The following is a 69,876-nucleotide window of genomic DNA, read 5'->3' as shown; positions in this document are numbered from 1 at the left end:
AATATAGTGTCTGCTTGCCAGATTGTCAGAACAAGTTAATTCAGAAAACGCATGTGGAAGGAAAGAAGAAAATGACTGGTATGGAATAACTTCCACCTGAGGAATGACTACGCAGACTTTGAATCTCCAGCTTGAAAAAGATTCAGTGGAGAAGGTAATATAGGTAATATAGGTAATATAGGTAATATAGGTTTAGTCTGGAGAAGAGGAGGCTGAGGGGAGACCTTATTGCTCTCTACAACTACCTGAAAGGAGGCTGTAGCGAGGTGGGGGTCGGTCTCTTCTCCCTAGTAACGAGTGATAGGACGAGAAGAAACGGCCTCAAGCTGCGCCAAGGGAGGTTTAGGTTGGATATTAGGAAAAACTTCTTCACCGAAAGGGTGGTCAAGCACTGGAACAGGCTGCCCAGGGAAGTGGTTGAGTCTCCATCCCTGGAGGTATTTAAAGAACGGATAGATGTGGTGCTCGAAGACATGGTATAGATGGACTTGTCAGTGTTAGGTTAACGGTTGGACTCGATGATCTTAAGGGTCTTTTCCAACCTTGACGATTCTATGATTCCATGATTCTATGATATCTATATTACCTAAAAAATCCTGAGTGTCATAGATGTATTCAGTGTCTCTTTTATGTAAGAACTATGCAACAGCAAATGAAAATAGCAGGATGATGGTTCAAAACAGATGAAAGGAGATGTAATTCATTGGCAGAAGGCATAATGGATGGCACCTATGGAGGGCATCTGACTGCAAGGGTCAATGAGAATGACTACCCCAAAGGAGGACCTCTAGAATAAAGGAGAAGCAATAAGGATAATCTTCCAGCATGACTGGGAATTCACAAGTTATTAGGGGAGGACCTGGGCTCATGAGAAACAAGGGACTGCAGGTGGTGAAGATGATGAGTTTCAGGAATACTAGCAAACCATGTCCAGACTGTGCATATCTCCCCAGCCAAAAGGAAATACCCTTACGGGTGATGACAGTCCCAGATTTGTGATTGCTGCCAGCAGATACAAAGAACTTTTAGCCAGAAACTCTCTTTTCTTTTGACAAAAATTCATTCTCTTTTCTTAACAGGTAATGAAGTCTGACACTGCTTCCCTCAGGAACCCCCAAATATCTGTAAAGCAGCCCTCTGCACACCATTTATTATGTCTCTGAAATACTGAAGATAAAACATCATTGCTTCCACCAAACTAGAATGGTGGAGACAGGTCCATACCATCTTCAGGGTACATTGTATCTTCTGTATCTTTGACTCGGGTACAGTCTTCTCTGAAAACCTGCATGAGGAGCAGGGAAACCAGAAAAGTCCCTCAAGGAGAGAGAGAAGAAGCCAGAGTGCAGAGGCATTTGTCCAAAATGGCCACAAGAAGAAAAGAAGGCATGTAAAGACTCAGAAAACATCATGTACCAGGAAGATTTGTTGAAAGTACATTTTAAGTCAATTCAGGTAAACATACCAGGTAAGTTCTAGAAGTACCGTATATATCTATGCAGATATAGATATGATATTGATGTGATGAGTCTATTGTTCATCTTGACTGATGTGTTGTTCATACTACTTATTTTCACATGGTATATGCAGATATGAATTTATCAAAAGCGTAAATATGGCTTGAGTCTTTTACGGCAATATATAAATTTGTGCATTTGATTATCTTATAAATTCTTTGCTCTTTGTGGATAAAAAAGTGTTTGGTTTCTCTGTTCCTGTGCTTCTGGCAGGACTCCTCAGTTCCTTGCATTTACTGTGGGGTGCAACACCACACCTGCTCATAGCACTAAATAGCTTTGATCCTGTTACAGTTACCCAGTGTCTTTTCCATTGGATGCTCATGAAGAGAGAATTTTCCTAGTGCAAGTGGCCAGTGAAGTAAGCCTGCCTACACTAAGTCCCCAAACTACTAATTGATAAGTAGCTGTATCTGCAACTGTTTGGCACTGTTGGGACAGACGGACGTTTTGATCTGAACTAATGTAGCTATTCTCATGTTTCATATCCAACCCCCTTTTCCTAGGCCTTTAAACAGATGCATATTTGTTCCTCCTACCATCCACCTTTCAGACCTTTCATCGCTGCATCTTAACAGGTTATTGTTTTGCCCTTATTGCAGTACACCAGGAAGAATGAAAGGGGAAGAGAGGCAGCTAACTTCTTGTTATCCCCCATCAGTTTGAACAGCTTCTGAAAATATAATTTTTTGTGGCTTTAGCCTTCATGTAGGATTCTTCCATTACATCTTTAGTGATGCAAAGTTGCCTGGTCTTTAAGATCCTTAACTGCACTAGTAGTTCTATAAGTTTGGCCTGTATCCTTACCTGTTCATGCAGGTCTCTGAAAACCACAAAGATACTCTATCATATACATTATTAGAGTTCATTATGGAATAAAGCCTGTTCCCTGTGCTTTAAATTATGTGTTTGCAAAGTTACGTGGGACTGGTTCTGGAGAAAAGGAGGAAAAGAAACACCATCCACAAGTCACACAACTGTGACATGACTCACTGCAATTTAATGCCATGGTAACCCCAGAGTTTCATTTGGTGATGTCCTGTTTATTGAAAGCTTTTTGGCGTACAGTCTCCTATTCCATGGGCAGAAGAGTAAGAATTCCTCCATAGCTCTTCTCAGATTAGACAGAATGATTTTTAGGCTCAAAGGATCAGTGATGGGAGAATAAATGCATATTCATGGAAAGATGTATCTTCAAATATGTTTTTTGAACTCAGCAAGTGTTCCTGCATTTAATAGAAATGTATTGAGCTGTGAAAATATGTACTAAAAGTTCATCTTCTCAGCCTGACTTTAAATGACACTCTTTTCTAATGAAAGTTGAAAGATAATTTATGTAAAGGGAAAAGAAAGTTAATCTAAACTTGTCAAAAGTGTATGATACTGCATGCAAATTTTCTGCATCACTGAGCATGAGTTTGACACTGCACCAAGGCCAAATAGAATTAATGATAATCTTTGAGGGATTCCTTTCTAAAAATATATTTGCAAGCTTTTTTCACAACTGTCAACCACCCCCAGTCTAGAAGAGGTACTGTTATAATACTGGAACATGGGCATTGAAGATATCTTTCAGCTAACTACTGAACACTGCAAAATGGTCAATGATCAATGATCAAAGAACACAATCTTCTGTACTTTGGGGGAAACGTGATCTCTATCCTAAATTTATTGTTCTAACTTTTTTTTCCAGCATAAAGCAGTGATATGATCACATCTTCAGGTTGTTTCAGTAGTTATAAAGTTGGCAGCAATCCATATTCTGTGCAAGTTACTGACAAGAACTATTTATTACCTGGTGGCCTGTGGGGCTCTTTCACCATAAATGACAGGTCTTCTGCTTCCTTCTGCTCTTCCTGAGGCAAGCAAACTAGAAAGCGATTCATTACCAGGCTATCATTTGTACCTTGGCATTGTGAAGGCAACACACCACTTTTTTCCCAGGCAATTCTGGCAGCAAGAGCAGAAGTAGAGGCAGGAGCAATTGAAACAATACAGATTGTTTGCTCCCACTTAGAGCTGGTCTCACACCTGTGCTGTCTCCTTGTACAAGAGCAAATTATGTTGCTTATTTGGGATGTTGTCTAGTAGCAGCAGAGAAAAAAAACGGTGTTGGGAGAAAAACAGCTTGACTTCCATGTCAGAATTGTTCAGCTAATAAAATTATGATGATTGTACATTCTCCCTGTTGCCAAATAGACAAAATGAATAGTAACAAGTGGCCAAGACCAGATGGGATTTACACAAGACTTCCAAAAAGTCGCGGGGATGAAACAGCTGAACTGTTGTGTGTGAGCTCTTACTAAAACTGCCTTGCTTTTGGAGATCTGGAAGTTGTCTGGTACAATGCTAATTTTTAAAAAGTGTTTCAGGGGACTGTGGCCCAGTAAGCCTGGTGCCTGTACTGGGAAAAGAGTTAGAAGCTAATGAGTAGAATTTGAGGGCACATTGGTAAACATAACATACTGAGAAAAATAGCATTTGTGAAGGGAAGCCATATTCCACAAACCTAGTGGAGAATCAAAAATAGGTGGATAGGTGGGAGAACCAGCTGGTATTGCCTTAATGAATATCTAAAAGCCATGTGAGAAGGTAGATCGCCTTTCTTAAAGAAGCTAAGTGTGTGTCTGTGTTGTTATATGAGATAGTTCTGAGAAGTGATCCTGGACAAGGGCAGGCCGATAATCATTACTGCAGACACATGAGTGCCCCTGGGGGTGGTCTCTGAGTGTCCAAAGTGGCTTGATCTGAAGCAAATCCCAGGAGTGGCTTGGCGGAAAACTCACTCCAGCAACTCTATTTATAGATATATTGCATTAGAGCCCAGCACAGCCCCCCGGTACTGCCTCAGCGGGCCTTGTGTCCTCACACTCCTTGTGTAACCTCACAGCCCTCCTAAATAATGTCCCATATACCCTTGCTATCCTTCTCTATAGAGCCTGCTAGCAGGTTAGAAAACAGCTATCATTATTTTAAGTCATTAATGTACTGAGTAATGATTACCAGGGTGTCAGAAGGATCTTGCCTAGTGCTAAGTATGCCACTGCTTTTTCTACATCTGGGACATCAACGTTGTGCTTTGCTTGAGCTGTTTCCTATTCAAAGTAGGCAGTAAAGACAGAGTGGAGAAGTGACCTTCTGACACAGTCAAGACTGCTTTTCTCTGTTGCCCTCTTATTGTTCATATCTGCCTCACTTTTCTCCTGTGGTCTTGACAGCAGTCAGCTGCAGAGCTGCACTGAGCCCAGGGCTCTGCTTTTCTGGTGGCCACTCAGCACTACTTGGCCAGTCATCCGCTCCAAAGCTGCTCTCCAAGGCATCCTTGTGGATGCAAGCTGAATCCAGCTCCCTCAAGCACTGCTACTCTCCTTGCTATGAAAATATTTGGGATGACGGATATAGGAAACAGTGGCATTTGTGAAATGTGCTGTAATTCTCTAGTTTTTAAAACAGACAAACAAAACTCTGTATTGTCCTTTTCTTCCATATTTAACAGGGAAGACCCTGCACCAACTCTTTTTAGCTCCCTTCCCCTTCTTCCCAGCTGAAGCCATTTGAAGGAACTCCTCAATACTCTTGTGACAGTAGTTCAGCAAGCCCAGGATTTTAGAGGAAAATGCAACATGCTGGATCCGATAGCCTGAGAGCAGCAAGACTGCTGCAGCTGCATGCCCTCAGGTCCAAGCAGGCCTGAGGCTGCAGATGTATTCCCGGCAGGCACACACACAGAGAGCACACGTATACACCCTGCGGGGGAATCACACAGCTACGCTCTGCGCATTGTTGAGAGTGTTCACATATGCACTATCCCCATATTTACAGTACTTACAGCTACAAGTTTCATTTCAAAGAAAGAATGAGAAAGGCAGGGTGTAGAGACAAAGGAGGTAGGGAAAAGGCAAAAAGCACAAAATCCTTAATAGGAAGGTGACACTGAAATTTGCACCTTTCATCCCTCCTAAAGGCTCATAGTGTTCCCGTGCGAACTGGAGCCCTATTACCAGACTTCATAAAATCAGAAACTTCTGTAAGTTGAGGACACTCATTTGTAATTGTCAATACCTCTTTGCAACTCAACTTCCAACAAATGGTCTGCAGAGAACCTGGCCTTAGCTTTCTGGTCTCTACCTGCTTCATGGTCAATATAGTTAGGACTCAGTTTACGGTGGCTAACAGTTTTTCAAAAGAAACCAACTCTACTCGCAAAGCCAATTTACACACCACTCTTCACATACACAATTTTGTGTATGTATTTCTCAGTCCATCACCCTGGTTAGTCCAGGAGTTTCCCTCACAATATTCCAAAAGTTTGGTAAATAATTCTAACAGATAGAACACATATGCAAAAAGATCGGTTCCCTCCCCATATGGGGAATATTGAATCTGCTATTTTGGGAATACTCACAGGTCAGCTTGCTCCTGCTGGCTATGCCAGATGTTAAAGGAAAATACACCACGCTGGATCTGACAGCCTGAGAGAGGCAAGGCTGCTGCAGCTCTGTGCCTCCAGATCCATGCCCCCTGGTCCATGCCCCCCATAGCAAGGTTAAAGATGTATTCCCAGGAGGCACAAACACACACAAAGCAAAAGTATATGCCCCACGTATGTGTTTACATACATAAATACATCTATACATATATAAATTGATATATACATACATAGTTATGTACATATTTATGTGACTGGTCCTACAGATCACAAACAGACAATCAGAGTGTTTACACAAACACAGACAGCACCAACAGCCTCATTCTACCTCCCTCCCTGGCTGAGCAGGATGGGGGTTTGCTAGCGAGAATGTAAATACATATCTACAAGGTGGATCCCTCCAGCAGCTGGGCTCAGACACTCGGTCTGGCCAGTAGCTGCCCCTGGATCCCAGTCTCCCCAGTTGCTGGCACCTGGACATACAGACACCTAATGCTGCAGCCCCACTCCAGTTGCTGGTACAGACCTTTCCCCCCTCCACACGCAGCTGACCGGGACTTCCTTGGTCCCACAGCTGACAACCCCACTCTCTTGCCCTTCAAGATACGAGCACTCTCACACTCGGGGCTGGCCCTTGGAGACCCGCTCACCCCTTGCTCCCAGGCCATCTCACCTGCTCACCAGCTGATCTGGCTTCATCTTCACTAGCAAATACACATGCATACACACCTGCACTTGGTCCAGTTGTTGCATCATGGACATTTGGGCCCTCCAGCCCATGGTCTGACTCCGGATGCTGCACTCACACCCCATACACACTGAGTAGGGAACCCTCACCCAGGACAGACCTAGAAAGGAGTTTAATAACAAGACAGGACAGACTGCAATGATCGGCTGAAGTGTACATATGACCTGCAGCGCTCCACAGTCAGAAGAGGTTTGCTGTACTTGCCACAGCATTGCACAGCCCGGTGACCACACCAGCGGGGCTGGGCCGCAGGCAGCTGGCAGGCACGGGCTGTAGCACGACGTGTCTCACGGAGGGAGGCGACCCTGCAAGACGTGATACCCATGCGTGATGAGGTGTTGTCTGTCCCACAGGAGTAATGTCATCTGCTGCTGCCAACGGGCTTACAAACTCGCCCTCACAGCTGAGTTTAGGTTGATAAAATGGACCTGTCAGCTTTGGTTTCTGTAATGAGCTGATACAGATCGCAGAGTTTGGAGGGCTTTTGCAGCCCATGTTTTGTAATCCAGGGTTTCATCCTGCGCATACACTGCAAAGTAGATAAGAAAGAGCCTGTGTAAAAGCAAAATCCTGTCTTTACACTGGAATGCAAGCAAAGTTATTTTCAGAGAAGGTAGCTACTATATAATATTTGTATCTATGGACAGTAACGGTTTGGACTGCAATCTGGTTAGAAGTCCACATGCTTCCTAAAAGAAAAAGATGATCTGCTTGAGTGAGAGGCAGGGAAAAACCCATAACGTAAAGTAGGAAGTGGGGCTCCCAAAAGCCCAAACAGTTCTTTGGCAGGTAAGGGGGTTTCTGAGCAAGGAGGCTTTCTACTCTTTTTGTTTCTGTGGCATACATGAAAATAGGGCTATCTACATAGTATGAAGGCTGCATGCTGATTTGTCATCTTTTTTCTTCCTCCAAAAGGAGCTTAGTGGCAATTGATGCCAGAGACTTCATTTCTCAGGTGTCTGACGTGTGCCTCTGGGAACAGGTTTGGAGACATGGTGACACTCAACTAGGACTGCAGTCAGGGGAAGCTGTCCTGTAAAGCTGTAAAATGCTTATCAAAGCCTTGAAATTGAATGCTAAAAATAGTGACTACTTTTGACCTTGATTACATACCAGTGATGAAACAGTAACATACATCTTCATGTTACTGGATTGCTGCTGAAAAAATAGCTGTGGAAACTTAATATATGTATGTGTGTGTGTATATGTGTATGTATATATGTATGTGTTTATATATAGAGAGAGATATATGGATGCATAAATTGCATACAGTAAATACATTATTATGTAATCTTTCACACATGTATCTTATAACCTTGGCAAGCATATGAGGAATTTAGTATTTTCATCTTCAAGCCTGGTTTGAATAATACTCATTAAACAGAAAACAAAGGGGAAAAGTTACTGAATAGCTCTCAGTCACCGAATGCTGTCTTTCATGTGTCTTAAATTAAGAATCAGACCTGTGGAAAACAACTAAAGGTTATGTAACCTAATACATAATCAGAAGTGACTGTGGCAGACTGAACACCAGTCATAATTCTATCTTTTCCTAAACACTCCACGGTTAGGAAGCTTAATAACTTCATTTTTTTTTAAGAGGAAATGGGAGGGTTGTGAATGACTGGCAAACCATTTAGAATGATGATCAGTTCTGAGACCTGCAATATTGTTTAGTCTAACCTGTGTTCACTGAGAAGTACAATGACTGTAACATTGGTCTGAGACAAGGGTGTCTCAATGCCAAATGGCAGATGCGTTGTGGGCTAGATCACTCCTCTCAGAAGAAGCCAAATGAAGAAACTACAAACAGAAGTCTACTGTGAGGAAAGCAACTACAGTGTTGTTTATCATAGCCTTCTGCTTTGGACTTTTTCAAAACAGAGAGGATAGCACCACAGTCTCATTGTCCAGTTAATACTGGGGTGTGAAAGGAAGAAGATATGAGATCTGAGAAGATGAGAGAGATGAGGAAGAAAGTTTTAGGATACGGTCCAACTCAAAATGAAGTTAATTGAATTTCCTTGGTCCTTGGGAACTCTGACAAGTCATGAGGTTCATCATACCAATCAAAAAAAGAGTTGGACAGGCCCATGTAACACTACTGAATTGCCAGGCATTCCGTAGTGCTGATGGGTCTATCAAATCATAGAATCATAGAATACGAGATTGGAAGGGACCTCAAGGATCATCTGGTCCAACATTTCTAGCACAATCTAGATGAGATGGCCCAGCACCATGTCCAGCTGAATCTTAAATGTGTTCAGCGTAGTGGAGTCAACCACTTCCCTGGGGAGATTATTCCAATGATTGACTGTTCTCGTAGTGAAAAATTTACCTCTCGTGTCAAATTGGAATGTCCCTGGGAGTAACTTGTACCCATTACCCCTTGTCCTCACCAAGTGACTCCTTGTAAAAAGGGGGTCTCCATCTGCTTTGTAGCTCCCCTTTAAGTACTGGTACGTGGTGATGAGATCACCTCTAAGCCTCCTTTTCTCAAGGCTGAACAAACCCAGCTCTCTCAGCCTATCCTCATATGGCAGGCTGCCCAGACCTCTGATCATCTTGGTGACGCTTCTCTGGACCCCCTCCAGCCTGTCCACATCTTTTTTGTATAACGGGGACCAGAACTGTACACAGTATTCCAGGTGTGGCCTGACAAGCGCTGAGTTGAGTGGGATAATATCTCTGCTGGTGATGCCCTTTTTGATGCAATCCAGCCTCCTGTTGGCCTTCTTGGCCACAGACGCAGACTGCTCACTCATATTGAGCTTCCTGTCCACCAGGACCCCCAGGTCCATTTCCACGGAGCTGCTCCCCAGCCAGGTGTATCCCAGTCTGAGCTGCACTCCTGGATTATGTTTTCCCAGGTGCAAGACCTTACACTTGTCTTTGTTAAACTTCATAAGGTTCTTGTTAGCCCACTCTTCCAGCCTATCCAGATCTTCCTGCAGGGTGGCTCTCCCTTCCAGAGTATCTACTTCCCCACTCAATTTGGTGTCATCTTCAAACTTCATCAGGCTACATTTGATCCCGTTATCCAGATCCCTTATGAAGATATTGAATAGCGTTGGGCCCAGTATCGATCCTTGGGGGACCTCACTTGTGACGGGTTGCCAGTTTGAAAAAGAGCTATTTACCACCACCCTTTGGGTACGGCCCATCAGCCAATTCCTCACCCACTGCACAGACCACTTGTCTAGGCCATAACGCATCAATTTCTCCAGGAGGAGGCCGTGGGGAACTGTATCAAAAGCCTTGGAGAAGTCAGTAGACAACGTCAACCGCTCTTCCCATGTCAACCGAGCAGGTCACTTTATCATAGAAGGCCACCAGATTTGTCAGGCATGATCTGCCCCTGCTGAAGCTGTGTTGGCTTTTCCCAATCACGTGCTTCATTTGACTCGTGATGACCCCCAGGAGGATCCATTCCATAACTTTACCGGGGATTGAAGTAAGACTGATGGGCCTATAATTACCCAGATCCTCCCGTGAGCCCTTCATGTAGATAGGGGTAACATTTGCCTTCCTCCAGTCCTCTGGGACATTCCCCAATCTTCACGACTTCTTGAAGATTACAGAGTGGCCCCACAATGACATCAGCTAGATCTCTCAGCACTCTTGGGTGGATGGTGTCAGGGCCCATCAATTTGTAGGGGTCAAGCTCCTGTAATAATTCACATACTAACTCCTTCACTGATGGTGGGTCTATGTTTGGATCCTCCTGGATTTTTGTTCCCAACATCTGGGATCCAACAGTGTTGGTAAAGACAGGGGTGAAGAAAGTGTTGAGAACCTCTGCCTTTTCAGCATTGTTGGTGACTGATTTGCCTCTACTGTTTAACAGTGGGCCTAAGTTTTCCTTCTGTTTCTGCTTGCAACTGACATACCAGAAGAACCCTTTCTTGTTATTTTTGACATCTCTGGCCAGTTCCAATTCAAGTTGAGCTTTTGCCTTTCTAACTGCATCTCTGCACACTCTGGCAATGCCCTTGTAGTTCTCAGTGGACAACCTTCCACTTCTCTGTCTCTGGTAGGCATCTCTTTTGGTTTTAAGCAGACCCAGGAGCTCATGATTGAGCCAAGGGGGCCTCTTGCTCTGCTTACTTCCCTTTCTTTTATAGGGGGTAAACTGGTTTTGTGCTTCCAAGAGAGCATTCTTGAAGAACTCCCAGCACTCACTGGCTCCTTTATCCTCCATGGAATGCAGACATCCTTTTCCCAGATGAGTATTTTCTCTATTATCCTACAGAGACTGTTTTGACATTTTTCATTGTAGATAATTATTTTTTATTCCTGAAGACATAGCAGGACATTTTCAACAGGAATGGTTGATTTGGCTTCTCCAATTATCTTATTTCCAGGTGGAATATGACACAATCCGAAGAAGGTCTCTGGTTCAAATCCCTTCAGACTGCGGAAGGACAAGTGCTCTAAGTACTAGGTTATGACAGAGAAAGTGGCACCTATTTCACCTTGTTTTCAAAGAGGTGACCATGGATTCTCTGATATATGCTGATATCTACAAAGAATGAAAACCCACGTTTTGAGTGAGGCCAACCTAGGCAAAGTTTTCTGAATTATCCTGGAGAATACATAGGAGCTAAGTGGCTGCCTGACCCGCTTAGAAGATTCATCAGACTTTTGGGAACAGAATATAAACAGTGGATGACTATATGAGGTAGCTGGTTGTGCTGCCCTTGGAATGTTGGTTTGCACATCACTTTCATGAACCAAAGTTAAAAGTAGATCTCATTTTAGGTTTAAATGTCCCCTATGTTTCAAAGTGCCTTGAAGGACTGAAGAAGTTTAACCTGAAAAAAGATCTTCTTGCAAATAAGACACATGATTTAATAGAATAATCAATGATTAGACTGGATTACTGGAAGATGCAATACATTCTTATTCTTTGGACAGAAGCTTTGAGTTAAAATCTATTGTTTTCCTAAAGCAGAATTTGTAAGGGATAATTACATTCTGTTGCAAAGAAATAATGATTTTCTCCCTTAAGGAAGTCTTAGATGAAATTCTGTGGTGAGAATGAAGCAGAATATCTGATTAGATCACTTTAACAGTGGCTGAAACACTTTCAAAATACCTGAAACAAGACTTTTAATGGAATGAATTTAAGTAAGTAAGGAAAAATGTGAACCTTATAAGAATTCAGGATAATGATTAAAATACAACAGTAAACTTCTCATTATTTCCATGGGAAAATCTCTACAATTTTTATTATCTAGGCATTAATTATCTAGAGATGAAGGACTACGCAGTGATTACAAAATCAAAGTGATAGAATTTCACATTTTGTGCAATTCTCTTTCACTTCGCACCACTGGAGGCATTTACTCTTCACTTTCTGCCTTCTTGCCGATTTCACGGCTCTTTGCTCGGAGCTTGTTGACCTGCGACTCTGCAATGTCAGCCCGCTCCTCGGCTTCCTCCAGCTCGTGCTGGATCTTGCGAAACTTTGTGAGATTGACATTGGCCAGCTCCTCCTGGGGATAGGAAGACAGATAAAATAGATTTTAAAATGTTTAATAATGTTTCTACTGTAACACCGCACTGGACATGCTGTAGTATTTTGCCTTTACGTAATGAAAAAAAACCAAAAAGACTGTGAATTAGTATGTAATTCTCTCTAATACTTCTAGGGAGAATCCAAAGAAATAGCTTAAATGATAAATGTTTAGATGGTTAATAAGCGATACCAGGAATCCCCTCTGGATATGAATTGCTAATGCACTCTGTAATTTTTGATTGATTATATATAATTACAGTTACTTCCATTAAATCATTTTCCATTTATTTACTGCTATAAAATTATGTATTAGAATTTTTGAAGTTAATTTTTTTTTTTCTGCTAGGCAGAAATATGAAATAAAGAAAGTGAAAGAAAGCAGATGTGGGAGTTTCTTGTAGAAGTTAAGCCTGTGTGGCTGTCTACTCCCACAATGTTGACCTGAACCTTCACTGCTTTTCCCAGTGATGCAATAATGCTCACAGAAAATGTATTCGACACCCATCTAGACCCCTGAGCTGTTCAGCCAGAACAACTGCTCAGCTGTGCATTCCTGAGTGCACAGTGAGAAAAAAAGTTAAGGGTTCGAACATAGCTACGCAGAGGAAAACACCAACACAGAATTCCACCTCCACCTGCATGGAGACTGACTCTGCACACTAATACTTACAGCCTCCTCAGCTTGCCTCTTGTACGATTTCACTTTCATTTGAAGCTTGTCCACCAGGTCCTGGAGCCTGAGAACGTTCTTCCTGTCTTCTTCAGACTAAAGAGAAGGACAAGAAATAGAAGCACCTCTTTGCCCCTCCTCTTTAAGTGCCCTCTATATGAAACAGATTATAGACCATTGCTCTCCGGTAAGACAGAGGTGATGATAAGCTGGATCTTCCTAACATGACCAGAAAGATAATTTCTTCTGATGTTCTCAGTCTTCTCCCTTTTAACTGTGTGACTCAGGACAGAAAGAAATCCCTAAGGGTTACATTTTGGTTTCCTGCAAGAAGGGTATGTCAGCCCGCAGAGGCCTCCTGCCTTACCTGGTAGGTCAGCTCCTTCACCCTCCTCTCGTACTTGCGCACACCCTTCACGGCTTCAGCACTATGCTTCTGCTCGGCATCAACCTCCCCTTCCAGCTCCCGCACCTGCAATGAGAAGACCCATCTTTGGAGCTTCCCTGGTATCTCTCCAAGGGACATGGCTCACTCATGCACAAGTAGCAGCCCTACGCACTCTGGCTTCCAGCTTCTGGATTTGCTTCTTGCCTCCTTTCAGTGCCAACTGCTCAGCCTCATCCAGACGGTGCTGCAGGTCCTTCACCGTCTGGTCCAGGTTCTTCTTCATCCTCTCCAGGTGGGCGCTGGTGTCCTGCTCCTTCTTCAGCTCTTCGGCCATCATGGCTGCCTGATGAGAGCAAAGGGTCAAAGCCATTTTCGAGCTGGAGACATTTTGGGGAAGAATACACCCACCATCAGCAGTGAAAGGAGCTTCCAACTCACATCTGTGATGGCCTTCTTGGCCTTCTCTTCAGCATTGCGGGCTTCCTGGACTGTTTCTTCCATTTCACCCTGAATTTGGGCAATGTCTGTTTCCAGCTTCTTCTTGATGTTGATCAAGCTGGTGTTCTGTTGAGAAGCATCAGAGGTTTCTTTTTGTTAGCTCATTTTTTCAAATCAAGAACGTTACAGGATTTGACATCATTGCAGACATAATTATGTGAAAAATCAATACCACAGATTTTTCTGTAAAATTTCTTATCACTGGGGAACGATGCTTTGCTTTTTCTACAACAATTAATTTTATTAATTTGAAAAAGAGTACTTAGAAATATAATCTGTGCCACATCTCATCCACACAGGCTGGCACAGGAAACTAACAAAAATAGAGTGAGGGAAGTGAATGAAATGCATTCTCTTCAACATAATTAGGGAAGAGTAATCCACTCTCATCAACTGAAAAGAGGAAAATTTGTAATCTAGATAGGATGGATTCCTTCCAGAATCTTTTCAGCTTTTGAAACCAAACACTTTCCGTAGATTTCAGCACTTGACTGCTGGATAACTGTTATGACATGTAGCTCTTGTCAAAGTCTGCTTGACCTGGGCTACATCAGGAGTTCATCTCCACTTTTTTGCTAGAGTGGACAAGCACATTTTGAAGGAATATGAGGATTCCATAGTGCTACATTTCAACTGAGCAAAGAATGAATGTTGCTGTAGTCTCAGAGTTTCAGTCCCTGACTACTCACATGGCAGATCATTTGGCATGTGTGACTGAAAAATCTGATCCCTGTGACTAAGTATCTTTGCTCTGGAGATTAGGTTAAGATGCATGAGAAGAAGCATCGGTTTCATTGAATGCAAGCTGGGAACACAGCCATTGTACACACTGTTTCAGCAAAGATCTCTTTTAGTATCATGATGATTACTTCAGACAAGAAAGCTCTTGTCTTCGAAGTTTAGCCTGCAATGGTAACTGGAATTAAGCATACGAGCATTCTCCTACTTACCAAGAGTGCCATTTCTCACCAAGTGACCTCACCTGGGTATGGAGCAGCTGCACTCGCTCACTTGTATCCATCAGTTCCTGCTCAGCCACCTTTCTACACCTCTCTGTTTGTTCTAGCGCTGCCCGTAGCTCCTCAATTTCAGCCTGCAATAGGTTTGCTCTGCGCTCCACCATGGCCACCTGCTCCTTCAGGTCCTCCTGTGTCCTTAGAGCATCGTCCAAGTGTAGCTGGGTATCCTGTAGAGCCGTTGAAAGAAATTATAAGCAGATTCAAAGCTGTTTGGCACTGAAAATATCAGCTAAGATATTTCTCTGTAGCAACTTTTGTTTAATGGACCTTGAGCACTCCCTGTGTGTTTCTCAGGTTCTTTTGTGCCTCTGCAGCCTGGCGGTTGGCATGGCTCAGCTGGATCTCCATTTCATTCAGATCTCCCTCCATCTTCTTCTTCAGCCGCAGGGCTTCATTCCTGCTCCTGATCTCAGCGTCCAGGGTGCTCTGCATGGACTCCACAATTCTGAGGTGGTTTCTCTTCATCTGGTCGATCTCCTCATCTTTCTCTGCTATCTTCCTGTCAATCTCAGACTTCACCTGGTTGAGCTCAAGCTGGAGGCGCAGGATCTTCCCCTCTTCGTGTTCCAGGGAGGCCTGGACAAGAATAAATTAGAATACTTTTTATGTGACAAGTGTTGAACCTGAAGCTCTGAGTAAAAAGGAGTGCCATGTTTAGATAATATCTCTACACTTTAATACAAACACTGTTTTCCTGTTGTGTGTGGGAATGACTTCACAACACCTAACAATGAGATAGAGATCCAAGTGGTGTAAGAGAGCAATAAATAATTCTGTGTACCTCAGCTTCCTCCAGGGAGGCTTGGAGTTCAGATTTCTCCTGCTCCATCTGCTTCTTGACTTTCTCCAGCTCATGAATCGCCTTTCCTCCCTCGGCAATCTGCTCCGTGAGGTCAGAAATCTCCTCTGTGGGAACAAAGACCAAGTGCATGGTCAGGCACAGAGCAGAATGGGAAGGGCCCTGCCACACCAAGGGGACAGGCAGCTTTGCAGACCTGCAGGCACAGACCCATGTGGAGCGGTGGGTAGTGGTGCAGAGTGAGAAAGCCCTGCCAGGAGCAGAGGCCCAGGGACTTACGCTGCAAGTTCTTGTTCTCACGCTTCAGCGTTTCCAGGTGGTCCAAGGACTCCTCATAGGCATTCTTCATCTTAAACAGCTCCGTGCTGAGGGAGCGAGACTCCTTCTGGGAGGCTTCCAGCTCAGTCTGTGTTTCCTCATACTTCTGCTTCCATTCTGCCAGGATCTGAAGAGAAACAGGGCATGAGTATGGATGTGGCAATGAGGAGGGGATGCTCTGCCCAGGAGCCCCAGGTCTGGAGCCCAAAAGACCTTGTCAAAGTTCTTCTGCTTCTTATCCAGAGCTGCACAGGCAGCATTCGATCGCTCCACGTCAATCATCAGGTCCTCCACTTCGTTCTGCAGCCTCTGCTTTGTCTTTTCCAGGGAGGCACATTTGGCATTGACAGCTTCAACGTGTTCCTCTGCATCCTGCAGGCGCTGTGCCAGCTTCTTCCTGGGAGGTGAAAAGCACGGGTCCAGGTGAGGAAGCTAATGGGAGCCTGCGGTGTGCAGCCAGTACGTTTTTCACAGGAGCGCACTTAGCCACTTGGTAGTGTGTGATCCCCGTTTACACTGAGGTGTAGGATCTCTCCCAGCCAGCCACTGTATTTCTATGTCTGAATCCTGGGCTACAACAGTTCACTGTCTGCTATTCACACTAGCAGCTCTCTGCTATTTTCCATCTGAAGAGCTTTGCTGCTTCTGCTTTTCCCCAATGCATACCTGCTCTCGGTTATATTTTCTCTCTTCCTGGCACCCCACCCCAAAGCAGAACACCGACTTCTTCCTGACAATATCACACTGGCCTCCTCCAATTTCCATTCTTAGTCTCTGCCAGCCTTCCCCACATTCCCCACGTACTTGGCCTCCTCCAGCTCCTCCGTGCGCTGAATAGCATCCGTCTCGTATTTGGTTCTCCACTGGGCCACTTCGCTGTTGGCCTTGGACAGAGCACGCTGCAGCTCCCCCTTGGCTTCCTGCTCCTCCTCATATTGTTCCCGGAGCAAGTCACAGTCGTGGCGAGCAGACTGCAGGGCGTGGGCCAGGGCGTTCTTGGCCTGGGTGAAAAATAGTACTGTGACAATGAATGGAAGTATGCTGGGAAATCTCCCATGTTGATGGACACTGGATTATTCTGCTGTGAGAATGATGGCAAGCTACTGAATGAGAAAGGAAGAGACGGGAATTTGCAAAAGAATTAATGGATAGACTGTTGGGAAGAGGGAGCAAAGCTGATATGGGGAGACTTGCACTGCATTACCTAAGTATTTTTGTCCTCCCTCTCATCTTGTTGATTCTGTAATTTCATATGTATCTGAAGTTCCTCCTAGACAGGAGGAATCCAATGGATAAGACGGGCTATGGAAAGCCTTCTCACCTTTATCTCTTCCTCTAGGTGCCTTTTGAGTTCCTCAATCTGTTGGGTAAATGTCTGCTTGCCTCTTGACAGCTGAGAAATCAGAGCATCCTTCTCTTCCACCTGGCGTGAATATTCACCTGGGAGAGTTCAGATGAGTAAAAGACTTTTTATGACTTACTTAAAAGTATTAACCTTGATAATTAAGTGTGCATAAAAATATATTGAGTTAAACAAAATTTTATTTCTTTCATGGAATCTTAATCACCGATATCTATCTATAACTCTTAGTATGCCAATGTATTTATCTTAGAGGCAAGAAACGAGATACATCATGCCCCCTTGTCCAATATCTGAGTAGTCTTACTGTATGTTTGCACTCAGTCCAGTGGTCACTTCAAGCCTCGAGCTTACAGAATGAGTACTGTCTGTTGTATGTGCTCAAGTATATCTCTGTCCTCTCCTGAATGCCTCCTGGGAAGCAGGAGGATGAAGTCTATGTTATGAGATAGATTAATTCTTCTTTGAAGCTCCAGTCATAGAACCATAGAACAGTCTAGGTTGGAAGGGACCTTGAAAGGTCATCTTGTCCAAGCTTTCATGGGAAAGGGAGCCTAGATGAGATTATCTAGCATCCTGGCCAGTTATATCTTGAAAACCTCCACTGATGGGGACTCTACCACACACCTGGATAGGTTGTTCCAGTGACTGGTTGTTCCAGTTCCTTAAACATGTTATTGGTCCTGCTCCAGGATGTCTGTATCTCTCTGATACTGGGGAGCCTAGCACAGGACACAGCACTCCAAGTGTGGCCTCACCTGTTCTGAGTAGCAGGAAGGAACACCCTATTTTAACCTGCTGGTAACACTTCTCCCAATGCAGCTCGGGATTTTGTTGGCCTTCTTTGCCACAAGAGCACATTTCTGTTTCATGTTCAACTTAGTTTCCATCAAGACCCCCAGGAGTTTTTGACCTTTTTCTTAAAGCCTTTTTTTTTTAAAGTTATATACAGTGTTCTCTTAAAAACCACAAATGTCTTACCAGATTCTGTTTGTAGCCGAGCTCTCTGAGCACTAATGTCATTAATTGTGCGCTGTTGTTCCTCCTCCTTTGTCTTAATCTCACTGAGTTGATCTTCTAGGGAGCGACACATCTTCTCCAGATTTGCCTATTTGCATGAAGAATGGAACGAAAGATGATTGGTAGTTCAATACATAATAACAGAGAATCTGAAGTCTTACGAAGGGCAAAGAAAGAAGCCAATGATTTAGAAGTAAAGTCAAACTGTCTTAGTTAACTAATATATATTTCTATGAAATTTGCATCCCTAATTCCAACATTTGTATAATTGGTTAATGTACACTCCATTTTTACAATAGATAAAAAGGATGATAGGACACTGTAACACGAGGAATTATTTTGAATTTCTGTTTGGCTCTTAGAGATTATGTCATTGAAGTATTTAAGGGAGGAAAGGAATAATAGGAATAAAAAGGAAAGGGTAAGGTAGGAGTAATTTTTATTTTAGAAGAAAGTAAAAAAATGATAAGGTCAGTGGCTTTCATTTCACTATCATAACATTCTGAATCAAGCAATGAGACCCTGTAGTTCCTTAGGCTAGGTACTTCAGGTGAGGCTTTTTAGCTCTCACCCAAAGGATACAATACAAAAATATTATTATACTAATACTGAAATATATAAACTCAAATTCAAGCTATAAAGTGCAACTATTTACTTTAAAGTATGACTAACTTAAATTTCCATGTTAAAATATAAATACTTGATTATGTTTGAATTAATACAAAGAAATATTTCAGTACCTTGGCTTTGGAGACAGACTCCATGTTACTGGCCAAGTCGTCAATCTCCATCTTCAGCTCACTCTTCTCCTTCTCCAGCTTCTGCTTCACTCGTTGCAGGCTGTCGATCTGCTCCCCAAGCTCAGCTGTGCTGTCCGCATGCTTCTTCCGCAGGGCGGCAGCCGTGGCTTCGTGCTGCAGCGTGGCCTCTTCGAGGTCACGGCGCATCTTCTGAAACTCTGCCTCACGCTTCTTGTTCATCTCGATCTGAGCTGCGGTAGCCCCTCCTGCTTCTTCCAGGCGCTCGCTGATCTCCTCTAGCTCCCTCGAGAGGTCAGCCCGATGCTTCTCTGCTTTTGCCCGAGAGGCACGTTCAGCCTCAATTTCCTCCTCCAGTTCCTCAATGCGAGCCTGGGGAACATTAGGGACCCTTCACACCCGTGCCCTCCTCCTACCTGATGTCTTTCTGAAGGGCAGAAGAGAAGGATCAGAGACTTGCCTGCAGCTCCTTGATCTTCTTCTGTAATTGCATGCCCAGGGCTTGCTCATCCTCGATTTTGCTCTGGATCTGGCTGATTTCAAAGTCTTTCCTTTGGGCAAAGCAAACTGTGTTAGAGCTCAAAGGAAGAAGACAAGGGCACCAGCCCAGCACTCAGGTGCCCCACAGCCGCACTTACTTCTTCAGTTTCTCATCCAGCTGCTGCTTATCATTTTCCAGATCCATTATGGATTCCTGGGCCAGCTTCAGGTCTCCTTCGAGTTTCCTCTTAGCTCTCTCAAGGTCCATGCGCAGTTTCTTCTCTTGCTCCAGGGACCCTTCCAGCTACAAAGAACAAGACCATCAGTGCTCTGCCAGCCAGGTCGAACTCCATACCTGGACTTATTCTTGCTCTCTGCCTGTGTGCTTACATCGTCCACTTGCTGCTCCAGCTTGGTCTTGGCTTTGGTCAGCGTATTGACTTTGTCTTCTTCTGCCTGCAGGTCGTCCAGTGTCTGCTGATGGGCCTCTTGGAGGGCTTTCTTCTCTTTTGTCAGCTTGGCAATGGTCTCGTCCAGGGCTGCCATCTCCTCTGTGAGGTTTTTCACCTTTGAAAAGAAGGCAGCAAGTGTAAATAAAGGAAGTAGATACACAAGTCCTCGAACAGCGCAGTGCTCTTTTCTGGACTGTGACTGGCAGGTTCTGCCTCATTACCTTGTTCTCGGTGGCATGTTTTTCCTTCTCAACCTTGGCCAGCGTTAACTCAAGGTCGTCAATATCTTTCTTCAGCTCCGAACATTCATCCTCCAGTTTTCTCTTCTTGGCTGTCAGCTCAGCATTCATCTCTTCTTCATCTTCTGCTCTCTCTGTCAGCTCCTTAATTTTGGCTTCCAGCTGGATTTTGGTTTTGATGAGCTGGTCACATCTTTCCTCAGCATCAGCCAAACCATCCGCTTCCTACACATGATTCATTTAAATAAAATAATTTTCAAGTAATTATTTTTTCTTACTGATTTTCAGACAAGAAATTCTTATTTTCAAAGCAGCTTTACAATGTCCTTTGTAGTTAAAACTCATTATTATAAGAGTATCTATTTGTTTTGGACTGTCTCCAGCCCAGAAAATAAAGGAATATATTATCCCACTATAAATAAAGGCTCTTAGCATTTTTTTTTTAAACTCTTTAACTGCTCATGTAACTCCAACATTATTTGGAAGACAGAGCCTGAAATCAGATATGGCAGTATCTCCCTTGTATCTTTTCATTGTTTTACTTGGGTTGCATTTGACTGGACTGGAAACTGGCATAGGGTTCTACTGAATAGCACCATGTAGGCAGATTGTTTAGCATACAGTGTTTAAAACCTGAATGCTAAAAACTCCAACATTCAGCTGAGAAAATCTTGTTACAGCTCTCCCCAAAAGATTTACTGAGCATGAATTTAATTTTTAGTTTTGGTAAAATTTTATGTTAAGATCAGGGTTTCAAAGGCATTAGTTGAATCGAGCATGTTTCCAGCCCTTGTGGTCAAGAAGAACAGTTTGGAAGGGAGAGTGGTGTTTCCCAGGGCAGTGTCAATTACCTGAATGCATTCTAAGATGAAAGTTAGTAAGAAGTAATCTTTATTTTCTGCATACTGCTTGTTCTTTTCTGCTTTGTTCTAGTAAAGAACAACGATACCATCTAGGCAGAAGACTCTTTACAGCTCAGCAAGATATCTAGGTTGGGGTTTGTCTCATGTGGATTTACATATCTGCCATGATATCAAGATACAGTCCATTCAACCAAAAAAATTTACATTTTTGGATGAATTGTATCGTACTCTAAAAGGATGAGCTTCTTGTTGCTGAAGATGAAGAGAACCTGAGGCTACTAGCTCAGATGTAGACTTAGACTGTAGACATCAAAATGGGGTCAGCTGAATCCTAATCCTTGCAGGTAAAGACAGTTTTAAGGGGATGGTTGTTGCTACCTTTTTATTTCCAGGGAAAAAGGGGAGGACTCCACTTTCATCACTGTTTCTCCTGAGGAGACAGGGACCATAAATGCTAGAGAAATGCCTGACACTCTCAGCCCCTCCTACTGGACCTGAATCCATTTGTGATTCTCCAAATAAAAGGTGTTAATAGGCCCTCCAGACAACCTTCATTGATCAGATGATAACATATCAAAATTATATAGTATATAAAGTTTTATAAAGACATGATAATTGCTGCTGTAAGTTGCCATGTATGATTTAAAATGTCATACTGTAAACTATAGTATTTACTAACTAGAAACTGATTACTTCTCTCCTGATTTAAAAGTGTAAGGAACCAGCTGCAATAATTCATTGCAAATTTATCAATATTTGTAGATTTCAGCTTAGCTCTTCTATGTGGTTTTCCCTCCTATTTTATAAAATGCGTGTATTTTTTGAAAATAAATACTGTTTTGGGACAACGTGTCTGTTACTGAGACATTTAGGATCATTTTACACCAGACATTACAAGCCAAGAACATTAGCAATACTCACAGCCTGCACTTGGAGCTGCAGATCGTTTTTCTCCTGCAGCAAAGAAACCATTTTCTCCTCCAGCTCCTTCCTCTTTGCCTCAGACTTTGCAAGCTCTTCCTTGGTTTTCTCAAACTCTTCCTTCATGTTGGCCATCTCCTTCTCAGATTCTGCACTCTTCAGCAAGGGCTTTATTTTGAAGAACAGCTTCATCCAGGGCCAGTGCTTGACATTCATGAATGCACGAACATTGTACTGGATACAGAAGATGGACTCTCTGAAAGGTAATAAAAAACATATTGTGTATTTTTAAATTTATAATACATATTTAATTGTATATATTGATATATATATAAAACGAAGTTCCACATATAATACTTTATAGTTATAGTTCTATATACCTGTGTATATAAAATATTTATTATATATTATTAAATATATATTTGTTATTAAATTTTAGTATATTTAATATATATTAAAAATATATCTCTCTGAAGGGAACTCCCTAGTGTGATGTAGATTGTCAACCTGTATGGACAGTTTTGAAGTCCAGATATTTGGCTCACTTTCATGGCCAAAGAAAAGGAACACCTCCAGAAGCTGACTTGGTCCCTTTCATGAAAGTTATCCAAGGGAAGACGATACTTGTCTTGTGCTAGAAGTATGTGTTTCTCACCTTTTATTATAGTGGTGACCTAAAATAATTAGCTTCGACTAGATAGCTGGCTTCTGGACATACATATAATGTAGCCATTTACTAAATTTAGCAAAAATTAGTACAAAGGGTGATATAAGTTAAAAACGACAATTTTTTTCCTAAATTGGGAATATACAGCTTCATCTACTGCCAGGGTGTAATTCCAAACCCATCCATATTGGTAAACTGAATTAATGAGAAATAAATGAGATTTGGCAAGAAGCAGCTTATTTTCAGTTTTGTTCATGTCATTGGTATCTGATGAGGCCCAGCAGGCCAAATAAGTGTAAGTATCTACCTCCTCTCCATCATTTTTTTGAACTCCACTCTCATCAAGTAACCCCTGCACATGGCTTGTGTGCGGGTGATGAGCTGTGCCAGCTTCTCATCTCTCATCTCCTCCAGGAGTCCCAGCAGCCCAGCTTTGAAGAACACCTTGAGAAAGAGAATGTTGCAGTACATAATTGTCAGGTATTGCAAGCACAGTACATCAGCCAAGCAGCATTTGTACCTTGGTGTGACCAAATTTGTACTGGGTGTGGTCCACATCGATGGATCCAAGGAGCTTCTCAGAAGCCTTCTTGCTGTCAATGAACTGTCCCTCTGGGATGGCACTTGCATTAAGCACCTTGTACCTACGGGAGGAAGTAGAATATGAAGGAGGTCAGATTTCTGAAATCTCAATCAAACCGATGGATGCCATTGTTAAGATTCTCTGAAGGTGGATCAAGAGTGGAAGACAGTTGCGTAAGTCTGAACTCTGTTTCATAACTTAGAAATCACATTTTCATGGGTAAATATGTTCTTAGGAAAAACCTTGCACTTTTCTTAGTCCAGAAATTCTTGGCGCAAAATGGATACTGATTTCCACGGGTAACTGCTGACATATTTCACATGCCCTTTTATCTAATGCCTTATCTCCAAATGAGAACTTTATGTGCAAGAACAAAATATGTGGAGAGAAGAAGCAATTCTTTGTCCAAAATAGTGGCAGTACATACTGTCTGAGTATTTTCCAGCTGATATAGAACAAGAAGCAAGTTAGTCTAGAATATCTTGTAGTTTCTTTATTCATATTTCTGTGCTGATGGCTGCAAGTCGTCTTATTTTGCTACCCAGGAGTTAACTAAGTCTAAGCTAGTCAACTTCATTTCTGGATAGTTAATTAAAAAATGCTTTATCTCATACCAGAATATGAATCAAGGATGGGAATAAATGATTGCCCTTTGAAAATGCCTGTTCTTCTAGTTAGCTATAGAAAGAAACTGGATGACTAACTTGGACAATTGACTTTTTTATGCCTAAAGGTAGGTACAATGAACCCGTGCCATAACTCCCATAGTAGTCAAAACAATTAGGAAATGCAAGTTATTCAGCATTGGTGAATATGGTGGAGGGTGGATGACATGGAATCTGACCTCTGTTTGAAGTCTGCATAGAGTATTCTGCTGGGGAATCCTTTCCTGCAAATTCTAATCCCTTCCAGCACGCCATTACACCGCAGCTGATGCAGCACCAGCTCATGTTCCATGGCACCTAATAAATGACATAATGAACTGGTGCTTCATTGTACTGCACAGAGAAAAACAGATTTATCACATCTTTGAACTTTAACAACTTACCAGGCGTTTTTGTTTCATTAGGAATAAGGCATCGCACAAAATGGGGGTGTGTGCTTCGCAGATTGCTCATCAGCTTGTTTAAATTTTCCTTAAGAGCAAGAGCAAAGACTTGGGTTTAAAAATGTCACTTTTACACAATCTCAATACTAGATGGAGTGAAAACACTGCAATAAAACCATGATCAGTATTTTTTTTTAAAGAACTTTTGGGTAGTTCTGAAAGAATACTTCCAAGGATTCAGTGAGAATCCTTTATTAAGAAGTACGTGCCTTTATCCTTTCTGAACATAAAGAGTTTGTATATTAGATCAATCTAAAGTTTTTCTGAACTGAATTTTCTATGTTTTTTTCACAATGCAGTAAAATTTATAATGATTATTCTACAGTACCCGGAAAAGAGCCGAGACGGTCTGGAAAGAAGAACCCTTCTTCTTGCCGCCCTTCTTGCCACCACCACTACTCTCTAAACAAAAACATTTTTTAAAAAAAGAAATGAACAACAAAAGCATGCAGTTAGAATCTGAAGAATTTTGTATGTTCATCTTAAAAAAATAGAAAATGTAATAATATGATCAAAATTTGCAAATGCATACAGTGTTTAAAGTTACAATGGGACACTTGACTTTTTCAGATGATAGCAGAATGAAATCTAATGACTTCAAGCTGAAGTTAAGAAAATGCAAAAAGGAAATAAAATGTAACTTTTTGCATAGTAAGATATTTAACGAATTAGATAAATCACTAGTGAATATACCAAATGCAGTCTTTATGTACCTCTACATCTAAGGGTATGAATAAATTTAGCAGCATGTCGATACATTTGATTGTATTTCCCAAAGTATTTGGGAATGCCCCAGACTGCAGAAGTCTGGTTTGTCAGCTAGCCTGTGTTAATGTTGTTGTACAGCTGTCTGGTCGTACAACCTACAGATCTATTAAGGTCTCTACGGAAATGTAACATCTTTTATTAGTCTGAGTGACTGAGTTCCAAAGAGTAGATGAGGTTTTGGGTTTTCAATTCTTGAAAAGTAAACATTATTGCAAAATTTCTTTTCTGTAAATTATAGTAGAACTGATTGCAAAGAAATCACCTGCTTCTGCCCCACCAACAGAGGCAAAGAGTAAGGCCAGTGTCTTCAGGGATGATTTCTGGTACAGCCCCACAACAGTTTCATTCAAGGGATCCTTATTCTTCTCAAGCCAGCCAGTGATATTGTAGTCCACCGTGCCAGCATAGTGCACCAGGGAGAAGTGGGCCTCAGCCTTGCCTTTTCCAGGTTTAGGCTTCTGGAAGTTGTTGGACTTGCCCAGATGCTGGTCGTAGAGCTTGTTCTTGAAAGAGGTGTCAGTTGCCTTGGGGAACATGCACTCCTCTTCCAGGATGGAGAAAATGCCCATGGGCTGGAAGAAATAGCAACACATGAAGAAAGAAAGTGTAGAAAGAAATAGAGACAATGTATATGGGAGAGGAATGGAAGATAAAAATTATGCAAAAAGCCCTCCTCAGATTGGGTAATCTTATGTTTTTCAAGAAAGGGCATTTTATTAGTGGATATGCCATCAGTTATATGAGAACAAGCTCACCCATAAGTTTCAGGGTTGTGATGTAATAAAGATCGAGCATGTAGAAATTCACTATGTGCATGTTAGTTGAAGATGGAAAGCAAAATGAATGAAATTAGTATCAGTCAGATGTAAGGAAAAGTTTACACTTCCTAAATGTTTTTTCTTTGAAACAAGATCGGAAATTTCTTAAAACATATTAAAATAGTGTATTTACTCACTCAGCATGCATTAAAAAAATACACGCAGTTGAGTATGAACTCCAGAACAGTGACTAGGACTGAAATTTCTGCCCCATGTAAATCATATGTACTATGCGACAGAATCCCACAGGCAGTGAAGTCACAGACAGGTGAAAATGTATATGAAATGCTTGGAGCCTAGAAAAAAATCACTTTATGTGCTGCATTAAGTATGAGCGCCACGCATCAGACTGGTCTAATTTGAGCATAGAAGATTCCTTTTATGTTTTACATCTGGAAAAATATTAAGTGTGTAGGGCCCAAGAACCTTCTCAATCAGCTCAATGCAGGCAGCCAGGTCCATCCCAAAGTCAATGAATTCCCATTCAATTCCTTCCTTCTTGTACTCCTCCTGCTCCAGCACAAACATGTGGTGGTTGAAGAACTGTTGCAGTTTCTCGTTGGTGAAGTTGATGCAAAGTTGCTCCAGGCTGTTGAACTGCAGAATGAAAACAAATTTACTTACTTGTGAAGTTCAGTTCCAGGAACACTTTCCATCTTCCAATAGGTTATATTTTCAACCCATTAAGGTCTCCATGATTGGACAAGTGACTGGCATATTCAATCCTCTAATATATCTACCCTTTCAGGCCCTGGCACTGTGTCAACTTATTCCTGAGCTCTGAAAAGAGTTGTGGAGCTTAGTCCAAGTCCAGCTTTTCATCTACTTGAATTTGTCTACACTATCAGTCTATTCCCAAGCATTCAGAGGGAATCTGGCTTCAGCATTAACAAAATCTTCCTTCAAGATGGCATATTTTAACTTCCTCAAAAATCTGCCTCTGCTATTACCCATCAGTTGTTCAACATTTTCATATCAGTTTTCAATGAAATTTTCAATTCTGCTTGCAACAAGAGACATCTATAAAAACCTCCAGGCCTTGTGGGCTAATACATACTGCGAGAACCAGAAGAGTGCCATTCCTACAGGAATGTGAGGATTATCCAATAAACAAAAATATTCCGTAATTTAAAAAAAACCAAACCCTGAACTATTCCAGTTTCTTAATGCCCCTTCCAGGAAACTTGTATGAAGATCCTTCTCTTACATCAAAGATCTCAAAGCCAGCAATGTCCAGGACACCAATGAAGTACTGTCTGGGCTGCTTTGTATCCAGCTGCTGGTTGATGCGAACAACCATCCACAGGAACATCTTCTCAAAGACAGCCTTTGCCAGGGCACCCACTGAATTGTATACCTGAAGAAAAATAAAAGTCACCATCCAGGGCAAAACAGGAAGATCAAACTTTTTAATTCATGTCATTTCTTTTCTATCATCACTTGTTTCTTACCTGCTGCACAGTTTGACCCTTGGTCACATATTCATTCCCAACCTTGACTCGGGGGTAGCAGAGGGCTTTGAGCAGATCTGCTGAGTTCAGACCCATCAGGTAGGCAGCCTTATCAGCAACTAAGAAAACAAGCATACAGCAGGATCAAATATTGGCTCTCCAGTAGACATATCTTGTAGCAACTCAGAATCATTTCTGCAGAAGCCACATATACTTTAAGTCACATACTTTAAAATACTGTAAATTGTGTGGATTTACTGATATTTTTCCCATTTAATTTAGATGATTTGTAAATGTAAAGATTCTTTGAAATGCCTTATAATGAACATGCAAATTTTGAAACAAATGACTAGACAGAAAAAAGGGCAAAGGGACATGAAAATGGCAGGTCAAACACGTCACAATTTCTGAACTGTGGAAGAAAAGGAAACTGGTTGATATTGAAATACACTGTACTGAAAACTGTAGTCAGTGAAACTCAACTGTCATTAGAGAGAGAGATAGATTAGTGAAGTATTATGCCAAAAGTATGAATAGGATATCTCATACAACTTTAATAGTGGGACCACATTCTCCCTAAGGATAAATATCACACACGTAGGTCTTTTCCAGCTCCCATTTTCTCTGGATCTAGGCTTTTAAGTACAAGATTTAGAGGACTGGATATACTCTGTCATCACTTTACATTTTGCTGCCTGTCTCTTCTCACAGTGAAGATGAGAGTGGGCACCAGTACTATTTAAAGAGTCCTTTAATGTGAGAAGACCAAGCCTCATTATAGAATGTATATATATACACAGATGCTAATTTTGAGCTGCTTCTATTGTAAGTGTTATTTACAATTAAGTATTTAATGTACATTTATCACTAGACAGAGTAAGGTATGAAACAAGAACAAAATTGGAACTCACTTTTTATTTCACTTTTGTAGAATTATTTTTAATAATTAAATAGTCATCTAATTCTATTATACTCTTCTATAACCCTTTTCTTTGGTTATATTCATGCAATGATTACAGATATTACTTGGAGCTTATGCTGCTATTGCTTGGAGCATTTATGCTGGCTATTTTTTCTTCACCTATTCTTAGTTCATTTTCAATTTTGAATGAAAAATCAGTTTAGAGACATTTAGGTAGGCAGAATTCTCAATAATAAATGCTGAAAAAGAAAAGGGAAAGATAAGCTTGGGATGATGATCAGGTTGCAGACAATTGCAGATCCTCTCAGAAGCAAATACAGTGCAACTTGTTTCAGTGACTTGTGGTAGGGTAACTTTAAAGATATAATACTCAAGAGAGCACAGTGCATAAGTGCCAATTATGTCTTTCTGAACTACAGCTAAGCATATGAGATAAAGGGCTGTTTTTAGAAGTGCATCTTCAAACAAAAAGTTTGGCATTTTACCTTCTGCTATTGCTTTTACTACTGAATTCAAACTCTGCCAGCAGGCACAGTATACAAAATGATTTCTTCAAGAATGCTTATATAATTCATATGAAATCATGATAAAAAAGTATAGCAGATTGCTGCATGAATATTGGACGTGATCTAACAGTCTGAAATTGTGTCAAGAGATATTTAGGCTAGAAATTAGGGAAAAATTTCCAAGGAGTAAGGGTAATGAAATACTGGAATAGATTGCATGTTTTCCTCAATGTTTTCAAAAGCAGATAAAGAAAGAAAGATTGCAGAGTAAATGGAGTCCATAGAAGGTGAAGAAGATGAACGGCCACAGTCCTCTCCCAGCTTTATGAGCAAACAAAACTAGCAAAATAAAAGATGACTTTGCAACACTGAGAAATTTGTTCACAGATTCAGACTAATCCTCAGAAGAGGATTACAGTGCCTGTGCAACAGAACTGATTTCAAGGTAATCATTGTTACGTGCACTGCTCCAAATGTTTCCAAGATTTGGTCAGCAAAATACCATCACTTAAGTAAAGTTACAGCTATTATTTGTACCTTATTCTGCTACTACAATTCATCATTATCAGCTTCATTGCTATTGTATTCCTTGCAGTCATCTTCATTTATGTCTTAACTTTCCTAAAAAACCTCGAAACCACACACACAAAAACAACTCAAGAAAAAAAAACCTTAATAGCACATGTTTATGATATATGCAAATAACTCTGGTTTCATAGAAATACTTCCATGAACTTTTAAAGGAATGCACCTTTGAACAATTCTAGGCACAGCAAACGCAAGAAACGTATCTTAGATGTCTGTTATTCAAACAGAAGTCCTGGAGACATGCTGAGACTCTACAGAAAATGTAGAACATAGGAGCGACAGCTGCAGTATTAACTGATGTTCATTTTAACCCCCCACGTAAAATGAAGTAGCGCAATGCTCTCAGTTCAGCCATTGTGAGCTGTCTCCAGAATACTGGCTTTGAAGCAGAGCAGCTTCAGGAGTCTGGCTTCTTGTCACCTGGAAACAATACCCTTAGGAGATGACTACAGCTGATGGTAAATAATAGCAGCTACCTGGGTACATAAACTGAAGTCAGTGAGCAGAGTGGCTCTCAGTTGTGGGCCAGGTCTGGGAAGCTGCCATTCAGTATAGCAGTAAAGGCTGCTTTTCTTCTGCCTGACTCCTACTGGCAGTAGGAGTCAAAGCCAAAGGAAGGGTGCTTTAGGATTCACTGGACCTTATACTTGGCATGGTTCCAAATAACCTGCCCCCTCCACTGAGTTGTGTTCTTCCAGCAAAAAGTGCTCTGGTTAGGACATGCTTCTATTCTACAATACTAGCGTCTGGGGAAACGCGCAGGCTGAGTCAGTGGTTCTGAGCCGGAATTACCACCTGTATTAGTGAGCGTTGCGGTATATACTATGCTCCGGCATATATCGTGCTGGTACCTTCTGTGCCGTCTGGCTCTGCCTGCTCCTCACGCTGCTTCTGCTTGAACTTCAGGTTCCCGTAGTGCATGACAGCCCCTGTCAGCTTGTAAATGGCTGTCTTCTCCTCAGGAGTGAAGCCCAGGATGTCAATGGCACTCTAACAAAAGAATTATTAGAGTAAGCACCATGCCTGTTAAAGGTCAGAGTCTGCCTAAGAAAACGTCTGTGCGTTACTTACGTCCGTGGCCATCAGCTCTTCCTGGTCGTTAATGCTGGGAACTGTGATCTCACCTTGACTCACATACTGATAGTCATACGGGTTGGTGGTGATCAGTAACATCTCTGAAAAGAAGGACGAAACACATACAGATCAAATGTAATTGGCATGTGAAGGAGTTAAGTGTTGTTCGTGACCTTTGTCTGGAGAAGTTAGTGATCTTTCCTACCAATCAGCTCTGGCTTCTTGTTGGACATGATCTGATAAAATATGTGGTAGCTTCTTTCTGCCTTGAGCTGGAAAGTGACTCTGGACTTCTCCAGCAGATCTGGCAAGGATGGTAAGACACAGTTAGCACAAGCACTGAGGAAGTCTGGAGGGAAAGGGATCGGGCCAGGAGGGCCACTTACATGTTTCAATGTCAGCAGAAGCCAGTTTTCCCGTGGCACCAAAGTGGATTCTGATGAATTTACCCTGAAAGAAATGGAAAAGTTAATCGAGCTCTATTTTACCAATCCTGACTGCAGGAATATTCGAATCAGTGTGCTGATAGGAAAAAAGTAATTTTGTCCCAGGCAACAACTTACAAAGCGTGAGGAGTTGTCGTTCCTCACTGTCTTGGCATTACCAAAAGCCTCCAGCAGTGGGTTGGCACTGATGATTTGATCCTCAAGTGTCCCCTAAAATGGAAATCTTATTGTCACGATACAGCTCATAAATAAATGAGACAGCTGCACGTTCCTACCCCTAGGAGCTCACCTGCATTTTGCCTGCCGGCTGCTGCTCTTCCTTCTTCTTATCCCCACTCGCTGCAATTGTTGCAAAGTACTGGATGACACGCTTTGTGTTCACAGTCTTCCCTGCACCGGATTCTCCGCTGTCAAACCAAAGAGAGAGGCAGAGAGCGTGTGGTCAGGCAGGAGGTCCCCTGGCACCCGACAGCCCCGCAGGGACCCGAGCAGGGAGTGTACATACGTGATCAGGATCGACTGGTTCTCGCGATCTGTGAAAGGGTCAGAATGAAAGGTAGTGTTAGCAGTTGTCTGGAGTAACGCTAAGCTGAATGAGAAGTAAAGCTGTAAATGGAAGTTGGGGCTTCTCCCAAGTCCAAGAACAATAGTCCAAGTAGTCCAAGACTACCGGGTTCCCTTCCAGGTCCCAACAGTAGAAAGTATGAGCCAAACCAGATGCATAGAGCTGTCAGAGGCATACGGTCCTCACACAAGCTGCGCACCCACTTGCCCTTCACACAGTTCTCATCAAGAAATCTAATCAAACTGCCTATCTGTCTTCAAAATAGAGGATTAGATGGAATAATAATTTCTCTGTCCCATCAGTGGAAAAAAGTAGCAAACTCAAGGAGTATTGCTGAAGTGCGAGACTGTAGAATTTCGTACCATAGAGTGCAAATAATACACCGTGCTGAGCCCATGCATGCTTCTGGGTCAGTTTCACTTGAAACGAATTCCTGCGTAACGCCATCAAGCTCTCAGTCATACAGCTCTGTGGTGGTTTAGCTGGCTTGTCACATGCTCCACTGAGATCAGCAGGGCTTTTTGGTTTAGATTGCTGTGAGGGGGGTCAAGCACTCACCAGTCAGCATGAACTGATAGGCGTTGTCAGAGATGGAGAAGATGTGTGGAGGGGCCTCCTGGCGCTTCTTGCCTCGGTAGGCCAACACCACCTCCGGGTTGTACACCGGCAGCCACTTGTAGGGGTTGACAGTGACACAGAAGAGACCCGAGTAGGTCTGTAAGGAAGGAGGACAGGATGCTGATTTTGGAGAGCTGAGGAGAGCTGCAGATAAGGCAGAGGTGAATGATGTTCGGGGGAGACCAGGGTAGTGAGAGAAAATAAAGTGGAAGAACCTATCAGAGAATGGGTGAGATATAGCATACGACAAGGAAAGGTAAAAGCGGGAAGGAAGAAGAAGGAGAAGGTGTAGACAGCAAGAGGAAAACACATGCAAGAAAGAAAGAAGAAATAGAAAAATGAGGAGAGAAGTCAGGAAGCTCTTCAGAGAGCCTGAAAGGTGTCTTCAACTCCTCAAAAGCAGGAATTGTCTCCTTCTGCTGGTACTTACGTAGATCATCCAGGCTGCATAACGCTCTTTGAGGTTGTACAGCACAGCGGGTTCATGGAGGTGGGTCATCATAGCCATGTCCTCGATTTTATCATACTTGGGAGGGTTCATGGAGAAGATTTGATCATCCTTCACGGTAAGAGTCTGCCAAAAAAGAGAAAGATACATATTTGCCATCTAAATGTCCACAGCAGGATTAAGTTGTATTCTCAAGCCTTGAATTTTTTTTTTTACTCACTTCTCCACCTTCGGTCTTGACAGTGACCTTTCCTGCTTCTTTGCTCTGGATTGTGCTTTTCACATAGGATTCCTTTGCGTGTACCACGAAGACTGAACTCTTGGCATCAAAAGGCTTGTTCTGGGCCTCGATTCTCTCCTTTTCTGACTTTCGGAGGTAGGGAGCTGCCTCCCCAAAGATGGCCATCTCAGAGTCTGATGACATGGCTGCAGTTTACTAGGGGTAATGCAGCAAGTATCTATGAGGGTAGAAAATCCATTACAATAGCGCATGATGGAAGAAACATTCCTACAGCATAGTCAATTAGATGGTTCTCTGCTGTATGTATCAACTGATTGAATTGACTCTTGTGTTTTCCTGCTAATTCAGAGCTCTGTTCTATAATTTTCTTTCTTTTATTTCTATTTTATGTAGTCATATCTCTAGGCCTACTGGACGACTGCATTTACAGAGGAATCATTTCTGTGGGTTTTTTGTTTTTTTTTTTTTTTTTATTTATTGAATTAACAGGATAAACAGATCCTTTCCAAGGTTCCAATCACTGCATTTTCTAGACATTCCCAATTTTGGAATTGTGAAAACCTTCTCATGTCTTTTTTGTTTAGCACCTTTCAGACTATAAGATTTGTTTACTATAAAAGAGTGGAAGAGGCACAGTACACTGGATATGCAGAGAACTAATATTATGAGCACTTCTCATTAAAGACATTCCCTTGGGATAAAGTAGCCCAAGTTGTCAAATATTTCAGTTATTCCACAGATCCATCTGCTAACAAACAAAGCTGATATTCTCCGCTTTGATCTTCTTCATAACAGAAACCGAGTAATCTTGCATTCATTCACTACTATTTAAAAAAAAATTATCAGGAACCCTGCTTATTGTTGCCAAACAACTGTCTTGACTGAAAAATTTCATGCGATCGCGAAGCTGGAATGTAGGTATATTGTTCCAAAATTAATACTGTTCCAAATTTATCCTTTTTTTTAGTCTAATTTTATTTAGGTTTGTCACCTACAATTTGGATTTTGAGTAGCTTTTCTGAATTAATTAAGCAGCTCATTTCTCTATCAATACTTTTAGCTATGGCAGACATCTAGGTGAAAATCAAATAATTGGTTAACTTTTCCTTGAGAAATAGTTTCACTTTGATTGCGGGAAAGGTATTCTGAACTTAGAATATTTTTTTAAACTCTTTTCTGAACCGTTTACCATTTAGCAACCTCGTTATTGCAGTATGGCCAGCCTAACAGAAATAATATTTTAATAATGATCACAGTATTTTTATACATTAGAAAAGCCGTTCCACTCAGTATTCCACTGCTTACACGGGAAAAAAATTGCTTTGCCTTCTTAGCCAGCAAAGACAGACTTCATGACATAACTTAGTGTTGTCAATACAAATGCAGGGGTACAATCTCCTGACTGATGGTTTTCTTTCTAACTACAGGATTTTCTATTTCATTAAAGTATTACTAATCAAATGAGACCATTTCACAAAATAATTACGTAAGGTTGTAAAATGGACCCAGTCTTTCACCAGCAGTTTTATCATTGCCTATAATACCTCACATTTTCTTACAAGATTCCTAACAGGAATAATACTAGCATATTATATATATTAGTATATACTATGTAAGTATATATTATGTTAGTATATATTATAGTATACTAATGTATATTTTATATATTGTATATTGTACTTTTGTGTAGATATTGTATGCTAGTATTACAATGTATAGTATGTATAGTAGGCTAGTATGCATTATGTTAGCATATAATATATATATAATATGTCAGTAGATTGCCTCTTTAAAGTATTTGATGAGTATTTTCTTTTGACTGTGTCATATGATTTTTCCTGAAAGCAATGATCTGCTAACTCTCCTCCACTTATTCAAACTATGCTAGTTACATTCATTACACATGGCAGCTTGTTGACATATTTTATAATTTTGAGGGATATATTCCAGTGACAATATTTGACAAAATTAATATAAAGTAATGTCAGAAGTAAATATGAACAGTTAACTTTCCTGGGTGTAAATATTTAAAACTTTGCATTTAGTTGCTGTTCCATCTCTCTTTTTCTATTTATCCAAGTAGGTGTTATCCTCTCTTCATTTCCCTGTGATTATTAATATTTGCTTATATAATTATATCACAATTGTGCAATATTTTCATAGGCACAAGCAAGCTCATAAGGAAGCTCAGGCTGAAATGCTTCCTTTTAGCACTTTGATATTTTGATACACAACATTCTAACCCCATTTCCCAACCTTTCCTATGAAAAAGAAAATATTAACATTATTGAAATATGTATATCTTTTCCTGTTTCTTCACAGCTAGCACCAGTGACCCTTGATGTTTGAGGTAAATGCAAAAAAAAAAAAAATTGTTTGCTTCAAGAATATCTTTAATTTATGGACAAGTAATTGGAAACCACTTCCTGATGGGCTTTTTCTTCTTAGGACAGTTTCTCCTAAGCTTAGGACCTAATGTCTGTTAATGTAGGAAACTGCTTTCTATAGAAGAATCCTGGGAATAGTGTAGGCAATGCAGCAGTGATCAGTACTTTAAAGAGCACTGTTTTTGAGAATCTCGTGGCAAAGATATCAGCAATCCAGCCAAATTCTCATACTGTGTTTATACAGTGGACATAAGTATAAGGAATACAGGGATTGCAAGCACACCTGTGTAGAAGTCCTACCTTAGAGCATCTCTATCTGTAACTAAAGAGTGAATAAATCAAGATCTTACCTTTTGTGAGACAAGATGAATGGCTGGCAGACTGGAAGCTGGTCAGTACTGTAAAACAGAATTAGCAACTTCCTTCTTACTGCTGCACAGAAATCCAGAGAAAATTTATAGACAGAAAACATATGGATGCTTTGAAAGCAGACTGAAAATCCCAGCTGACACTGGCAGTCTCCCATTGAATGAATGTGAGCGTCTGTAGGAATGCACTGTTGCTTGTGGAATGCAGGGCCAGTTTCCCTTCATCCCCCACCTCCCCAGTCCAAAGCCTCTGACACTCTTACCTTAGAGATTTCTGAGGAAGGACAAGACACACTGATCCCAGGGTACTTTTATAGGGTCTGATCTGCATACGTAGCCACCACCTCCTCTTTCTTAGGTCAAAACATTTTTGGCAATCTTAACTCCTAGCAGAATTGCCATTCATATTAGAAATGAATGGATATAATTAGACATAACAGGTCTGTGAATCAATCTCCTATAAATAATTTGACAAGAAGGCCTGAGAAGGGGGGGAAGCAGGAGGGTGTGTTAAAGGAGATGAAAGGGGCTACTTGGTACTGTAATCCATCAGATGCTGACTCGAGCAGAGAAAGTGAAGAGTAAGAGCCAGTGTATTGTAAAAGCAAACCTGTAGGGATGGAGAGGTGAAGGCAAAGGCTCCTGCACACTACAAATGCTCTGAGCCTGCAATGTGGAGAAGCATGAGGGGTCCTACTAAGATGCAGGATCATTGTTAGAGGAAGGAAATCCCAATGCAGAAGGAAGCATCTGAATAGGAACAGAAGTCGCAGGAGTAAGAATCAACAGATGATATGAATGAAAATGGACCAAAGCCAGAGCAAGAGAAGGGGGGAAGGATGAGTCTGAAGGTAGTGATAGGGAAGGCTATGTGATTAAGGACGAAGAAGTAAATAGGGGTGTGATTCAAAGGGGATAACAGCAAGTCACCATGGACACAAGGACCAATAAAAGGGCAAAACAAGTTAAGTCTAGAGTTGAAGACAGAAGCCTCTAACACTGAAGTCACTGAGTTAGATCCCAGAGAAAAGGCACAGAAATCCAACTCTTGTTTCTGGGGCTGAAGGGTTTCAAAGATCATATGAACAGGACTATGGAACCGTTGTACTGAACTTAAAAGACATGTATCCCACTGGAAGCAGGAGAAATAGGTGCTGTCTCAACATAGGGGAGTCATTCAGCACTGCTTTTGCAGGATAAACATGCCAGATGGAGGGAATGATTAATAAATTTACATTCTCTAGAAGAGAAACAGTCATGTGCAATGCTAGTCTGGAAGAGAGGCAGTTATTGTTAGAAGGAGCTGAACCCCATGCTACTATGTGAAAAAAGCCAATCTACTGTGATGATCCCTGGGATGTTCCCCACCCAGATTAAGGAGGGGGTTACACATGTTCTGCAACAGCACAAGGAGGGGAGTGGTGAAGAGGGCAGTGGAACCCTCCACTTTATTGAGAAACAATTTCATCTCCATGCAACAGATCTTGATATGAGTTTTTTTTTTCATCTGTTGGTCTTCACTTTCCAAATTACAGTTCGTATGACAAACAAGGCAATCTGAACTGAATCACATCTCAGCTGCTTCACCTGATCCCATAACATACTGCCTCCCCACTTACAGCACCTGTTGTGCTCCACTCCCTCTTGGCATCACCTACTCAGAGGTCTGGATGTGAGAGTGAGGAAATTCCTTCCTCCTCTTCTCTCAGCTGACTGTGTCTCTGTGATGGCACTGTAATCCTGGGGGTGGGGAGGAAATTGGCAGAGGTTGGCTTCACATTTGGAGTAAATTCACACTGAAGAATAAGACTGAGGCCTCTGGTTTAACCCTAACAGCTAGATCCTCACCTGGAGATAAACCGGCACTTCTTTCATGTCTTTAATGCAATTATGTTGTCTGAGAACTGAAATTTACTGTGAATTTCAGGTATTTCAATGACTCTCTATGTTGTCTTATTTTGCTGATGCATGCAGTTTTGACCTGGACTAAAACTGGCTACAAAAAAACCTCATGGTTTTCCCACATTCATATGTAATACTGGCATAAAGCTGACAGCTGTCTAAAAGCTTTTATTTGCAAGATGTTTTCAAATAGAAAGAGAATCATCCATAACTTTCTGAAGGCTCAAAAGGACTTATAAGAAATAATTTTTCAAAGCATTTTTCAAAATTACATTGAAATTGAAAATTTCCATAACCTGTAACATTTTGCTTGGTCTGTTTTCACTTATATTTTTCCTTTGCTCTTGTTTGCATTTATGTTGCTAGTCAATATAACAGAGTACAATGTGACTATTGGTTTTCTATCTGTATGTATTCTTGCTTTTATTTCTTCGTTTTTGTCATTTTAAGAGCAAAGTTTTCTTAATTTGGAAAAACTCTGCAGCTGTCAAAGAAAAACTGAAACTGTGACCTTCCAAATTGGAAAAACTTGGAAAAAATACAGACAAGTAAAAGCTGAAGGTCAAGAAAAAAATGTGTGTGTATGTGTGTCTGGGGGATTAAGCCTTATATATAATTCATTTTGCTACCTTTGGTAATAAAAGAAAAAAATTCAAAATAAAAAAAAAATTAATTGTGGCAGCTCATAAAAAATGCAATTTTTTCCTCCTCCAGAATGTCAGGAAATCTTTTGCTTTAATACAACAATTTTGTTTCAATCAAGCAGAATGAAAACAGCCATAAGTTTTCACAGCCTTTCACAAAAGGCATTTTAGCATTTTTTTTGCCAGATATAATATTCTCTCAGGGCCTCCCCTTCTCTATCAAATTCACTCCCTACTACCTGCACAGGTATAGCCCTCCTACTGTATACGTGCACTCCATATTTGCTCAAGTCTTCCATCAACAACAACCCTTCCCAGCAAGCTACATGCGGACATACTCTCATACCTGTGAGCTAGTGTCTGAGATCCCATTATCACTGATGGAGCATGAGCTAATGGAGTCTGGAGAATGATTCAGTTGTCCTAATGTGGTTGCCCACCTTAGAATGAACTGAAACGTTTGCTTGATTCTAACAGTAGTGTCTACAATGGGAGTTCAGACATTCAGCTCGCTCACCTACATATTCATTTAGGCAGAAGGTGACTAAATGTAGATATTTGAGTTTGGAATTGAATCTCACCCACGCATGTAACAAACCCAAACCTAGTAGTGCACATCTATCCATCACTGAAATTCCTCTCTCCTTGTGGCCAATTCCTGCTCATTTTGCCCATTTATTCATTCTGAAGGTGTCCACACTTGCAACACTTACTGAAGCTAAAATTGCTGCACTGCTGCTTGAGAAAGGGGAAGCAGCAGTTGTCTGAGCACAGAGGAACCTATAAATCCTTCTAGAGAGGCTGCAGAGAAATGGGAACTCTGAGCAGCCTCTTCAGCCAGCTCTCAGGCCTGTTGAAAGGCGGTGGATTCTTCAAGATGAAAATGTTTGAGGCACTTATAATGGACAAGTTTTACTTGTTGAGTATAATGGCAAAAACTATGCCAATAAAAATTTCTCCTTTGTATTATAACTAGTTCATGCTTTACCTTTGTACCATGTTCAGTTTGGGCTAACAATGCAGCTTTCCAAGAAGTCAACAATGATGAATTGTAATCCCTGATAAACGTCAGCCAGAGAGCAATTGCCACTGATCACTGTTGAATGGTCACTAAACTACTACAAAGTGAAAGGGCATAAAGACTAGCTTATATATGATACATTCCAGAAAAAAGAATATATGCATATAGAGGACAAAATAAATTATTTCCCATTTTAGGCATACTCCAGAAGTTGCCTGGGTGTCTATTGATGTCACTGATACTTTCCTATCTACCACCACCAGTACTACATAGGCAATGTCATTTCTAACTGGTAGAAGAAAGGACTAAATAAGTGTCATGCCACAATATTTTTCTTCATCCCCTACCTCTTACAGGCTCACCCCACGCTATCTTCTCTCATCCTGCTGCCCCGATGCAGAGGTTGCAGCCAACCTGGACAGGGACCATGTCTAAGCAGAAGACCCCAGAAGCAGGGGCTGCAGTGTGAACGGTCTGTGGGGCTCCAGCAGTGTGACCAGCATCCATGCTGCCTTGCAGCACTGCCACAAGGACAGGCCTGACATTGGCAGGGCCCTGAGCTGGCCAGTGGGGCCCTCAACCTGCCTGGCCTGCGGCAGACTGTGCCACAGATGAGGAGACCAGGCCAGAGCTCAGGCGGGCACCGGGTGTGAGGCACCAGGGCCGGAACACGGGGTGACCGAGGCTGAAAAAATAGTGAAAAGAGAAAGAGAACTATTGAAATTCCTGGAGAGCTGAACACACCAACAAAAGGGCTTTTAAAACCAGCTTGTAACTGGCATTCAGTGGGCTACCTCCCTGCACGCTGCCCCTGGCAGGGCCCCTGTCCTCAAGAGCCAACCAGGGTGGAGGCCATTGGCCCACAGGAGAGGGTGGTGTGAGGCACTGACAGGGGTTTCCTGTCTCTCCTGCTGCGTCTGACCACCAGCTGCCTGCCTTGCACTGCTCTCCTCCCATGCCCCACTTTTGTGGTAGAGGACACAGGAGAGCAGCTACAGTGGGAAATAAAAACAGTCTCTCTCCTGGTGCATGGCCAAGTGAGTAAGTGCATTAGCAGCTTGTTCACCTCCTGCCACCCTTTCTCAAATGTGGCTTGAACCAAAACCTGTGATGTATTAATGGAGGTCTCTGATTAACCCTTAGAATAGCAGGGCATATGTTAGTATACTTACAAATCCTGCAATGGGCGATGCTTCTCACTGCAGTTGGGTTGTGTTTAGCATTACCAGTGTCACAGGGAAAAGAGGTGCTGCTCATACAAAGGGTGCCACAATAACCTGAAGGGTTCAAGGGGGCACTAAAAGCACCAGAGATGCTCAGCTATGGTGGATCCTGAACTACCATTTCTAAAATGGATGGAGTAGTGTCCATTCCTAACTCCAGCTGTCTTCTGCTGCCCAAATGTTATTTACACGTTTTATTAAGAACCATTAGCATTTGAATGCACTGGTTTTTTACAGCAGTTGAAGGCTGGCTGGAGGATTAGAAAAGATATCCAAAAAGGACACATGAAGGTCAGCTAGGGACTGACAATTCTGGCAGGATGGCCAAAGATGTTTAGCACTTACTTTAAATAAACAGCAAGTTTGAGGTAGCTGCTAAAGCTTGTCACATATGCCAAAAATACCGACCAAGTCAATCTCACACTTTCTCTGTGGCTTGGCAAAACCAAATTTATTTAGCAGTAACAGGAGTCCCTACACAGTTTCACTTTTAATTTACCAGAGCCCTTAAACACATTGAAGGTATTCCCAAATCATCTAATTTACTTACCCATCTGTAAAGTATGATCAGTAGTTAGACACCTTACACAATCAATGATGTACTTGATCTTATGTTACATTTGCAATCAACATGTTGATTGCATGTTGAATGTCTAGTTCAGCTTAACACAGAATATTATGTTTTGGGCTAATAATCTGTTCTTAGGAAAATGAACAGGCTCAGTATGTTGAGAATGACAATAAACAGGCAAGAGAGTGTTGGCCTGTGGACAGAGGAAGGTGAGTGGAAGGGGTGAGGAGAGAAGGGGAGAGAGAAGGCAGGAGAATTGGTGGACCTAAGTAGGACAGGCAGAGCCACTAGTCCCAAGGCTTGAAGTGGGCCTGTGGGCTGAGAAAAGGATCAGCTCATTTTGCTGGTAGAGGATATTGGCACAGTGCAGCAGCTTCCTCTACCTGCTATGAGGGTAATGAATGCATCATCCCCTTCGCACTGCCTGATTTCTTGTGGATGGCTGGAAGCCTCACATTTCTTACAGCATGGCACATCTGGCCACAGTGCTGGTCTTAGCTGTAAAGTTGTGGTAACAGGCAGAGACTCCTTCCATCTGGTGTCAAGGCTTTGCCTTAATCATTCAGGGAAAAGAACTAAATTTTTCAAGCAACTGCCTAGACTGGAGGCTTCCCTGCCCTGGAGCTTGTTGTGTAGGCAGGAAGATAGTGGTGGATCTGTGTGATAAGACAATGGCACTGCATCTGACAGAGAGGGCCAGCTTGCTTGGCTGCCGTATTCATCTAGAAGTGAATGATCAACAGCAACAGTCACTGCCATGTCACTCCTCTTCTATGAGGAGGCAGCTATACCTTTGCTATGGTTCTGGACACTGGTAAAACCACTGTTTCCTAGGCCTGTTCCTGGTTGACTCTGCAATAGGCTTTCCCTGGACAGAGAGAGAGAGTAAAGACTCCTAGAAAGGTAGGGGAGGGCTTGACTCAAATTATAAATAGATTAAATATACTGTGATGGCTAAATCAAATGCCCATGAATTCTAGGACTCCCTTCAGTCCTCTAAGGAGCTTGTGACATAAATGGCAATACAGCATAAAAAAAAAATTAGGACCTTGAGGAAAATGACCTTGTGGTTTCTGTCGCTTATTTACCCAGAGAGTCTCCCCTGTGGTGAAAGGGCTCTGAATCCAGAGGCTGTGGCAAGTATCACTCCTTTATCCAGCCTGGCTCTGCTGTGTTCCCACACAGTGTGTGGTAGAAAGAGCCTCCAGCCATGGTCACACTGTCCCTTAGAATCCAGTCTCTGCTGGTCCCCTACATTTTGGACAACACAGGATATTTCAGAGCAAAGACATTGGTTTGTGAGAGCAGGAGACTTTTAGGAGATTGGCCCAAGCAGGGATATCCTTAAAGAGACTATTCTGCTTGTAGAGACAATTCAGAGAACCGATGTGCTCCCAGGAATCCCCCTTCGTAATTTCCTCCTCTGACACATTCTTCTAAGACAGCATTGCTCACTGTCAAACCATATTGCCATGATGATTGTCTGATTTACTTTATGATTTTTGGATGATGAGCCATGGTGATTGCCTCTCACAATTGAACAGCACAAGACATTTCTCCACTGAGCACCTTTTCCCCGCTTTGTTGGTATAGGTAAACTACTACACGTGAGCTGTGTACTGTGTGTATTCAATAGTCCTCACTCAGTTGTCCCAGTAAGCTGACCATCCAGCTGTTCTTCTGTCCAACTTCACAGTCCAACATTACAGGACATTACTGTGATATAATAGCTTGAAGAAAGGATTGTTTTTCTTAGGCCTTTCCATGAGATTCCTTGAACTTTGTCTGGAATCATTTAGGAGCGTATGTGAAGTTGACCGGGACTTGACCTGTGTTGGGAACTGGTCATGGAGCAGGAGGGCATGCACATAGGGAAAGAGAGTTAAGGACATGAGCTAGGAGGAGGGAGATTTTAGAAAGTTTCTGTTGCAATGCAGAAATCTTCCAGTGTTGGCTCTGGTCATCTTCCAGCTTACTTCTCCCTTATCACATTCTTCAGTACCCCAACTGGGCTGTCTTTGCCCTGTCTACCATCAGGTTTTGGGTCAGTGAAGTTCCTGAAGATGATCAGTGCAATTCCTCAACCATGAGGTGCACAACATATTGTCAATCATAGAATCATAGAATATCTCAAGTTGGAAGGTACTTATTAGGATAGAATCAGAGAATACAGTCATAGAATTGTTTAGGTTGGAAAAGACCTTTAAGATCATTAAGTCCAACCGTTAACTCAGCACTGCCAAGTCCACCACTAAACCATGTCCCTAAGCACCACATAAATACCTCCAGGGATGGGGGCTCAACCACTTCCCTGGGCAGCCTATTCCAGTACCTGACTACCCTTTCAGTGAAGACATTTTTCCTAATATCCAATCTAAACCTCCCCTGGTGCAACTTGAGGCCATTTCCTCTTGTCCTATCTCTTGTTACTTGGGAAAAGAGACCGACCCCCACCTCGCTACAGCCTCCTTTCAGGCAGTTGTAGCGAGTGCTAAGGTCTCCTCTGAGCCTCCTTTTCTCCAGGCTAGACAACCCCAGTTCTCTCAGCTGCTCCTCATAAGACTTGTGCTCTAGACCCTTCACCATCTTCGTTGCCTTTCTTTGGACACTGTCCAGCATCTCAATGTCCTTCTTGTAGTGAAGGGCCCAAAACTGAACACAGGATTCAAGGTGCAGCCTCACCAGTGCCGAGTACAGGGAGATGATCACTTCCCTAGTTCTGCTGGCTACACTATTCCTGATACAAGCCAGGATGTTATTGGCCTTCTTGGCCACCTGGGCACATTGCTGGCTCACATTGCTGCCTCATATTCAGCCGACTATTGACCAACACCCCCAGGTCCTTTTCCTCTGTGCAGCTTTCCTGCCACTCTTCCCCAAGCCTGTAGTGTTGCATGGGGTTGTTGTGACCCAAGTGCATGACCCAGGCATTTAGCCTTGTTGAACCTCATACAATTGGCCTCAGCCCAATGATCCAGCCTGTCCAGATCCCTCTGTAGAGCCTTCCTACCCTCCAGCAGATCAACAGTCCTGGCCAACTTGGTGTTATCTGCAAACTTGCTGAGGGTGCACTTGACCCCCTCGTCCAGATCGTTGATAAAGATATTAAACAGAACGGGCCCCCATATTAAGCCCTGGAGAACACCACTTGTGACCAGCCGCCAACAGGATTTAACTCCATTCATCACAATGTTTTGGGCCCAGCCATCCAGCCAGTTTTTTACCCAGTGAAGCATATGCCTGTCCAAGCCATTGGCAGCCAGTTTCTCCAGGAAAACGTTGTGGGAAATGGTGTCAAAGGCTTTACTAAAGTCCAGGTAGACAACATCCACAGCCTTTCCCTCATCCACTAAGTGGGTCACCTTATCATAGAAGGAGATCAGTTTAGTCAAGCAGGACCTGCTTTTCATAAACCCATGCTGACTGGGCCTGATCCCCTGTACGTGCTGAGTGATGGCACTTAGGATCATTGAGTCCAAATCCCTGCTCCTTGCAGGACTGCCTAAAACTAAACCATATGACTAAGAGTGTCATCCAGACACTTCTTGAACTCTGACAGGCTTGGTGCCATGACCACTTCCCTGGGAAGCCTGTTCAGTGACTGACCACCCTCTCAGTGAAGAACCTTTACCTATGTCCAATCTGAACTTCCCCTGATGCAGCTTCATGCCATTTCCTCATGTCATTGTACTTGGGGCTTGTCAGTGTATTTGGGGGTCTTGTTGAGGGGTATCTCTTGTAGTGTTCTTGACCATAGGGTCTTTCCCAAGATTTAGACCTGTAAAGATTAGTGTGGGTGCGTAACTGATCTCTCTCCTTCACTGCCAGATGAGGAAAGCAGTATTCTGTACCTAACAGTCCATCTTCTCCCAGGCTGCTGCATGCAACATGGGCTTGACCTGTCAGGGAAGACCTGTTCTATCTTCCTCTCATTTCCACAGGGACTCCTTTTTCTAATACAGGACTTCCTTCTCTTGGTCCTGCTCCTCCAGGAGAGGCACATACTCTCTCATCCCTCTCGATGTCCAGGCACAGAGAAATTGTCTGTGCATGTCAGAATGTGGAGAATATAGAAAACCCTGAAGAGTATGTTTGCTTTTCACAGAGACTCTTTTGCAGGTCTCCCTACAGCAAGCATGCATGCAGGGAATAACGAAATGAAGCAGTGAGATGAGATGATAAACTCTTCGATAGGTGTCTACTCTGCATCAGAATGTGACTGGTGAATCTCAGCTAGAACATGTATTCCATTATGAAACAATGTTTGATTTCTATAGAAGGCAGTTTTTAAATATAAGTACATCAACAGATGTAAAAGATTTCCATCCATTGTTGATAGTTGCTGTACCTCTTACATTCTAAACTTTTATGTCTATCAATTTTTGTGTTAAAAAATTTCCTTATTGTCTAAAAAGGTGATTTAAGTAAACTTTGTTTATCCTTTCTCTTAAACTGAATCAACCCATTATCACTTATGAGATTATTATCTTGCACTTAAATATTTGCTTCTAATACTGTTACTTAGCAAAAACCCACAATCGTATTTGATCTTCAGTCTGTATGAGGGAAGTCAATATGAGCACATAATTTCCAGAATTATTTCTCTTCGTTATGATATAGAAATACCCATCCGTGTTCAAATCCAATCTCTGGTAAGTGAAGCAGACTTTCCTGATACCATACTAATACCTCAGTAGAAACTGTTATCATTCTTGAAAGTGATTTTCACTTAAACTTGTTCTTTTTAGCTATGACATTACTTCTTTACATTATATTGCATCTATAATGAAAAAAAGAAAACACTCCATCACCGTTTTCTGTCTTAACATATGTTCAGTTATCTTTCAGTTGTCCATAAAATACGCAGGTTTACCTATGCCCAGAGTCTGCAGCCTTACCTATTCTTTCTTCCTTAGTCTTTTAACTGTGGATTCTTGTCACTTGACCCATCTGTGAACTGACTATCATTTTGTGCTATGTATGAAACAAAATAGCTTCAGAGAAAGACAGTGAGGATCTCGCTTCATGCCACTATCTCACCATGTTGGTTTGACTGCTTGTCAATGCTTGAAGTGAACTTCAGTCTCCTGAATCAAAGTAGAAATTTGTTTCTCACACCCTTAAGCCTAACCAAATAAGAAACATTGTTCAATTAATTAAAATAATATATAATTTTAAAAAATGCTGCAGGAATCTCTTTTCCTTTTCTTTTTTTTTTTTTCCCCCTAAGAATTCATCAAAATAACTTGAAAGAATGTAATCTTAGTCTATCAAAGAAATGCGTACTTCTCATTACAAGATGGATAGTGAATCCATGTAATTGTTATTATTCCTCATGCATTTTTAAAAATGTAAATGTAAAAATTCATTGCTGTTTAATATACTTTTAAATGTGAACATGAACTGTGTACATGTACTCCAAAAGTAATGAACACTAGAATAAATAAATAAAGCATGCTAATCACTGCTCATATGCAAAGGTCTCTACTGTCTTTATTACCTAAACATAAACGATAATTACAGAAGAAAGTAACACAGAGATCTACATTTTATGCATGCCTCAGGTCACTTTTTAGCCTTGGGATCCTCATTCCTCCTCTTCTGTCTTCTTGTGAAACTCCCAGCTTTTGACTCGGAGCTTGTTGACCTGCGACTCTGCAATGTCAGCCCGCTCCTCAGCTTCCTCCAGCTCATGCTGGATCTTGCGGAATTTGGAGAGGTTGACATTGGACAGCTCCTCCTGTGTGGGGAGAGGGAGTTGTGAAAACAACAGGCAGCGTGTGGATATTTAATATCTGAAGACCGAGCAAACAAGAATTTAAATGCCACAGCTGGGCAAGCAGGGAAGTTTCAAAATGAAGGTAAGAAGCTGCTCAGGGTGTTAAGTGTGGCAGAAGTGAGTGTCAAGAAGGCCATGACCACATTACACGCAGCATGATCCAGGCAGAGTTCATGGCAGAGTCCTGAATAGACAGGCTATCAGCTGCTTCTGACACCCAGAAGGGTGTAGGGTAGGAAGGAAGTAATAGAGGTGGGAAGTGAGGCTTAGAGCAAAAGAAATAGAGCTGGGGAAGTATAGTTCCTCCCAAACCCAGCAATTCTTACTCTTACATTCCCCATTGTCTTGTAGCAGCAAATGCATCAAAACAGTCAAGGTTTCAAAAAGTTCAGTGGAAGAAAACACAAACACAGAATTCTGCCTTCACCAGAAGGAAGTCTGGCCTTAGCGTGGTACTTACAGCCTCCTCAGCTTGCCTCTTGTAGGACTTCACTTTCATTTGCAGCTTGTCCACCAGATCCTGGAGCCTGAGAATGTTCTTCCTGTCTTCCTCAGACTACAGAGAACGGCAAATAATAGAAACCCTTGTTTGCTTCTGTCTCTAAATTTCATAAATGTGAACCAGAGGGAGTAACATTCCTTACGGAGCATTGCTGTCCAGAAGGACAGGGGTCAAAATCCTGTTAACTATGTCACTGACTGACGTATAGAAAGAAATCCCTCTGGAAGGTAATGTGCCACCATTTTGACTTCCTGGAAGAAGAGCGTGTCAACACAGAGAAGCCTCCTGCCTTACCTGGTAGGTCAGCTCCTTCACCCTCCTCTCGTACGTGCGCATGCCCTTCACGGCTTCAGCACTATGCTTCTGCTCGGCATCAACCTCCCCTTCCAGCTCCCGCACCTGCAATGAGAAGACCCATCTTTGGAGCTTCCCTGGTATCTCTCCAAGGGACATGGCTCACTCATGCACAAGTAGCAGCCCTACGCACTCTGGCTTCCAGCTTCTGGATTTGCTTCTTGCCTCCTTTCAGTGCCAACTGCTCAGCCTCATCCAGACGGTGCTGCAGGTCCTTCACCGTCTGGTCCAGGTTCTTCTTCATCCTCTCCAGGTGGGCGCTGGTGTCCTGCTCCTTCTTCAGCTCTTCGGCCATCATGGCTGCCTGATGAGAGCAAAGGGTCAAAGCCATTTTCGAGCTGGAGACATTTTGGGGAAGAATACACCCACCATCAGCAGTGAAAGGAGCTTCCAACTCACATCTGTGATGGCCTTCTTGGCCTTCTCTTCAGCATTGCGGGCTTCCTGGACTGTTTCTTCCATTTCACCCTGAATTTGGGCAATGTCTGTTTCCAGCTTCTTCTTGATGTTGATCAAGCTGGTGTTCTGTTGAAGAGCATCAATATCACAATTTTGGTTTTGATAGCTTGCAATATCATATCAACAACATTGCATAAATGTTGTTTTTTAATATAAATTGTGCCATCAGGTCACATGGGGATCTGTTCTAAAGGAGCTGCTGTGGTAGCTGTTAGTTTCTCAGCTCTGTTGTGCTTCAGTATTTCAAGAACATCCTCTACAAAGTCTTTCTTCACACTTTCTCAGTCAACAGAGAAGGAATTTAGACTTATAAAGAAAAAAGATATAATCTTTCCTTACCATTTTCAATCTAGTGGCAGTAAAAATTTTAACTGGTGCTATAGAATAATTACCATGACATTGTTAAATGATGTTAGTTACAGTATTAGTGTATTCCTATTTTGTTAATGATCAACCTAAATTTGACTTTACAGTCTCAAACGTAAATGTGAAAGCTGTTGAACTCACTTAAGTCATAGAGTAAGAACCTCACATATCTCTCTGAATTTATTACTTCTAAGGTGTCTGCACTGTAGTCTAGTGATATTCATATTATATCTGCAGCTGAAAAGTCACTTCTAATATTTGTCATCCATACTGTGAAAATTACAATGCATTTAACAAAACACTGTTACAGTTCAGCCAGTCTTCAGTTATTTTATATTTATGGATCAAAAGTATAAATACTAAATATATTTATATTCTTACCTGGGTATGGAGGAGCTGCACACGCTCACTTGCATCCAGAAGCTCCTGCTCAGCCACTTTCCTCGACCGCTCTGTCTGCTCCAGGGCTGCCCTTAGTTCTTCAACTTCAGCCTGCAGCAGGTTTGCTCTGCGCTCCACCATGGCCGCCTGCTCCTTCAGGTCCTCCTGTGTCCTGAGAGCATCATCCAAATGTATCTGAGTATCCTGGTAAGAGAGACAAGACAGATTGTGAGGTGTATTTTTCCTATTTTCCTATTTCCTATTTGCACATCAGTACAGAACTGATAGACTTGTAGAACAGAAAAATTCTTAGCTGTGTCAGAAACCATTCAGCACATGTTTAATTCTGCCATACCTTGAGCATTCCTTGTGCATTTCTCAGGTTCTCAGGAGTGCCATGTTTAGATAATATCTCTACACTTCAATACAAACACTGTTTTCCTGTTGTGTGTGGGAATGACTTCACAACACCTAACAATGAGATAGAGATCCAAGTGGTGTAAGAGAGCAATAAATAATTCTGTGTACCTCAGCTTCCTCCAGGGAGGCTTGGAGTTCAGATTTCTCCTGCTCCATCTGCTTCTTGACTTTCTCCAGCTCATGAATCGCCTTTCCTCCCTCAGCAATCTGCTCCGTGAGGTCAGAAATCTCCTCTGTGGGAACAAAGACCAAGGGCATGGTCAGGCACAGCGCAGAATGGGAAGGGCCCTGCCACACCAAGGGGACAGGCAGCTTTGCAGACCTGCAGGCACAGACGCATGTGGAGCGGTGGGTAGTGGTGCAGAGTGAGAAAGCCCTGCCAGGAGCAGAGGCCCAGGGACTTACGCTGCAAGTTCTTGTTCTCACGCTTCAGCGTTTCCAGGTGGTCCAAGGACTCCTCATAGGCATTCTTCATCTTAAACAGCTCCGTGCTGAGAGAGCGAGCCTCCTTCTGGGAGGCTTCCAGCTCAGCCTGCGTTTCCTCATACTTCTGCTTCCATTCTGCCAGGATCTGAAGAGAAACAGGGCATGAGTATGGATGTGGCAATGAGGAGGGGATGCTCTGCCCAGGAGCCCCAGGTCTGGAGTCCAAAAGACCTTGTCAAAGTTCTTCTGCTTCTTATCCAGAGCTGCGCAGGCAGCATTCGATCGCTCCACGTCAATCATCAGGTCCTCCACTTCGTTCTGCAGCCTCTGCTTTGTCTTTTCCAGGGAGGCACATTTGGCATTGACAGCTTCAACGTGTTCCTCTGCATCCTGCAGGCGCTGTGCCAGCTTCTTCCTGGGAGGTGAAAAGCACGGGTCCAGGTGAGGAAGCTAATGGGAGCCTGCGGTGTGCAGCCAGTACGTTTTTCACAGGAGCGCACTTAGCCACTTGGTAGCGTGTGATCCCCGTTTACACTGAGGTGTAGGATCTCTCCCAGCCAGCCACTGTATTTCTATGTCTGAATCCTGGGCTACAACAGTTCACTGTCTGCTATTCACACTAGCAGCTCTCTGCTATTTTCCATCTGAAGAGCTTTGCTGCTTCTGCTTTTCCCCAATGCATACCTGCTCTCGGTTATATTTTCTCTCTTCCTGGCACCCCACCCCAAAGCAGAACACCGACTTCTTCCTGACAATATCACACTGGCCTCCTCCAATTTCCATTCTTAGTCTCTGCCAGCCTTCCCCACATTCCCCACGTACTTGGCCTCCTCCAGCTCCTCCGTGCGCTGAATAGCGTCCGTCTCGTATTTGGTTCTTCACTGGGCCACTTCGCTGTTGGCCTTGGACAGGGCACGCTGCAGCTCCCCCTTGGCTTCCTGCTCCTCCTCATATTGTTCCCAGAGCAAGTCACAGTCGTGGCGAGCAGACTGCAGGGCGTGGGCCAGGGCGTTCTTGGCCTGGGTGAAAAATAGTACTGTGACAATGAATGGAAGTATGCTGGGAAATCTCCCATGTTGATGGACACTGGATTATTCTGCTGTGAGAATGATGGCAAGCTACTGAATGAGAAAGGAAGAGACGGGAATTTGCAAAAGAATTAATGGATAGACTGTTGGGAAGAGGGAGCAAAGCTGATATGGGGAGACTTGCACTGCATTACCTAAGTATTTTTGTCCTCCCTCTCATCTTGTTGATTCTGTAATTTCATATGTATCTGAAGTTCCTCCTAGACAGGAGGAATCCAATGGATAAGACGGGCTATGGAAAGCCTTCTCACCTTTATCTCTTCCTCTAGGTGCCTTTTGAGTTCCTCAATCTGTTGGGTAAATGTCTGCTTGCCTCTTGACAGCTGAGAAATCAGAGCATCCTTCTCTTCCACCTGGCGTGAATATTCACCTGGGGAAGTTTGCAGAGATACAAGCCTTTTATTGCCATTGATGACAGTATTGCGGACATTTGCGGCTGTAAAACCGGATAGTTAGCAGACCGTGCAGAAGCTTAGGATCACATTTCATGCATGTCTCATTACAGGGCAGACAAAGGCTGTTGGACAGACCATGTGCCCAGAAGGGTCATCTCTGCAAAAACTCTCTGACTTTATTCATTTGCACATCAGAGGTGTGTATGTATTACCTGATTCTGTCTGCAGACGAGCTCTTTGAGCATTGAGGTCATTGATCATGCGCTGATGCTCTTCTTCTTTTGTCTTAATCTCACTTAGCTGATCTTCCAGTGTGCGACATGTCTTCTCCAGACTTGCCTGTGTGGCAACATAGGGAAGGGAGGGATTAACCATTCACACTCAATACTAGCAGGTGCAAGAAGTTGTATTGTATTCCACTGGTTCAATGAGCCTATAAGGTATTTGTGTACCTTGGCTTTGGAGACAGACTCCATGTTACTGGCCAAGTCATCAATCTCCATCTTCAGCTCACTCTTCTCCTTCTCCAGCTTCTGCTTCACTCGTTGCAGGTTGTCGATCTGCTCCCCAAGCTCAGCTGTGCTGTCCGCATGCTTCTTCCGCAGGGTGGCAGCCGTGGCTTCGTGCTGCAGCGTGGCCTCTTCGAGGTCACGGCGCATCTTCTGAAACTCTGCCTCACGCTTCTTGTTCATCTCAATCTGAGCTGCGGTAGCCCCTCCTGCTTCTTCCAGGCGCTCGCTGATCTCCTCTAGCTCCCTTGAGAGGTCAGCCCGATGCTTCTCTGCTTTTGCCCGAGAGGCACGTTCAGCCTCAATTTCCTCCTCCAGTTCCTCAATGCGAGCCTGGGGAACATTAGGGACCCTTCACACCCGTGCCCTCCTCCTACCTGATGTCTTTCTGAAGGGTAGAAGAGAAGGAACTTGCCTGCAGCTCCTTGATCTTTTCTGGACTGTGACTGGCAGGTTCTGCCTCATTACCTTGTTTTCGGTGGCATGTTTTTCTTTCTCAACCTTGGCCAGCGTTAACTCAAGGTCGTCAATATCTTTCTTCAGCTCCGAACATTCATCCTCCAGTTTTCTCTTCTTGGCTGTCAGCTCAGCATTCATCTCTTCTTCATCTTCTGCTCTCTCTGTCAGCTCCTTAATTTTGGCTTCCAGCTGGATTTTGGTTTTGATGAGCTGGTCACATCTTTCCTCAGCATCAGCCAAACCATCCGCTTCCTACACATGATTCATTTAAATAAAATAATTTTCAAGTAATTATTTTTTCTTACTGATTTTCAGACAAGAAATTCTTATTTTCAAAGCAGCTTTACAATGTCCTTTGTAGTTAAAACTCATTATTATAAGAGTATCTATTTGTTTTGGACTGTCTCCAGCCCAGAAAATAAAGGAATATATTATCCCACTATAAATAAAGGCTCTTAGCATTTTTTTTTTAAACTCTTTAACTGCTCATGTAACTCCAACATTATTTGGAAGACAGAGCCTGAAATCAGATATGGCAGTATCTCCCTTGTATCTTTTCATTGTTTTACTTGGGTTGCATTTGACTGGACTGGAAACTGGCATAGGGTTCTACTGAATAGCACCATGTAGGCAGATTGTTTAGCATACAGTGTTTAAAACCTGAATGCTAAAAACTCCAACATTCAGCTGAGAAAATCTTGTTACAGCTCTCCCCAAAAGATTTACTGAGCATGAATTTAATTTTTAGTTTTGGTAAAATTTTATGTTAAGATCAGGGTTTCAAAGGCATTAGTTGAATCGAGCATGTTTCCAGCCCTTGTGGTCAAGAAGAACAGTTTGGAAGGGAGAGTGGTGTTTCCCAGGGCAGTGTCAATTACCTGAATGCATTCTAAGATGAAAGTTAGTAAGAAGTAATCTTTATTTTCTGCATACTGCTTGTTCTTTTCTGCTTTGTTCTAGTAAAGAACAACGATACCATCTAGGCAGAAGACTCTTTACAGCTCAGCAAGATATCTAGGTTGGGGTTTGTCTCATGTGGATTTACATATCTGCCATGATATCAAGATACAGTCCATTCAACCAAAAAAATTTACATTTTTGGATGAATTGTATCGTACTCTAAAAGGATGAGCTTCTTGTTGCTGAAGATGAAGAGAACCTGAGGCTACTAGCTCAGATGTAGACTTAGACTGTAGACATCAAAATGGGGTCAGCTGAATCCTAATCCTTGCAGGTAAAGACAGTTTTAAGGGGATGGTTGTTGCTACCTTTTTATTTCCAGGGAAAAAGGGGAGGACTCCACTTTCATCACTGTTTCTCCTGAGGAGACAGGGACCATAAATGCTAGAGAAATGCCTGACACTCTCAGCCCCTCCTACTGGACCTGAATCCATTTGTGATTCTCCAAATAAAAGGTGTTAATAGGCCCTCCAGACAACCTTCATTGATCAGATGATAACATATCAAAATTATATAGTATATAAAGTTTTATAAAGACATGATAATTGCTGCTGTAAGTTGCCATGTATGATTTAAAATGTCATACTGTAAACTATAGTATTTACTAACTAGAAACTGATTACTTCTCTCCTGATTTAAAAGTGTAAGGAACCAGCTGCAATAATTCATTGCAAATTTATCAATATTTGTAGATTTCAGCTTAGCTCTTCTATGTGGTTTTCCCTCCTATTTTATAAAATGCGTGTATTTTTTGAAAATAAATACTGTTTTGGGACAACGTGTCTGTTACTGAGACATTTAGGATCATTTTACACCAGACATTACAAGCCAAGAACATTAGCAATACTCACAGCCTGCACTTGGAGCTGCAGATCGTTTTTCTCCTGCAGCAAAGAAACCATTTTCTCCTCCAGCTCCTTCCTCTTTGCCTCAGACTTTGCAAGCTCTTCCTTGGTTTTCTCAAACTCTTCCTTCATGTTGGCCATCTCCTTCTCAGATTCTGCACTCTTCAGCAAGGGCTTTATTTTGAAGAACAGCTTCATCCAGGGCCAGTGCTTGACATTCATGAATGCACGAACATTGTACTGGATACAGAAGATGGACTCTCTGAAAGGTAATAAAAAACATATTGTGTATTTTTAAATTTATAATACATATTTAATTGTATATATTGATATATATATAAAACGAAGTTCCACATATAATACTTTATAGTTATAGTTCTATATACCTGTGTATATAAAATATTTATTATATATTATTAAATATATATTTGTTATTAAATTTTAGTATATTTAATATATATTAAAAATATATCTCTCTGAAGGGAACTCCCTAGTGTGATGTAGATTGTCAACCTGTATGGACAGTTTTGAAGTCCAGATATTTGGCTCACTTTCATGGCCAAAGAAAAGGAACACCTCCAGAAGCTGACTTGGTCCCTTTCATGAAAGTTATCCAAGGGAAGACGATACTTGTCTTGTGCTAGAAGTATGTGTTTCTCACCTTTTATTATAGTGGTGACCTAAAATAATTAGCTTCGACTAGATAGCTGGCTTCTGGACATACATATAATGTAGCCATTTACTAAATTTAGCAAAAATTAGTACAAAGGGTGATATAAGTTAAAAACGACAATTTTTTTCCTAAATTGGGAATATACAGCTTCATCTACTGCCAGGGTGTAATTCCAAACCCATCCATATTGGTAAACTGAATTAATGAGAAATAAATGAGATTTGGCAAGAAGCAGCTTATTTTCAGTTTTGTTCATGTCATTGGTATCTGATGAGGCCCAGCAGGCCAAATAAGTGTAAGTATCTACCTCCTCTCCATCATTTTTTTGAACTCCACTCTCATCAAGTAACCCCTGCACATGGCTTGTGTGCGGGTGATGAGCTGTGCCAGCTTCTCATCTCTCATCTCCTCCAGGAGTCCCAGCAGCCCAGCTTTGAAGAACACCTTGAGAAAGAGAATGTTGCAGTACATAATTGTCAGGTATTGCAAGCACAGTACATCAGCCAAGCAGCATTTGTACCTTGGTGTGACCAAATTTGTACTGGGTGTGGTCCACATCGATGGATCCAAGGAGCTTCTCAGAAGCCTTCTTGCTGTCAATGAACTGTCCCTCTGGGATGGCACTTGCATTAAGCACCTTGTACCTACGGGAGGAAGTAGAATATGAAGGAGGTCAGATTTCTGAAATCTCAATCAAACCGATGGATGCCATTGTTAAGATTCTCTGAAGGTGGATCAAGAGTGGAAGACAGTTGCGTAAGTCTGAACTCTGTTTCATAACTTAGAAATCACATTTTCATGGGTAAATATGTTCTTAGGAAAAACCTTGCACTTTTCTTAGTCCAGAAATTCTTGGCGCAAAATGGATACTGATTTCCACGGGTAACTGCTGACATATTTCACATGCCCTTTTATCTAATGCCTTATCTCCAAATGAGAACTTTATGTGCAAGAACAAAATATGTGGAGAGAAGAAGCAATTCTTTGTCCAAAATAGTGGCAGTACATACTGTCTGAGTATTTTCCAGCTGATATAGAACAAGAAGCAAGTTAGTCTAGAATATCTTGTAGTTTCTTTATTCATATTTCTGTGCTGATGGCTGCAAGTCGTCTTATTTTGCTACCCAGGAGTTAACTAAGTCTAAGCTAGTCAACTTCATTTCTGGATAGTTAATTAAAAAATGCTTTATCTCATACCAGAATATGAATCAAGGATGGGAATAAATGATTGCCCTTTGAAAATGCCTGTTCTTCTAGTTAGCTATAGAAAGAAACTGGATGACTAACTTGGACAATTGACTTTTTTATGCCTAAAGGTAGGTACAATGAACCCGTGCCATAACTCCCATAGTAGTCAAAACAATTAGGAAATGCAAGTTATTCAGCATTGGTGAATATGGTGGAGGGTGGATGACATGGAATCTGACCTCTGTTTGAAGTCTGCATAGAGTATTCTGCTGGGGAATCCTTTCCTGCAAATTCTAATCCCTTCCAGCACGCCATTACACCGCAGCTGATGCAGCACCAGCTCATGTTCCATGGCACCTAATAAATGACATAATGAACTGGTGCTTCATTGTACTGCACAGAGAAAAACAGATTTATCACATCTTTGAACTTTAACAACTTACCAGGCGTTTTTGTTTCATTAGGAATAAGGCATCGCACAAAATGGGGGTGTGTGCTTCGCAGATTGCTCATCAGCTTGTTTAAATTTTCCTTAAGAGCAAGAGCAAAGACTTGGGTTTAAAAATGTCACTTTTACACAATCTCAATACTAGATGGAGTGAAAACACTGCAATAAAACCATGATCAGTATTTTTTTTTAAAGAACTTTTGGGTAGTTCTGAAAGAATACTTCCAAGGATTCAGTGAGAATCCTTTATTAAGAAGTACGTGCCTTTATCCTTTCTGAACATAAAGAGTTTGTATATTAGATCAATCTAAAGTTTTTCTGAACTGAATTTTCTATGTTTTTTTCACAATGCAGTAAAATTTATAATGATTATTCTACAGTACCCGGAAAAGAGCCGAGACGGTCTGGAAAGAAGAACCCTTCTTCTTGCCGCCCTTCTTGCCACCACCACTACTCTCTAAACAAAAACATTTTTTAAAAAAAGAAATGAACAACAAAAGCATGCAGTTAGAATCTGAAGAATTTTGTATGTTCATCTTAAAAAAATAGAAAATGTAATAATATGATCAAAATTTGCAAATGCATACAGTGTTTAAAGTTACAATGGGACACTTGACTTTTTCAGATGATAGCAGAATGAAATCTAATGACTTCAAGCTGAAGTTAAGAAAATGCAAAAAGGAAATAAAATGTAACTTTTTGCATAGTAAGATATTTAACGAATTAGATAAATCACTAGTGAATATACCAAATGCAGTCTTTATGTACCTCTACATCTAAGGGTATGAATAAATTTAGCAGCATGTCGATACATTTGATTGTATTTCCCAAAGTATTTGGGAATGCCCCAGACTGCAGAAGTCTGGTTTGTCAGCTAGCCTGTGTTAATGTTGTTGTACAGCTGTCTGGTCGTACAACCTACAGATCTATTAAGGTCTCTACGGAAATGTAACATCTTTTATTAGTCTGAGTGACTGAGTTCCAAAGAGTAGATGAGGTTTTGGGTTTTCAATTCTTGAAAAGTAAACATTATTGCAAAATTTCTTTTCTGTAAATTATAGTAGAACTGATTGCAAAGAAATCACCTGCTTCTGCCCCACCAACAGAGGCAAAGAGTAAGGCCAGTGTCTTCAGGGATGATTTCTGGTACAGCCCCACAACAGTTTCATTCAAGGGATCCTTATTCTTCTCAAGCCAGCCAGTGATATTGTAGTCCACCGTGCCAGCATAGTGCACCAGGGAGAAGTGGGCCTCAGCCTTGCCTTTTCCAGGTTTAGGCTTCTGGAAGTTGTTGGACTTGCCCAGATGCTGGTCGTAGAGCTTGTTCTTGAAAGAGGTGTCAGTTGCCTTGGGGAACATGCACTCCTCTTCCAGGATGGAGAAAATGCCCATGGGCTGGAAGAAATAGCAACACATGAAGAAAGAAAGTGTAGAAAGAAATAGAGACAATGTATATGGGAGAGGAATGGAAGATAAAAATTATGCAAAAAGCCCTCCTCAGATTGGGTAATCTTATGTTTTTCAAGAAAGGGCATTTTATTAGTGGATATGCCATCAGTTATATGAGAACAAGCTCACCCATAAGTTTCAGGGTTGTGATGTAATAAAGATCGAGCATGTAGAAATTCACTATGTGCATGTTAGTTGAAGATGGAAAGCAAAATGAATGAAATTAGTATCAGTCAGATGTAAGGAAAAGTTTACACTTCCTAAATGTTTTTTCTTTGAAACAAGATCGGAAATTTCTTAAAACATATTAAAATAGTGTATTTACTCACTCAGCATGCATTAAAAAAATACACGCAGTTGAGTATGAACTCCAGAACAGTGACTAGGACTGAAATTTCTGCCCCATGTAAATCATATGTACTATGCGACAGAATCCCACAGGCAGTGAAGTCACAGACAGGTGAAAATGTATATGAAATGCTTGGAGCCTAGAAAAAAATCACTTTATGTGCTGCATTAAGTATGAGCGCCACGCATCAGACTGGTCTAATTTGAGCATAGAAGATTCCTTTTATGTTTTACATCTGGAAAAATATTAAGTGTGTAGGGCCCAAGAACCTTCTCAATCAGCTCAATGCAGGCAGCCAGGTCCATCCCAAAGTCAATGAATTCCCATTCAATTCCTTCCTTCTTGTACTCCTCCTGCTCCAGCACAAACATGTGGTGGTTGAAGAACTGTTGCAGTTTCTCGTTGGTGAAGTTGATGCAAAGTTGCTCCAGGCTGTTGAACTGCAGAATGAAAACAAATTTACTTACTTGTGAAGTTCAGTTCCAGGAACACTTTCCATCTTCCAATAGGTTATATTTTCAACCCATTAAGGTCTCCATGATTGGACAAGTGACTGGCATATTCAATCCTCTAATATATCTACCCTTTCAGGCCCTGGCACTGTGTCAACTTATTCCTGAGCTCTGAAAAGAGTTGTGGAGCTTAGTCCAAGTCCAGCTTTTCATCTACTTGAATTTGTCTACACTATCAGTCTATTCCCAAGCATTCAGAGGGAATCTGGCTTCAGCATTAACAAAATCTTCCTTCAAGATGGCATATTTTAACTTCCTCAAAAATCTGCCTCTGCTATTACCCATCAGTTGTTCAACATTTTCATATCAGTTTTCAATGAAATTTTCAATTCTGCTTGCAACAAGAGACATCTATAAAAACCTCCAGGCCTTGTGGGCTAATACATACTGCGAGAACCAGAAGAGTGCCATTCCTACAGGAATGTGAGGATTATCCAATAAACAAAAATATTCCGTAATTTAAAAAAAACCAAACCCTGAACTATTCCAGTTTCTTAATGCCCCTTCCAGGAAACTTGTATGAAGATCCTTCTCTTACATCAAAGATCTCAAAGCCAGCAATGTCCAGGACACCAATGAAGTACTGTCTGGGCTGCTTTGTATCCAGCTGCTGGTTGATGCGAACAACCATCCACAGGAACATCTTCTCAAAGACAGCCTTTGCCAGGGCACCCACTGAATTGTATACCTGAAGAAAAATAAAAGTCACCATCCAGGGCAAAACAGGAAGATCAAACTTTTTAATTCATGTCATTTCTTTTCTATCATCACTTGTTTCTTACCTGCTGCACAGTTTGACCCTTGGTCACATATTCATTCCCAACCTTGACTCGGGGGTAGCAGAGGGCTTTGAGCAGATCTGCTGAGTTCAGACCCATCAGGTAGGCAGCCTTATCAGCAACTAAGAAAACAAGCATACAGCAGGATCAAATATTGGCTCTCCAGTAGACATATCTTGTAGCAACTCAGAATCATTTCTGCAGAAGCCACATATACTTTAAGTCACATACTTTAAAATACTGTAAATTGTGTGGATTTACTGATATTTTTCCCATTTAATTTAGATGATTTGTAAATGTAAAGATTCTTTGAAATGCCTTATAATGAACATGCAAATTTTGAAACAAATGACTAGACAGAAAAAAGGGCAAAGGGACATGAAAATGGCAGGTCAAACACGTCACAATTTCTGAACTGTGGAAGAAAAGGAAACTGGTTGATATTGAAATACACTGTACTGAAAACTGTAGTCAGTGAAACTCAACTGTCATTAGAGAGAGAGATAGATTAGTGAAGTATTATGCCAAAAGTATGAATAGGATATCTCATACAACTTTAATAGTGGGACCACATTCTCCCTAAGGATAAATATCACACACGTAGGTCTTTTCCAGCTCCCATTTTCTCTGGATCTAGGCTTTTAAGTACAAGATTTAGAGGACTGGATATACTCTGTCATCACTTTACATTTTGCTGCCTGTCTCTTCTCACAGTGAAGATGAGAGTGGGCACCAGTACTATTTAAAGAGTCCTTTAATGTGAGAAGACCAAGCCTCATTATAGAATGTATATATATACACAGATGCTAATTTTGAGCTGCTTCTATTGTAAGTGTTATTTACAATTAAGTATTTAATGTACATTTATCACTAGACAGAGTAAGGTATGAAACAAGAACAAAATTGGAACTCACTTTTTATTTCACTTTTGTAGAATTATTTTTAATAATTAAATAGTCATCTAATTCTATTATACTCTTCTATAACCCTTTTCTTTGGTTATATTCATGCAATGATTACAGATATTACTTGGAGCTTATGCTGCTATTGCTTGGAGCATTTATGCTGGCTATTTTTTCTTCACCTATTCTTAGTTCATTTTCAATTTTGAATGAAAAATCAGTTTAGAGACATTTAGGTAGGCAGAATTCTCAATAATAAATGCTGAAAAAGAAAAGGGAAAGATAAGCTTGGGATGATGATCAGGTTGCAGACAATTGCAGATCCTCTCAGAAGCAAATACAGTGCAACTTGTTTCAGTGACTTGTGGTAGGGTAACTTTAAAGATATAATACTCAAGAGAGCACAGTGCATAAGTGCCAATTATGTCTTTCTGAACTACAGCTAAGCATATGAGATAAAGGGCTGTTTTTAGAAGTGCATCTTCAAACAAAAAGTTTGGCATTTTACCTTCTGCTATTGCTTTTACTACTGAATTCAAACTCTGCCAGCAGGCACAGTATACAAAATGATTTCTTCAAGAATGCTTATATAATTCATATGAAATCATGATAAAAAAGTATAGCAGATTGCTGCATGAATATTGGACGTGATCTAACAGTCTGAAATTGTGTCAAGAGATATTTAGGCTAGAAATTAGGGAAAAATTTCCAAGGAGTAAGGGTAATGAAATACTGGAATAGATTGCATGTTTTCCTCAATGTTTTCAAAAGCAGATAAAGAAAGAAAGATTGCAGAGTAAATGGAGTCCATAGAAGGTGAAGAAGATGAACGGCCACAGTCCTCTCCCAGCTTTATGAGCAAACAAAACTAGCAAAATAAAAGATGACTTTGCAACACTGAGAAATTTGTTCACAGATTCAGACTAATCCTCAGAAGAGGATTACAGTGCCTGTGCAACAGAACTGATTTCAAGGTAATCATTGTTACGTGCACTGCTCCAAATGTTTCCAAGATTTGGTCAGCAAAATACCATCACTTAAGTAAAGTTACAGCTATTATTTGTACCTTATTCTGCTACTACAATTCATCATTATCAGCTTCATTGCTATTGTATTCCTTGCAGTCATCTTCATTTATGTCTTAACTTTCCTAAAAAACCTCGAAACCACACACACAAAAACAACTCAAGAAAAAAAAACCTTAATAGCACATGTTTATGATATATGCAAATAACTCTGGTTTCATAGAAATACTTCCATGAACTTTTAAAGGAATGCACCTTTGAACAATTCTAGGCACAGCAAACGCAAGAAACGTATCTTAGATGTCTGTTATTCAAACAGAAGTCCTGGAGACATGCTGAGACTCTACAGAAAATGTAGAACATAGGAGCGACAGCTGCAGTATTAACTGATGTTCATTTTAACCCCCCACGTAAAATGAAGTAGCGCAATGCTCTCAGTTCAGCCATTGTGAGCTGTCTCCAGAATACTGGCTTTGAAGCAGAGCAGCTTCAGGAGTCTGGCTTCTTGTCACCTGGAAACAATACCCTTAGGAGATGACTACAGCTGATGGTAAATAATAGCAGCTACCTGGGTACATAAACTGAAGTCAGTGAGCAGAGTGGCTCTCAGTTGTGGGCCAGGTCTGGGAAGCTGCCATTCAGTATAGCAGTAAAGGCTGCTTTTCTTCTGCCTGACTCCTACTGGCAGTAGGAGTCAAAGCCAAAGGAAGGGTGCTTTAGGATTCACTGGACCTTATACTTGGCATGGTTCCAAATAACCTGCCCCCTCCACTGAGTTGTGTTCTTCCAGCAAAAAGTGCTCTGGTTAGGACATGCTTCTATTCTACAATACTAGCGTCTGGGGAAACGCGCAGGCTGAGTCAGTGGTTCTGAGCCGGAATTACCACCTGTATTAGTGAGCGTTGCGGTATATACTATGCTCCGGCATATATCGTGCTGGTACCTTCTGTGCCGTCTGGCTCTGCCTGCTCCTCACGCTGCTTCTGCTTGAACTTCAGGTTCCCGTAGTGCATGACAGCCCCTGTCAGCTTGTAAATGGCTGTCTTCTCCTCAGGAGTGAAGCCCAGGATGTCAATGGCACTCTAACAAAAGAATTATTAGAGTAAGCACCATGCCTGTTAAAGGTCAGAGTCTGCCTAAGAAAACGTCTGTGCGTTACTTACGTCCGTGGCCATCAGCTCTTCCTGGTCGTTAATGCTGGGAACTGTGATCTCACCTTGACTCACATACTGATAGTCATACGGGTTGGTGGTGATCAGTAACATCTCTGAAAAGAAGGACGAAACACATACAGATCAAATGTAATTGGCATGTGAAGGAGTTAAGTGTTGTTCGTGACCTTTGTCTGGAGAAGTTAGTGATCTTTCCTACCAATCAGCTCTGGCTTCTTGTTGGACATGATCTGATAAAATATGTGGTAGCTTCTTTCTGCCTTGAGCTGGAAAGTGACTCTGGACTTCTCCAGCAGATCTGGCAAGGATGGTAAGACACAGTTAGCACAAGCACTGAGGAAGTCTGGAGGGAAAGGGATCGGGCCAGGAGGGCCACTTACATGTTTCAATGTCAGCAGAAGCCAGTTTTCCCGTGGCACCAAAGTGGATTCTGATGAATTTACCCTGAAAGAAATGGAAAAGTTAATCGAGCTCTATTTTACCAATCCTGACTGCAGGAATATTCGAATCAGTGTGCTGATAGGAAAAAAGTAATTTTGTCCCAGGCAACAACTTACAAAGCGTGAGGAGTTGTCGTTCCTCACTGTCTTGGCATTACCAAAAGCCTCCAGCAGTGGGTTGGCACTGATGATTTGATCCTCAAGTGTCCCCTAAAATGGAAATCTTATTGTCACGATACAGCTCATAAATAAATGAGACAGCTGCACGTTCCTACCCCTAGGAGCTCACCTGCATTTTGCCTGCCGGCTGCTGCTCTTCCTTCTTCTTATCCCCACTCGCTGCAATTGTTGCAAAGTACTGGATGACACGCTTTGTGTTCACAGTCTTCCCTGCACCGGATTCTCCGCTGTCAAACCAAAGAGAGAGGCAGAGAGCGTGTGGTCAGGCAGGAGGTCCCCTGGCACCCGACAGCCCCGCAGGGACCCGAGCAGGGAGTGTACATACGTGATCAGGATCGACTGGTTCTCGCGATCTGTGAAAGGGTCAGAATGAAAGGTAGTGTTAGCAGTTGTCTGGAGTAACGCTAAGCTGAATGAGAAGTAAAGCTGTAAATGGAAGTTGGGGCTTCTCCCAAGTCCAAGAACAATAGTCCAAGTAGTCCAAGACTACCGGGTTCCCTTCCAGGTCCCAACAGTAGAAAGTATGAGCCAAACCAGATGCATAGAGCTGTCAGAGGCATACGGTCCTCACACAAGCTGCGCACCCACTTGCCCTTCACACAGTTCTCATCAAGAAATCTAATCAAACTGCCTATCTGTCTTCAAAATAGAGGATTAGATGGAATAATAATTTCTCTGTCCCATCAGTGGAAAAAAGTAGCAAACTCAAGGAGTATTGCTGAAGTGCGAGACTGTAGAATTTCGTACCATAGAGTGCAAATAATACACCGTGCTGAGCCCATGCATGCTTCTGGGTCAGTTTCACTTGAAACGAATTCCTGCGTAACGCCATCAAGCTCTCAGTCATACAGCTCTGTGGTGGTTTAGCTGGCTTGTCACATGCTCCACTGAGATCAGCAGGGCTTTTTGGTTTAGATTGCTGTGAGGGGGGTCAAGCACTCACCAGTCAGCATGAACTGATAGGCGTTGTCAGAGATGGAGAAGATGTGTGGAGGGGCCTCCTGGCGCTTCTTGCCTCGGTAGGCCAACACCACCTCCGGGTTGTACACCGGCAGCCACTTGTAGGGGTTGACAGTGACACAGAAGAGACCCGAGTAGGTCTGTAAGGAAGGAGGACAGGATGCTGATTTTGGAGAGCTGAGGAGAGCTGCAGATAAGGCAGAGGTGAATGATGTTCGGGGGAGACCAGGGTAGTGAGAGAAAATAAAGTGGAAGAACCTATCAGAGAATGGGTGAGATATAGCATACGACAAGGAAAGGTAAAAGCGGGAAGGAAGAAGAAGGAGAAGGTGTAGACAGCAAGAGGAAAACACATGCAAGAAAGAAAGAAGAAATAGAAAAATGAGGAGAGAAGTCAGGAAGCTCTTCAGAGAGCCTGAAAGGTGTCTTCAACTCCTCAAAAGCAGGAATTGTCTCCTTCTGCTGGTACTTACGTAGATCATCCAGGCTGCATAACGCTCTTTGAGGTTGTACAGCACAGCGGGTTCATGGAGGTGGGTCATCATAGCCATGTCCTCGATTTTATCATACTTGGGAGGGTTCATGGAGAAGATTTGATCATCCTTCACGGTAAGAGTCTGCCAAAAAAGAGAAAGATACATATTTGCCATCTAAATGTCCACAGCAGGATTAAGTTGTATTCTCAAGCCTTGAATTTTTTTTTTTACTCACTTCTCCACCTTCGGTCTTGACAGTGACCTTTCCTGCTTCTTTGCTCTGGATTGTGCTTTTCACATAGGATTCCTTTGCGTGTACCACGAAGACTGAACTCTTGGCATCAAAAGGCTTGTTCTGGGCCTCGATTCTCTCCTTTTCTGACTTTCGGAGGTAGGGAGCTGCCTCCCCAAAGATGGCCATCTCAGAGTCTGATGACATGGCTGCAGTTTACTAGGGGTAATGCAGCAAGTATCTATGAGGGTAGAAAATCCATTACAATAGCGCATGATGGAAGAAACATTCCTACAGCATAGTCAATTAGATGGTTCTCTGCTGTATGTATCAACTGATTGAATTGACTCTTGTGTTTTCCTGCTAATTCAGAGCTCTGTTCTATAATTTTCTTTCTTTTATTTCTATTTTATGTAGTCATATCTCTAGGCCTACTGGACGACTGCATTTACAGAGGAATCATTTCTGTGGGTTTTTTGTTTTTTTTTTTTTTTTTATTTATTGAATTAACAGGATAAACAGATCCTTTCCAAGGTTCCAATCACTGCATTTTCTAGACATTCCCAATTTTGGAATTGTGAAAACCTTCTCATGTCTTTTTTGTTTAGCACCTTTCAGACTATAAGATTTGTTTACTATAAAAGAGTGGAAGAGGCACAGTACACTGGATATGCAGAGAACTAATATTATGAGCACTTCTCATTAAAGACATTCCCTTGGGATAAAGTAGCCCAAGTTGTCAAATATTTCAGTTATTCCACAGATCCATCTGCTAACAAACAAAGCTGATATTCTCCGCTTTGATCTTCTTCATAACAGAAACCGAGTAATCTTGCATTCATTCACTACTATTTAAAAAAAAATTATCAGGAACCCTGCTTATTGTTGCCAAACAACTGTCTTGACTGAAAAATTTCATGCGATCGCGAAGCTGGAATGTAGGTATATTGTTCCAAAATTAATACTGTTCCAAATTTATCCTTTTTTTTAGTCTAATTTTATTTAGGTTTGTCACCTACAATTTGGATTTTGAGTAGCTTTTCTGAATTAATTAAGCAGCTCATTTCTCTATCAATACTTTTAGCTATGGCAGACATCTAGGTGAAAATCAAATAATTGGTTAACTTTTCCTTGAGAAATAGTTTCACTTTGATTGCGGGAAAGGTATTCTGAACTTAGAATATTTTTTTAAACTCTTTTCTGAACCGTTTACCATTTAGCAACCTCGTTATTGCAGTATGGCCAGCCTAACAGAAATAATATTTTAATAATGATCACAGTATTTTTATACATTAGAAAAGCCGTTCCACTCAGTATTCCACTGCTTACACGGGAAAAAAATTGCTTTGCCTTCTTAGCCAGCAAAGACAGACTTCATGACATAACTTAGTGTTGTCAATACAAATGCAGGGGTACAATCTCCTGACTGATGGTTTTCTTTCTAACTACAGGATTTTCTATTTCATTAAAGTATTACTAATCAAATGAGACCATTTCACAAAATAATTACGTAAGGTTGTAAAATGGACCCAGTCTTTCACCAGCAGTTTTATCATTGCCTATAATACCTCACATTTTCTTACAAGATTCCTAACAGGAATAATACTAGCATATTATATATATTAGTATATACTATGTAAGTATATATTATGTTAGTATATATTATAGTATACTAATGTATATTTTATATATTGTATATTGTACTTTTGTGTAGATATTGTATGCTAGTATTACAATGTATAGTATGTATAGTAGGCTAGTATGCATTATGTTAGCATATAATATATATATAATATGTCAGTAGATTGCCTCTTTAAAGTATTTGATGAGTATTTTCTTTTGACTGTGTCATATGATTTTTCCTGAAAGCAATGATCTGCTAACTCTCCTCCACTTATTCAAACTATGCTAGTTACATTCATTACACATGGCAGCTTGTTGACATATTTTATAATTTTGAGGGATATATTCCAGTGACAATATTTGACAAAATTAATATAAAGTAATGTCAGAAGTAAATATGAACAGTTAACTTTCCTGGGTGTAAATATTTAAAACTTTGCATTTAGTTGCTGTTCCATCTCTCTTTTTCTATTTATCCAAGTAGGTGTTATCCTCTCTTCATTTCCCTGTGATTATTAATATTTGCTTATATAATTATATCACAATTGTGCAATATTTTCATAGGCACAAGCAAGCTCATAAGGAAGCTCAGGCTGAAATGCTTCCTTTTAGCACTTTGATATTTTGATACACAACATTCTAACCCCATTTCCCAACCTTTCCTATGAAAAAGAAAATATTAACATTATTGAAATATGTATATCTTTTCCTGTTTCTTCACAGCTAGCACCAGTGACCCTTGATGTTTGAGGTAAATGCAAAAAAAAAAAAAATTGTTTGCTTCAAGAATATCTTTAATTTATGGACAAGTAATTGGAAACCACTTCCTGATGGGCTTTTTCTTCTTAGGACAGTTTCTCCTAAGCTTAGGACCTAATGTCTGTTAATGTAGGAAACTGCTTTCTATAGAAGAATCCTGGGAATAGTGTAGGCAATGCAGCAGTGATCAGTACTTTAAAGAGCACTGTTTTTGAGAATCTCGTGGCAAAGATATCAGCAATCCAGCCAAATTCTCATACTGTGTTTATACAGTGGACATAAGTATAAGGAATACAGGGATTGCAAGCACACCTGTGTAGAAGTCCTACCTTAGAGCATCTCTATCTGTAACTAAAGAGTGAATAAATCAAGATCTTACCTTTTGTGAGACAAGATGAATGGCTGGCAGACTGGAAGCTGGTCAGTACTGTAAAACAGAATTAGCAACTTCCTTCTTACTGCTGCACAGAAATCCAGAGAAAATTTATAGACAGAAAACATATGGATGCTTTGAAAGCAGACTGAAAATCCCAGCTGACACTGGCAGTCTCCCATTGAATGAATGTGAGCGTCTGTAGGAATGCACTGTTGCTTGTGGAATGCAGGGCCAGTTTCCCTTCATCCCCCACCTCCCCAGTCCAAAGCCTCTGACACTCTTACCTTAGAGATTTCTGAGGAAGGACAAGACACACTGATCCCAGGGTACTTTTATAGGGTCTGATCTGCATACGTAGCCACCACCTCCTCTTTCTTAGGTCAAAACATTTTTGGCAATCTTAACTCCTAGCAGAATTGCCATTCATATTAGAAATGAATGGATATAATTAGACATAACAGGTCTGTGAATCAATCTCCTATAAATAATTTGACAAGAAGGCCTGAGAAGGGGGGGAAGCAGGAGGGTGTGTTAAAGGAGATGAAAGGGGCTACTTGGTACTGTAATCCATCAGATGCTGACTCGAGCAGAGAAAGTGAAGAGTAAGAGCCAGTGTATTGTAAAAGCAAACCTGTAGGGATGGAGAGGTGAAGGCAAAGGCTCCTGCACACTACAAATGCTCTGAGCCTGCAATGTGGAGAAGCATGAGGGGTCCTACTAAGATGCAGGATCATTGTTAGAGGAAGGAAATCCCAATGCAGAAGGAAGCATCTGAATAGGAACAGAAGTCGCAGGAGTAAGAATCAACAGATGATATGAATGAAAATGGACCAAAGCCAGAGCAAGAGAAGGGGGGAAGGATGAGTCTGAAGGTAGTGATAGGGAAGGCTATGTGATTAAGGACGAAGAAGTAAATAGGGGTGTGATTCAAAGGGGATAACAGCAAGTCACCATGGACACAAGGACCAATAAAAGGGCAAAACAAGTTAAGTCTAGAGTTGAAGACAGAAGCCTCTAACACTGAAGTCACTGAGTTAGATCCCAGAGAAAAGGCACAGAAATCCAACTCTTGTTTCTGGGGCTGAAGGGTTTCAAAGATCATATGAACAGGACTATGGAACCGTTGTACTGAACTTAAAAGACATGTATCCCACTGGAAGCAGGAGAAATAGGTGCTGTCTCAACATAGGGGAGTCATTCAGCACTGCTTTTGCAGGATAAACATGCCAGATGGAGGGAATGATTAATAAATTTACATTCTCTAGAAGAGAAACAGTCATGTGCAATGCTAGTCTGGAAGAGAGGCAGTTATTGTTAGAAGGAGCTGAACCCCATGCTACTATGTGAAAAAAGCCAATCTACTGTGATGATCCCTGGGATGTTCCCCACCCAGATTAAGGAGGGGGTTACACATGTTCTGCAACAGCACAAGGAGGGGAGTGGTGAAGAGGGCAGTGGAACCCTCCACTTTATTGAGAAACAATTTCATCTCCATGCAACAGATCTTGATATGAGTTTTTTTTTTCATCTGTTGGTCTTCACTTTCCAAATTACAGTTCGTATGACAAACAAGGCAATCTGAACTGAATCACATCTCAGCTGCTTCACCTGATCCCATAACATACTGCCTCCCCACTTACAGCACCTGTTGTGCTCCACTCCCTCTTGGCATCACCTACTCAGAGGTCTGGATGTGAGAGTGAGGAAATTCCTTCCTCCTCTTCTCTCAGCTGACTGTGTCTCTGTGATGGCACTGTAATCCTGGGGGTGGGGAGGAAATTGGCAGAGGTTGGCTTCACATTTGGAGTAAATTCACACTGAAGAATAAGACTGAGGCCTCTGGTTTAACCCTAACAGCTAGATCCTCACCTGGAGATAAACCGGCACTTCTTTCATGTCTTTAATGCAATTATGTTGTCTGAGAACTGAAATTTACTGTGAATTTCAGGTATTTCAATGACTCTCTATGTTGTCTTATTTTGCTGATGCATGCAGTTTTGACCTGGACTAAAACTGGCTACAAAAAAACCTCATGGTTTTCCCACATTCATATGTAATACTGGCATAAAGCTGACAGCTGTCTAAAAGCTTTTATTTGCAAGATGTTTTCAAATAGAAAGAGAATCATCCATAACTTTCTGAAGGCTCAAAAGGACTTATAAGAAATAATTTTTCAAAGCATTTTTCAAAATTACATTGAAATTGAAAATTTCCATAACCTGTAACATTTTGCTTGGTCTGTTTTCACTTATATTTTTCCTTTGCTCTTGTTTGCATTTATGTTGCTAGTCAATATAACAGAGTACAATGTGACTATTGGTTTTCTATCTGTATGTATTCTTGCTTTTATTTCTTCGTTTTTGTCATTTTAAGAGCAAAGTTTTCTTAATTTGGAAAAACTCTGCAGCTGTCAAAGAAAAACTGAAACTGTGACCTTCCAAATTGGAAAAACTTGGAAAAAATACAGACAA

General features: G+C 41.6%; 1 protein-coding gene and 1 pseudogene across 4 annotated transcripts; both read right to left on the bottom strand.

Moving 5' to 3' along the window:
• Positions 1–12,039: 12,039 nt before the first annotated feature.
• On the bottom strand, positions 12,040–32,986 carry LOC309597218 (myosin-1B; the record flags this gene model as incomplete). Of its 3 annotated transcripts, none has more annotated exons than XM_082326424.1 (38): positions 12,040–12,192; positions 12,886–12,981; positions 13,253–13,357; positions 13,446–13,616; positions 13,712–13,837; positions 14,754–14,957; positions 15,058–15,366; positions 15,572–15,696; positions 15,869–16,034; positions 16,121–16,304; positions 16,712–16,908; positions 17,229–17,347; positions 18,249–18,375; positions 19,028–19,417; positions 19,506–19,596; positions 19,684–19,829; positions 19,916–20,092; positions 20,199–20,441; positions 22,001–22,256; positions 22,975–23,111; positions 23,188–23,311; positions 24,095–24,212; positions 24,299–24,386; positions 24,687–24,760; positions 25,389–25,698; positions 26,371–26,541; positions 27,152–27,301; positions 27,396–27,514; positions 30,263–30,401; positions 30,483–30,586; positions 30,691–30,789; positions 30,872–30,935; positions 31,049–31,141; positions 31,221–31,338; positions 31,437–31,464; positions 32,055–32,211; positions 32,545–32,688; positions 32,783–32,986. In XM_082326424.1, the coding sequence occupies 38 exons, from the start codon at positions 32,984–32,986 to the stop codon at positions 12,040–12,042; spliced, it is 5,826 nt and encodes a 1,941-aa protein (XP_082182550.1). The 3 variants fall into 3 exon arrangements, with proteins under 3 accessions (XP_082182550.1, XP_082182552.1, XP_082182551.1); XM_082326426.1 differs by having other exon boundaries at positions 25,404–25,698; XM_082326425.1 differs by having other exon boundaries at positions 31,227–31,338.
• Positions 32,987–46,506: 13,520 nt separating this feature from the next.
• LOC309597303 (myosin-1B-like) lies at positions 46,507–64,854 on the bottom strand (annotated as a pseudogene). The gene is made up of 35 exons: positions 64,651–64,854; positions 64,413–64,556; positions 63,923–64,079; positions 63,305–63,332; positions 63,089–63,206; positions 62,917–63,009; positions 62,740–62,803; positions 62,559–62,657; positions 62,351–62,454; positions 62,131–62,269; positions 59,264–59,382; positions 59,020–59,169; positions 58,239–58,409; positions 57,257–57,566; positions 56,555–56,628; positions 56,167–56,254; positions 55,963–56,080; positions 55,056–55,179; positions 54,843–54,979; positions 53,869–54,124; positions 52,067–52,309; positions 51,542–51,931; positions 51,302–51,428; positions 50,946–51,064; positions 50,429–50,625; positions 49,838–50,021; positions 49,586–49,751; positions 49,289–49,413; positions 49,116–49,145; positions 48,761–48,964; positions 47,954–48,079; positions 47,688–47,858; positions 47,495–47,599; positions 47,159–47,254; positions 46,507–46,659 (listed from the first exon to the last, which is right to left on the bottom strand). The product of its transcript is annotated as a myosin-1B-like (transcript).
• Between the last annotated feature and the right edge of the window lie 5,022 nt (positions 64,855–69,876).

This window comes from Platalea leucorodia (genome assembly GCF_965183815.1).
Source record: "Platalea leucorodia genome assembly, chromosome: 14".
Lineage (NCBI taxonomy): Eukaryota > Metazoa > Chordata > Aves > Pelecaniformes > Threskiornithidae > Platalea > Platalea leucorodia.
This window is presented reverse-complemented; position numbering and strand designations above follow the sequence as displayed.